The sequence below is a fragment of the Rhipicephalus sanguineus genome, chromosome 8 (assembly GCF_013339695.2).
Source record: "Rhipicephalus sanguineus isolate Rsan-2018 chromosome 8, BIME_Rsan_1.4, whole genome shotgun sequence".
Taxonomy (NCBI): domain Eukaryota; kingdom Metazoa; phylum Arthropoda; class Arachnida; order Ixodida; family Ixodidae; genus Rhipicephalus; species Rhipicephalus sanguineus.
The window spans coordinates 94571127-94643215 of NC_051183.1; the positions used below are offsets into that span (position 1 = coordinate 94571127).

Here is a 72089-nt window from a genome sequence, read left to right on the forward strand (position 1 = left end):
GACGTTCCATCACGGAGGCGCATAGAAGGAACAAATTTCAATCCAGACGTCGGAGATGTGAACATAAGTCAACAGCACTACTAAGTTATATTATGTTTCAGTATTTTATAAAATCCATGACAGAGCGACGTTTAGCTGGACGCCGGAGAATCTCCTGTCAGGACATATATGACCATATATAGAGAGCTGTCTGGCACCAAACAAGATTTATTTGTACGTTGAGCTAAAGTTCAGCACCAGCGGCGTAATAAAAACACACACACGCGCGCGCACGCATGCACACACACACATTTTTTTTTTCATTTCAAGCCAACGTTTACTTCCAGCCTCGTAAAGTCATTCCATGTGTTCTTTGTTGACAGAGTTCAGTGCTATATACGAAGATGCAATTACCCATAGAATATGGATATACTGTGACGAAAATACTGGTAAGTAAGCCAATAATAAATATTATGGAACCTTACCTACAATCACTCTCATGTTTTTATTTTGAAACATGATAAGGCGGCACCGAATAAATGGTATCATGACAATTCCTGAACAAGCAGTGCCCGTTATTGTGTATGGCACGCACACATTTTATTCGTCGCTGAAAATGTACGGGCTATGGCATGGATGTCACAGGCGTACTCGCAGATGACAACTAAATGCTGAAGTAGGTTATATTGGGAAGCACCACAATTAACGAACATCATGCGGAACGTGATATCTGTGCCTCGATTGATATTCATGGTGCGTGTGCTTGATTAGTGTGCATCAATAATTGGAAAAATCATAGGCTGGAAAAACGATAGCAGTACGCAAGTTGTGCTGTTGATATCTGCCCTCTAAGACAAAAGCCTCACGTTTTGTCATTGCAGTGAGCGAGAATCAAGGTAACCTAATGTTTAGATTCGGCGGTGCAATGCCCCTAAGGGTGACACGTCAAATCACCCATTGGCTTTCTCAGGGCATCATGGGGTATTGAGTAAGCCGTGCACCCAGCCTAGCAGAGACACGAGCAGCTTTCGCACTGATGGTGGCGGTTCTTGCGGCCGTCATTAATAACCTCAGTAGTAGGCCGTGGGCATCGCTCCAGATATGTACTACAAGCAGGAAGGGGTTGTGCTGTATCTGTTATTCAATATTGGAACCACATCAAAGAGGCAGTATGCGGCAAATCGGAGGGACAGTCGCTAGGGCCGGAGAGGGTGACGCCTCCCTCTAATTCAAGCCAGATGGCGACCAAGCGACTCATCGTAGACAACATGCTTAACGGCGAGGTAATTAAACACTGGGCAGCGCTGGTCCTTCCTCCCAAGCTGGGAAACACGTCAGCTACGGCAATCCAACTAAACTGAGGCTGTGCTCGTGAATCTTCCGCTTGTGTAGTGTAATGTTGAAAGAAAACAACACAAAAGACGGAGCACAAGAAGAAGAAAGACACAAACAAGAGCGCTCACTTACAACAAAGGTTTATTCATCAGCACCGCGCAATATATACTTGCGCAGTTCTAAAGGTAAAGCAAAAAGGAACAATGATAAACAAAAATATAAAGAACAAACAAAGCCTGTGTGGGGCAGTGAACACTCATGCTCGGTAAACCCGCGCTCGCAGAACCAAGCATCGGAAAATGTTTGCCCCATGTGCTGAAGGTGCTGCTTATCCCTGCCACTGTCCTGTGGGAAGCGGTACATCGGCCACACGGGCCCGTCAAAGATTTCAAACTGACAATCACTCCGGCTTAGTTAACGATTGCCCGAGGACCGCAGATAATCGAAGTCCTTGTCGGACAAACTGATAGAGCGAGCGCTGGCACGTCTTTCACCCTTTCCTCTGATGTGGAAGACCTTTATTATCTTGCGGCTTAAGTATCTACTATCCCTGGACACTATTTTCGCGTAATTAGAGACGGGTTCACATCCACACTCTCCGCAATGCTCGGGCAAATGCAAGCCCAGGGTATTGGAAAGTCACCACTCATTCTCTCTTAGTCTGACGTTGATGCACCTGCCGCTTTCTCCGATGTAAGATTGCCCGCACGTTAACGGGACCTAATAAACTATGCCTACCTTGCATGGTACATATCTATTAGATGCGTAGCAGTTCTTTGACTAGCCTGTGTAACGCTGTCCGTCCGCACAAACGCGAGGTAACGTGCTGCCCTCGGCGCAGGTGTTGGAGCGGTGCCAAGTAGGTCACGCGGCAGCTGGGCGTTGACGTCACGCACTCCTCGCACGCTTCCCTCGCAGGTGCGCGCGTACGTCACTCTCGCCCTCACCCGCCGTAGCGCCGCAGCTGCCGGCTCGAACGCCCACTCGGCTCCCGTGTCTGCGTGTCAAACAAACTTTTACACCAGTAAACGCTACACCGAGTTTCGCTTCAAACGAACCTTCCAGCGCTCCCCGCAGCACCCGCGTTAGCGCCGTTCAACCCGTGAGGCCACCCGTGCGCAACGCTGCTGCTTCGCATCCCATCAGCCTTCCCTTCGGGGAGATGGCACAATTTTTCTGATGTCGTACATGACATTAATTTTTCTGCTTCCTAAAAATATCTGGTGTTCAACGTCAGAAAAGCACGATATGATTTTGAGAGACGCTCTAGTGGAGGGCTCCGGAAATTTCGAACACCTGGGTTCTTTAACGTGCACCTAAATCTAAATACACGGGCTTCAAACATTTTCGCCTTCATCGAAAATGCAGCCACCGCAGATTTTTCTGCTTCCTGCGATCTCCTTCCTTCCTATGGTTTACTAAACTGCAAACCTTAGAAAGCTTAGCTGGTGCTCAGAAGGCAATGCGTCCGCCATACTTCGCACCTATTTTCATTACCTCGTGGGAGAGGCCTTTTCCTCTCTCAGCGGATTCCCTTCTCTTTGTTTGATTTCGCGAAGATGTTTATTACACAAGTTGGCAGTCACATGGTTTGGATACACTCTGTTTGTTTAATAAAACTATTCGGCATTGCATGAGTACACGATTTGTCTAACGCTGCTTGCAAGGCCGTAAAAGCTATGCCCATCCTAATAAACTTCGAGTGACTCGAACCATATCTAAGCAGCGGTTTTTCGGCGCTGGGATTACATGTCCAACACACATAGTCAGTCTTCAATTGAAGTTCCAGGTCCACAAACTGTAGCCAAAGATCATTAGAATATTCTAAGGGGAACTTGAGACCAAGACGTTGCGCACTAAATTGTCCAAGAACACGAACGGCCGTTTCCTTCTATTGCTCTGTTCCAAATTACACCAGGTAGTCTTCAACGTATCTAATATCTTGACCGATATACTTAAACAGTCCTGGATGGCTCTATCAACACCGCTGGGAAAAATGCCGCTGAGTACAGGTGCGACACTGGACACTAAACACTAATTGGTGTTTGCTGCGTGGCTGAGGCCTATGACAGCGACACACGGCAAGGGAGTCCCGTCGCGCCTGACAAACGATGCGATTACGGTGCGGGCTCACGGTTTTGTTCGAAGCAAGATTGAGTGTGCTGGTATACGACAGTGTATGATCGCTCTCACGTTTATTTCATATTTCGCGTGCTTTCTTCGCACGGCTGAAAAAATTGCTACGCAGTATGTGTGTTGTCTCAAAAAGTGGATCGGTCGTTTTGGAATCCACTCTACAACTCAAGGAGAGTGACTTGGCTTTTAGTAGTGAATACTAAAAAACTGCGTAATTGATCTTTCTTAATTAGATATATAAACACAAGTTAAAGAATATCCTACTTTATGGCAAAATATATGTGGTTGGTTTCTTTCAGTTACGGCCAACCACTTCGCTTTAAATCCTTGGTTCTGTTTATTACCTGAAAGACTCTGGTTACAATGCTAAAGTGTAGGTACAATTATTTATGTCAAAACACACGTCTCTGGGTAATTACATTTCTTCATTGCAATTATCGTAACGAATTATTAGTTTCATCGCTGACACATCCCTGTTTTCTTACGCAGGAGTGCATGGTTCAAGTGGCTGAAAATACAAACACCGGACTTCAGGTTTTTAACGACGCCGTTTCTTTTGCACGTGTGGCATTGTTGTCGTATGGATGAGCCCTAACCAAATTGGTTCTCTTCAAGCCGTTACTCGTTCGAATTAAGAAATAAATTCGCTAAAATGTGTAAATGAAAAAAATAAATATTTTTACTATGAAGAAATATCAGGAACTGCGAAAATCATTTCCATGCTGTATCATTGAAATACAATATTGATCCTGAAAAACCTCTGGGACTAGCATCGAATGATCGGAAGGGTGCCCTTTGCGGTGTAGTTCACCTAATAAAGGAATCCGAACAAGATAGACATTGAGGGAAGGATGCAGGCCTGAAATCATCCGGAATAGTGGAACAGGGAGTGTCGCTGAGGCCAGCATTTCGACAAGTGGGCTGATCTTCGTGAAGGCCGCAACTGCCGTTCTTCGCAGCATGTGTGTGTGTACGCTTTTCTCACCCTTTCCCAAGCACAAAATTGAAGAAGAAGAAGAGAAAGCAATCGCGCAAAGGGGGCGCACTAAAGGTGGCCCAGAAAAAACGCCACAACTTGTGAGAGGACGAAGGGCCGCTAGAGCAAAAAAAAATTCCACAGCACATCCACGGGCGAATGATAATGAGTGGGGCGAAGCTCCGGAGAGAATCATCGGTAAACCGTGAATACTCCGAGTAATTCGCCCAGTATATGATCAAGTAAACACGTGAGAAACACCGTGTATATATTAAACATCAAACTTTTATTCTACTGTTGGTTTACCTTCATTACAACGGTCCCCTTAGCGTACGTCGGCGCACTAAATCGAACGATTGTCTTCCACCAATGTCACGTGCCATATGTGAATCTTCCGTCAATTCTGCCCAGTACATCATCAACGACGTGAGATCGGGCGCGTTTATACTAAAGGGTCGATGAGAGCCATGGCGACTTGAGATCACTTTAATTTTACATGTATGCTGTGATTTTTATTGTTTTCTCCCACAGCCACTACCTTGGCGAGAGATGGGGGGGGGGGGACTAGAGCACGCATCTGCAACTCAGCGAGAACTAGAGGTGGTTACGACAGCGCCATCTAGTGAACACTCCAAGAGCTAGAGGTGGCGACCTACTACTGCTATTATTACCACTACAACTACTATTACTACTACTACTACTACTACTACTACTGCTACATACTACAGAGGAGGGACAGACCCACACCCTAAGGAGCTTCGCCCCTAAAACAATTACACCATCTGCCGCTGAAGGGGACCATGAGGCGAAGCGAAGCCGGAGCACTTGCACGATCGCGTTCCGTTGGCGTGCGCTGGGCATGCTACCGACCTCGCGACGTGGAATGCGAATCTTCCCTCTAGCCTGTCCATTAATTCTCACAGGGCGTGCGGGGAACGCGGTCAACATGCGCGCGAGAGGGAGGCAGCGTAGGAGAGGAGAGAGAGGGGGAGGGGACGCGCATGCGCTGGCCCTCATCGCGGCGGTGCGCAGGGGAGAATTTTGGCATGTCGAGCCCGCATTTCAGATGAGCCAACCGAGGCAAGCGCTGGACTGAACGAGCGCAGCGCTCTAGCACTTGAAGGAGAAAGGGCTAGAGGCGGAGAGTAGCGTATGCGCCGTGAGAGCAGAAGCGAGAACACAGAAGAAGCGCAAGCAGGTGATGGTAGAGAAGTGGAGAGAGTAACGCGCAGCTGTCGGTGAGAGAGAAGGAGGACAGTCGCGCATGCGTAGTGTGAGTGCTGACTGCTACGCCGTGTGCGGATTACCACGCCGCGTTAAATACCCCCGAGCAAGGGATACTTCGCATCTAAATAAAAATCACAGCATATCCACGGAGTGAATGATGATGAGTGGGCGAAGCTGCGGAGGTTCATCGGTAAACCGTGAATCTTCCGTGAATTCTGCCCAGTACATCATCACCGACGTGAGATCGGGCGCGTTTATACTAAAGGTTCGATGAGTTATGACGACTTGCAGCTTACTTTAATTTTACATGTACGCTGTGAATTTTCATTGTTTAGAAAACCATTGCTTTAGAAAACATCTGGCGTCTTTCGTTAAGCAGCTGGCGTCTTTCGTTTTGTTTTAGAAACATCTGGCGTTCTTTCGTTTTGCTTTACAAAACATCTGGCGTCTTTCGTTGGTTTATTTCATCAATCAACGGCGTTTTGAACAAAATTTTTATTGTTTAATCACGCACAGGAGAAATCTCACCAGGCACTACCTTGGAGGTAAACAATGGCTGCTAATGGGAATGAGAGACAGAAGAAGTCGGCTTTTAGCTAACACTTACACTTCTACTTCTACTAACGTTTCCTACTGGAACATGCCAATGGCTGCTAATGGGGAATGAGAGACAGAAGAATTCGGCTTTTAGTTAACGCGCACGCTGCGAATTTTTTATTGTTCAACAACGCACAGGAAAAATCTCCCACCGGCACCAGCTTGCAGGTCAAAGCGTAAGACTGGTTACGCACTACGACTACTACGACTACGAAGGACGAACGGGTGCCGCCTTAAGGAGCTTCGCCCCTAATATTTCTTATCTTGCACGATACCTTGAAAAGAATTCCAGAGGGACGTGTGATAAGCCCAATAGTCTTAAATGAAAGTCAAGAAAGTCCAACGCGATCGGCGTCATCAAACTTCTAGACCGTCCAAACAGACGACTTAGAGTACCTGAACCATGTACGACCGCTGAAATGGGTATAAGGAGAAATTGGGGCAGCTAGGCACTGGTGTTGCGAAGACTGTAGAAAGAGCGGAGCTGTTGACCTTTCTCTCATCTTTCCTTCGTCGTCACCCCAACTTTCCTTCCATCTATTTGCTATACAATACTGGACATGGCTACGCTATGCTTTACTCTCTCCTTTCCTTCTTTTCCTTTCCACGGTCGAATCACTGCTCAGCCTCAGTTCACTTTCCCACTCTCTTGTTATACTTCACTATGTATGGCTATTTCATGCCTTACATTTTCTCCTCCTCGCCCTCACTTCTGTTTCAAAGCCATTGCTATACATATTGCCACTCCCGCTTGAGATTCGCTCGCTGGATTTCAAGCAAGACGGACGTGCCTACCGCGATGTCCTGGATTACTCCTCGTACCTCTCGCTGACCGGTGCCCCGTGACGGACTCCTCGCCCGCTATGCCGTGCGCCGCTCATCGTCGGGGCCTTCGCCGCTTCGCCGATGTTGTGCATCGTGCCTCTAGCTGTGTTTCGCGGACCCGTCCCTGAACTCCCGTGACCGTTTCCACATCTTTTCTGTCCTCTTTTCTCTTCGTTGTATGGATGGCTCTATCACTTTTCTCTCTAATTTCCTACTATTCTTTTACTCCCTCCTTACCCCCACCCCTACAGGGCGCTTAGCCGTGTCGCCACGAGGCAGACAGAAATTAGCGTCCTTTTCCTCTCCTTAAGAATAACAGACAGACTCCCGCTTCTTGTGTTATTTTGATGTATTCGGGTTTGACCAGCAAGGACGGTTATCAATGCTCGACGCTGACCGCGCCGCAGTGTTCGAGAAGCTTCGCGATTGTAGTAGGTCGTTTTGTTAAGATTGCGCGCCGGACGCCAACAGTCTAGATTGTTCCAGAGCTTGCACGACCACCAGCGATAAGACTGGAAAATTCGATGCGTGATGTATAAAAGGCGGCGCGCCCCAGCCATGAGCAGCTTGTCCACGGCCGACGCTCTGTTTGCCGCTATCAGTGTGCAGTGTATCGCTGTTTGACTTTCCGTTTCCCGGCCACAAGTTCGGCCAAATAAAGAGTTTCATCTTAGACACGCCTACTGGTACCTTCGTCGACGTCACGACCACGTGAAAATATGCTATCCTGTACTCTCTCCCCTCCTTTTTCCTTAGCTGCTCATATTTACATCACTCCTACTCTCACTTTCATTTCCTACACCGTTCTTATCGCTTACAACACATGGCTGTGCTGTGCGTTATGTGTTCCCCACCTCCTGGCAGTCATCGCCTTTTCCCTCCCCCTCAATCTCACATCATTTCTCATTCTAATTTCCATTTTCCGGCCCCTTGTATACCTTCGTATACCTACGGCATGCTTTACGAGCTGCATTCCTCCTTTCCCTCCACCAAAGTCTTGAAAATTACTACCAGATTTTCTGAATGCATACCTTGTAATTTCTGTATAGCACATTGCAGTACTTCAATACTCTGGCACCTCCCGTCAAAGTACTTCTTGGCTACTAGTAGTTTTCAAAATCAAAATTCATCACTTTGCAAGCATAGATCACACAGTTTGGCGTAAGACCGGTTGTACACATAGCCGAAGGCTAATTGCGGGTCCAACGAACAAGAAAATTCAATAAATACGATTACAAAGCGAGATACATTACGCAAGTAAACATTTTTGTTTAGCTGTAGAATGTATTCGAGAATACAAGATAAGGCAGGATGACGAAAAAGTTATTAGCTTTATTTCATTTAATGTACACTTGTGGGCGTAGTAACTAAGAATAGCAATATTAGCAAGTTACAAATATGCGCTTTAAACGTAAACACATGAAAAGACTGGATGAGAAAAGTTGTATTGAGAATTACCTGGCTTAAGGAAATGCTCATTATTAAATGCACGCCTACTGGAATTACCCAGTCTTATGCTCTAATGCGGACAAAACTGACGAAACGACTAGATTTTTCGAAAGCTTTCAACCCGTAGCTGAATGTAGGCGAATCATTTGTAGACGTTGCCTACACGTAAGTCTCTAGAACAGCTAAGCTTGACCAACACATAAAGCAAGCATTGCTAACGGCGCTAACCATACTTTAGGTTAGCCCCAGAGGAAGGCATGCGCCTCCTGTAAATCTAGCACCTTCTAAATCTGATGCCAATCATAGAGCCTCGTTTCATTAGGGATGATCCTGAAGTCGTTCTAAGTGACTTTAATAAATCAATATTAAACTGCGTTGTAGCTTTCATATATTCTCAATACGCTTACGCCCTTATGTTTATTCTACACGTAAAATCATTAGTACCAATTGTACAAGCACGACTACGAAAACCTTGCTGCTGCAATTTGCAAGGCTTTAGTAGTATCGAAGCTTTAATGGCAACAGCAATTATATAGATGCTCGAGCAACACTTCCGTGGTTGCCGCCGTCGTGATGTTCTGTATAAAACCCAAATTGATGCGTTGTCTTGCGCGTCGCATTATGTCTGTGTAAGTGAAAGTGCACAAAGGCTGCCGAAGCATGAAGGAGCACCCGTGGTCGGGGTGCGTCGCTCGGATAGGAACAGCAAACTTTGACCAAACCGGCAGAGGTTGTAATAGCACCAGCGTACATTCCTTTGTACTTACGTGCTCCCACAGCTTACTTCGCACAGAAGAGGTCGAAAGTAGAAAATAAATATGGCGGCTTCGCACTAGTGGCACTATACATGAAAGAAGGGCACAGCTGGGTGACCTTTCTTGTTTCTGGACATTTTTTAATACGATAGTCTTTCTTGGGGAACTTAAACGCAGAAATTTTGGTCTGTCTGTCTGTCTGTCTCTCAGTCACCCGATTCAGCCACCCGGCCAACGTTGAACCACGTGCTTACCGCCCACCAATCTTGAACTGGTACGGCTGTTCATACTTGTGAACGTGATCCATCAAAAAGTAAATATGACGCATATCTGAGGCGCAACGTCACTAGGCAAATATTAGGTGGTGTGTTCCTTTAATAGAAAATACATAGTTCCTTAATTCTAAAGACCCTAGTTTTTTTTAAGCTGCGGCGTCGGCTTCGCTGACAATGCGGCCGCGCTGAAAATGCCATGCTATGCGCGCCGACGAACGCCCTCTGCCATGGAGGTAGGAAACCCTCTGCCCAAGCTCATGTTTCCGGATGTATTGCCAGATGGCGTCCATATCTCACGCAGCGTCGACGCAGCGCCTCCTCTGTGGTATTTACACGGCATTAGCAGCGGAGCACGCAGATACGCGGTCAATTTTTTCTTTCTTCTTTTTCCTCTGTTTCTTGGATCTCATTTCAAATGCGAAGTAATTCTTTAGCACACTTTTGTGACTTTGAGTGCATCTATCTATCTATCTATCTATCTATCTATCTATCTATCTACCTATCTATCTATCTATCTATCTATCTATCTATCTATCTATCTATCTATCTATCTATATCTATCTATCTATATATCTATCTATCTATCTATATATCTATCTATCTATCTATCTATCTATCTATCTATCTATCTATCTATCTATCTATCTATTTAGCCGCCTACGACTTTGTGCTCTCCTCGCCGTTTCGTTAATGGGACGTGTACCAAAATTGGTACGGCAAAACATGACTGTGTGACGAACATGTGGTCAAAACATGAAAATCATGACATGCATGCCACGCATGAACGGTATGATTTACATGTTACTGTCTTCGTGTTCTTGCGGTCGCTTCGTTAAATTGATATATACTAAAATGGGTATGGCGTGAGAAGAATGCATTACAAACATAAGTGACACATCCTATTGGGAAAATCATGACAGGCTGGTCGTGCACAGTATGATTTACATGATATGGCCTCGGGGCATTTGCGGCCGTTTAATTGAATGGATATGTATCGAAATTCGTACGACGAAGCACTTTCTGTATGGCTAACATAAATGAAAGGCCGAAACATGAAAGTCACGACATGCATGTCGTGCACGCTATGACATACATGGCCCGCTCATGGTGCGCTTGCAGCCGTTACGCTACCTTCACATGCACCAAATTCGATATTGCGTGACGTGACTGTATGAACAACATCAATCACAGGTGGTAACATGAATATCATGATATGCATGTCATGTATAGCATGATTTACATGCCACCCTCACGGTGCGCTCGCGGCCGTTTCGCTAGATTTAGAGACACCGAAATTGGTATGGCGTAACGTGACTCTACGACGAGCATAAATGACAGGTAGTAACATGACAATCATGGCATGTATTTCATGTGCAGCAGGATTTAGATGCGAGGTTCACGGTGCACCCACGGCCGGTTCACTAGCTTGGTATACCCCAAAACTGGTATTTGGTGACGTGACTGTATGAAGAGTATAAATGACAGGCGGTAACACGTAAATCATGCCATGCATGTCGTGTAGGATGCGATTTACATGTTATGCTCATGGTGCGCCCGCGGCCATTTCGCTAGCTTGATATACACAAAAATTAGTATTGCATGACGTAAATGTACGACGGACATACATGGTAAGTGGTAGAAAGAAGATGGCTTTTAAGGGCCCGTTTTTCTTTTTTAGACACAATATAATGATAACTAACAGACAATAATGTCGAGGAAAGTATAGGAGATGTTATTTGTAATAATTGGAATATAAATGTGAAGAAAGTAAGGGGACCGAAAAGATAACTTGCCGCCGGCAGGAGCCGAACCTGTGACCTTTGAATAATGCGTCCGATGCTCTACCACTGAGCTGCGGCGGCGGTCACGCCCCATTTACTTTGAAGCGCATATATGTGCATTTAAACCTAGGAGTGTTAGTCAGCGCCGATCGCAGCCATGGCGGCGAGTGTGGAACACTCTTAGCAAGGGTCTCGTTGTGGCAGACTTGACGCATTCAGGTAGTATGCGAGGGATTATTGGTCAGCTGCCAGCTCGTAAAAATTTCAGGTGCTACGTGACGCCATAAAGGCAGGAAAAGAGTGTTTCACATTCGCCGCCATGGCTGCGATTGGCGCTGACTAACACTTCTAGATTTAAATGCACATATATACCCTATAAAGTGGATGCGGGGATGACCGCCGCCGCAGCTCAGTGGTAGAGCATCGGACGCATTATTCGAAGGTCGCAGGTTCGGTCCCTGCCGGCGGGAAGTTATCTTTTCGTCCACTTTACTTTCTTCACATTTATATTACAATTATTGCAAATACCATCTCGTATACTTTCCTTGGCATTCTTGTCTGTTAGTTGACATTGCATGGTAGGTGGTAGCATGACAATCATGTGCATGTATGTCGTGTAGGGCATTATTTACGCGCCTAGCTCATGGTGCGCTATGGCCGTTTCGCTAGCTTGATATAAAAGAAAATTGGTAATGCGCGACATGACTGTACGGCGAACATAAATGGCAGGTGGTAACATGACAATCATGACATGCGTGTCGTGTAGGGCATGATTTACATGCCACGCTCATGGTGCGCTCGCGGCGTTTCCCTAGCTTGATACGCACCAAAACTTGCATTGCGTGACGTGACTGTATGATGAACATAAACACAGGGGGTAAGATGATAATGATGGCATGCATTTCATGTGAAGCATGATTTACATTCCACGGTCATAGTGCGCTAGCGGCCGGTTCGCTAGCTTGGCATACCGGTGGTAACATGAAGACCTGTGAGTTATGACGAGCATAAATGACATGTCCTCCCACGGAAATCATTACATGCATATGTTGTACGGCATGATTTACATGACACTATCTTGGTGTGCTTACGGCCGTTTTGTTAAGTTGATATACGCCAAAATTGGTACGGTATGACATGAGTTAAAACACAAAAGATTCGCCGACATCAACAGGAGTGCACTTCATCAACCGCGACACGGGACCAGAGTTCAATATAAACATTGCTGTTCACCACCAGCCCACACATACTGAAGTTGATTCAGATGCATCGTCGACGTTCGTCAGCTATTATAAGAACGTCAAGGCATTCAAACGAACACATCACCATTTCCCAATGAGCACAGGTGAATGCGAACACGGTGAGAAGAACACCCTCCACTTCCAGGTAACGCAAATATAGAAGTTTCTTCCGCTGGCATTATTGCTAAACCACCTATCATTATTCTGTAAGGCAGTGGATCTGCGATCTTGGGCAGGGAACTGGACCAGCGCTATCAAAAAGATGAATTCCGGCACCAGTCAAGCAACAAACAAAATCCCAGCAGAATGATGAAGCCTATCGGATGGTTGCCGAAATAGAATTTGGCCTTTTGAGAGGAAATTTCTCAACATAGGGTGCCTCGTATTGACTTAAATGTTGTCTTGGTCGCCACTAGAACGTTTCTAAAGGTCAGGCCCATACCGTTATCCCTGCAACCTGCCGGTAAGAGGAATGTCACAAACAGGAACATTAGGCAATATTTGTGCCCGTGCATATTTCAGTGCGACTCCACTAGCCGTAATAAGAAACCGCGTCGGAAACTCTCGCCTTTGCGTAGACTACTGGTTCACCATAACCTTGGACAAAAATCACCCCCGTACTCGCTCCCAATTTTGCTGGACTGTTCGTGTAAAGCCGTGCTTGTCTCTTTTTGAAGAGTTTTGAAGCCATCATGAATGATTGAGCTGCATAGTACACTATAGGAACGAAATCGAACATTTGTGGAATATTTCTCCCACGCCACTGTTATTGTCATTTCACTCGCATACTTCCTTTGCACCATCACCACGGTCCCGGCATTTCCCTGTCACGAAGGGCGTGAAAGCTCTCAGCGTGGCTTAGGATTCTTGATAGGAAAGTGGTCAGAGCCGAACTTTCAGGAGAGGAAACGAGGGCAAGCCAAATGAGAATTATTATTCCGTGGCAGAAGTACTCCCCAAGCACGCAATTTTTTCTTAGAGTGTACACCTCATTTAAACTACTGATGACCCAACTCAGAATGATTGCGTGTTGAGCCGATAAAGAGAGAAACACAGCCTTGAACGAATTAAGAATGTGTTCTCCCATTGAAAAGTAAGGGAGAACACATTCTCTTTCAAAAGAGATAGCGCTCATTCGATAAAGAGAATGGTAAGACTGAACTCACATAAAAAACTCCAATTTCCTTTAAGAACTGCGAGAAGAATAGCATTGAAGGAACCAAGGTTTCTTTTAAGTACATGTTTGCGCTTCTGCACTGAAACACTAATATAAGCATAAACGAAAGCACATCAGTTCGCAAACAATATCGGCCAGCGCCCCTTCACTTCGACCAGTGAAGTAAAGAATATTGGTAGTCAGAGTCAGATAAGAATTTCTTACCTGGTAGCTGTGTTTCGCATGAGGATCCAGTGTCGACGGCAGTTTGTATTGTGGCAAAGTCAACAGCCAAAACAATGAGGCTCATTGAATGACTTTTCATTTCTGGCCACAGCGCTGTTCCCAACTACGTGAGAAAAAATGTAGCACTTGTGCACTGTTATACATAACTTTACTTAGTGCACTCAATGAAGCTATATAGAAGTCTGGACAATGTTATGAATCAAGTAATGCATATAGGTCATATAAGCTGTCGGTGAATAGACGAATGATGCGTACCGCTCTTCTTCAATGACAGCGCAATATTTTTAAAAGAACTGAGTAGTTGCGTTTTCTCAGATTTTACAACCTCGCGTGACATATATGTTGAAGCCAGTGTTCCGTATTATTATGAACTGCTAAAACGCACTGCGTTAAGCGCCAAGTTACCCTTTACAAGGTCAACGCTTCAACACATGACTGGAACGGTACAAAAATTATTTTATTGCCTAAAAATGGCAAAATCAAAGTGAACAGCAAGAGAAATAGAATACGAGTACATTTTACCTAGAAATAGTTTTGCGGATGCAGTTAGGGAAGTACGGTTTCTACCACTAAGATTCTCATATTCTTCCACAGATGCTCAGGTTACAGTAAATTCACCGACGTATGATCATTTTTCTGTACCGGCGTATTACCTAATAATCCGTGGTACATATATGAACCGATAGCTGGTGTACCTTTCCTGCCTACTACGGAGACACATGGGGCAAGGACAGGTATATATCACAATATTGCCGGGAGTCTTTTATTTCATGCGTTGAAGCTTCACCCACAAAGACTGTGGGCAACGCGCTGCGCAAGCCTCGCCGTGATGTCTAGGAAGCTTCGCGATTGTTTTGGAACAATCCGTTAAGATTACGCGCCGCACGAGAATGTTCCAGCTTTGTCGAGAGATAACACCGCCAACAGCGATATCGCTGGAAAGTTCGATAGCGCCTGTATAAAAGCCGACTTGCTTGACTGCTTGTCAGTTGATCGACGGTCGACGCCCCGTTCGCCGCTATTATTGTACAGCGTGTATTGCTGTAGTTTGACTATCAGTTTCCCGGCCACAAGTTCGGCCAAATAAACAGTTTCATCTCGGACGTGCTGACTGCTGTCTTCGTCGACGTCACGACCCCGTGACATCTGGTGGAGGTGCTGCTTCATGATCCGGACGCCACCGCGGAGCGCTGACCCAAGCCCAAGCCGCGAAGAAGACGACTCTAAGGACAACCCGGATCCTCGAACCAGCCGCCGGCAGAAGGGACTACAACCAGAGTACGGGCTCCTTCCCGAAAACGCCAGGCAGCCGAAGACCGTCACATCGACCGCCGAGACGATGACAGACCCCCTGCCACCTACAACGGTAGTGATGCAACAGCCAAGGGAGCCACCGACTTTCCGTGGATCGTCGTTTGAAGACCCGGAGAGCTGGCTGGAGACGTACGAGCGTGTCGCCACCTTCAACCATTGGGACACTGAGGAGCAGCTGCGCCACGTCTACTTCTACTTAGAAGACGCCGCGAAAACGTGGTTCGAAAACCATGAATCGAGCCTTCAATCCTGGGACTTCTTTCGGACGACGTTCCTCAATACCTTCGCGAGCATCGTCCGCAAGGAAAAGGCCGCTGCTTTGCTGGAGACAAGAGCACAGCTACCGAATGAGACGGTCACTATCTACACGGAAGAGATGACGCGGCTTTTCCGCCTGGCCGATGCTGCCATGCCTGAGGATAAAAAGGTCCGCTTCCTTATGCGGGGAGTGAAACAAGACCTCTTTGCAGGATTGGTGCGGAACCCACCGAAAACTGTCACCGTATTCCTAAAGGAAGCCACAACAATTGAAAAATCCCTCGAGATTAGGACGACGCAATACAACCGCTCAACCCTGTCGACAGGCCACACCGAAGCGCACTCGCTAGGCACCGACGACCTACGGGAAACCATCAGAGCGATAGTGCGGGAGGAGCTGCGCAAGCTGTTGCCTTCAGCGCAGCCTCAAGTGGATTCGATCGCCGACATGGTCCGCGAGGAAATCCAGCAGTCGCTAGGCACCCCCGATGCAGCGCAGCCGCAGCTGCAAGCAATGAACTATGCTGCAGCAGCCCGACGCAACGCCCCCGCTCCTCGTCCACGTCAAGACGCCGCGTCGCCGCAGCAGTTCCGCCGCCAGACGCCGCCGCCGCCACCACCACCGACACCCTACCGTCCTCCTGTCGCCCAGCGCAATGCCCCGCGCTACGCGCCAAGGAAGACCGACGTTTGGCGCGCCCCTGACAACCGCCCGCTGTGCTACCACTGCGGGAAGGCCGGCCACACGTACCGCCGCTGCCAGTACCGTCAGATGGGGCTACGCGGATTCCCCGTCAACGCGCCGCGCCCGCAGCCAGGCGAACGGCCTCGCGACATCGACGACTACCTCACAGGCACACAGTGGCAAGAACGACGACCTTCCCGCTCACCGTCGCCCGGCCGCTACATGTCATCGCACCGCCGGCAGTACACTGGCCCAAACCGGGGCCGGTCGCCTAGCCCATATCCGGAAAACTAAGGGCAGCAACCGGTGGAGGTGCGGTTGCTGAACGACGAAATCCTGAAAATCCTCCGCCGTCGACGACGACACCGCGACGAAGTTCCGAGCCCCCGCCGCATGCCGAACGACGTCGACGTCCTGAAGACGAAACTTTGCGACCGGAAGCAGACCTGACGACGCAACGCGGAAGCAGCGGTGCAAACCGACGTAGCCGTGACCCGACGCCGCGACGTAACCGCAACGCAAGACGGCGGACTAGCGACCTCGACGTTCTGATCGACGGCCACAACGTCACCGCTCTCGTCGATACTGGAGCCGACTATTCCGTCATCAATGGGCCGTTCGCAGCAAAGTTGAAGAAAGTTAGGACTGCTTGGGAAGGCCCCGAGATCCGGACCGCTGGAGGCCATCTAATAACGCCGATTGGTGTCTGCACGGCGAGAGTCACTATGAACAACCGGACTTATCCTGCGAGCTTTGTAATCCTACAAAACTGCTCCAGGGATGTGATACTTGGAATGGACTTCCTAAGTGACCACGGCGCCGTGATCGACTTAAGAACCAGGTCGATAACCCTATCGTCGGAGAAAGCGACACCGCCGGATACGAACCTATGTCAACATGCCCTGAACGTGCTCGAGGATCAAGTCACCATTCCTCCTAGATCCAGCATCATAATTCCCGTCGGCACCGAAACGGCTGAATGCATCGAAGGTGTCATCGAGAGCGATCAGGGTTTTGCTGCTAGACCGTGACATTTGCGTCGCAAGAGGCATTGCTCGGCTGTATGAAGGGAAAGGAAGCGTGATGCTAACGAATTTCAGCCAAGAATACAGACACCTGAGCAGGGGCACGACGATTGCGTTCATCGAAGAAATCCTGGCTGTCAGCGAAGCGTTTGCCTTTTCAGATTCTGACGAAGCTACAACGACAACCGCAATGCCTGAGCCATCCTTCGACGTAAACCCAAGCCTTCCCGCCCGCCAACACCAACAGCTCCGATGCCTTCTGAAGAAATATAAGGACTGTTTCTCGTCGTCATCACGGGTCCGGCAAACGCCCCTTGCTAAACACCGTATCATAACGGAAGAAAATGCTCGACCACTCCGTCAGAGTCCCTACCGGGTTTCGACGCGAGAAAGGGACGCCGTTAAGAAGCAAGTCGACGAAATGCTACGCGATGACATCATCCAGCCGTCCAAGAGTCCGTGGGCGTCTCCTGTAGTGTTAGTGAGGAAGAAGGATGGAACCCTACGTTTTCTGCGTCGATTATCGTCGCCTGAACAAAATCACGAAGAAGGACGTGTACCCTCTTCCACGGATAGACGACGCCCTGGATAGACTCCACAACGCGAAGTACTTTTCGTCGATGGACCTCAAGACCGGCTACTGGCAAATCGAAGTCGACGAGAGAGACCGAGAAAAGACGGCCTTTATAACACCAGACGGCCTCTTCGAGTTCAAGGTCATGCCCTTCGGTCTTTGTTCGGCACCTGCGACATTCCAACGTGTTATGGACACAGTGCTGGCTGGCTTGAAGTGGCAGACGTGCCTCGTGTACTTGGACGACGTCGTTGTGTTTGCCTCAAGCTTCGACGAACACCTCCGGCGCCTTGAAGCTGTACTTAAAACAATCAAGACCTCCGGCCTCACTTTGAAGCCTGAAAAGTGCCGCTTCGCGTACGAGGAGCTCTTGTTTTTGGGTCACGTTATCAGCAGGGATGGTGTTCGTCCAGACCTGCGGAAAACAGCTGCCATCGCTGCCTTCCCGCCACCCACCGACACCAAATCCGTGCGCCGTTTTCTCGGCTTGTGCGCCTACTACAGGCGCTTCGTCAAGGAATTTTCACGAATCGCCGAGCCGCTAACTCACCTCACGAAGACCGACGTGCCATTCAAGTGGGAAACGGCGCAAATCGAAGCATTTGAAGAACTGAAACGACGCATTCAGATGCCTCCGATACTAGCGCATTTCGGTGAATACGCCGATACGGAAATTCACACCGACGCAAGCAGCGTAGTACTCGGCGCAGTCATTGTGCAGAAGACTGCCGGGCAGGAAAGGGTCATCAGTTATGCTAGCCGGTCGCTACCAAAGGCAGAAACGAACTATTCCACAACGGAAAAGGAGTGCTAGCGATCATCTGGGCTACATCCAAGTTTCGCCCCTACCTCTACGGCAGGCCCTTCAAAGTTGTGAGCGACCACCATGCATTGTGTTGGCTAGCTAACTTGAAGGACCCTTCAGGTCGGCTCGCACGATGGAGCCTACGACTTCAAGAATTCGACATTACCGTCGTTTACAAATCCGGAAAGAAACACTCCGACGCCGACTGCTTGTCTCGTGCGCCCGTCGACCCACCACCGCCCGACGACCACGATGATGACAGCTTCTTGGGAGCCATAAGTACCGACGACTTAGCCGAACAACAGCGAGCCGACCCGGAGCTGAAGAGTCTAGTTGAATACCTGGAGGGCAGGACCATCGTTGTCCCAAAAGTATTCAGGCGAGGGTTGGCATCATTTTCCTTGAGAAACAACGTCCTCGTAAAGAAGAACTTCTCTCCTGCCCGAGCCAGCTACCTTGTCGTTATACCTTCAGGACTGCGACCAGAAATTCTGCATGCCCTCGGACTTTCCCGCACGCTCGCACGAGTACAGGAAAAGTACTACTGGCCGCGCCTTGCCGCCGACGTCACTCGCTACGTAAGGACGTGCCGACACTGTCAGCGACGAAAGACACCGCCCACAAGACCAGCAGGCTTCCTTCAGCCGATCGAGCCTCCTCGGCGACCATTCCAGCAGATCGGGATGGACCTCCTGGGGCCGTTCCCAACGTCGACTTGTGGAAATAAATGGATCGTCGTGGCCACCGACTACCTCACCCGCTACGCCGAAACAAAATCCCTGCCCAAAGGCAGTGCCGCTGAGGTAGCCAAGTTCTTCGTTGAGAGCATCGTCCTTCGACACGGCGCCCCAGAGGTTCTCACCACCGACAGAGGTACGGCGTTTACGGCTGACCTAACTCAGGCGATCTTGGAATACAGCCACACAAGCCACCGCCGGACCACCGCGTACCATCCACAGACCAACGGCCTCACCGAGCGTCTAAATAAGACCATCGCCGACATGTTGGCCATGTACGTCGACGTCGAACGCAAGACGTGGGATGCCATCCTTCCGTACGTGACCTTCGCGTACAACACGGCCGTACAGGAAACGACGCAGACGACGCCATACAAGTTGGTATACGGACGGAGCCCGGCAACGACGCTCGATGCCATGTTACCAAACGTGACCGACGAGGAAAACATCGACGTGACCACCTACCTACAGCGCGCCGAAGAAGCACGACAGCTCGCCCGCCTGCGCATCAAGACCCAGCAGCACACCGACAGCCGTCGCTACAATCTTCGACGACGATTCGTGGAATACCAGCCCGGCGACCGTGTCTGGGTCTGGACGCCAATACGACGACGCGGACTGAGCGAGAAGCTTCTTTGACGATACTTCGGACCGTACAAGGTGCTTCGACGTCTCGGCGCACTCGACTACGAGGTTGTCCCCGACGGCATCACGAACTCTCAGAGGCGCCGAGCTCGACCCGAGGTCGTGCATGTGGTGCGCCTTAAACCGTACTATGCTCGTTAACGCACCTGATGACTCTAATGTTTGCTTTCTTTATTTGTTTTCTTTAGTATTGCATGTATTCATGTTCTGTTTTTAAGCATCGGGACGATGCTTTTTTCAGAGGGGGGCATTGCCGCGAGTCTTTTATTTCATGCGTTGAAGCTTCACCCACAAAGACTGTGGGCAACGCGCTGCGCAAGCCTCGCCGTGATGTGTAGGAAGCTTCGCGATTGTTTTGGAACAATCCGTTAAGATTACGCGCCGCACGAGAATGTTCCAGCTTTGTCGAGAGATAACGCCGCCAACAGCGATATCGCTGGAAAGTTCGATAGCGCCTGTATAAAAGCCGACTTGCTTGACTGCTTGTCAGTTGATCGACGGTCGACGCCCCGTTCGCCGCTATTATTGTACAGCGTGTATTGCTGTAGTTTGACTATCAGTTTCCCGGCCACAAGTTCGGCCAAATAAACAGTTTCATCTCGGACGTGCTGACTGCTGTCTTCGTCGACGTCACGACCCCGTGACAATATGCCTACAATGCAATCCAACGCGGATCAAGGCTCAGATGCATTGGGGCCACATGTGCATGAATGCGTACCTCAACCATGAAACCTTTGCAGACAGAGCTCGAAAAGTGTATGATTTGCCGATGCAGAGTGATCTGTAAGGTTTTTTGCCAAGATTTAAATACTGCTCACGCTGGTGTACTCTATGGGCGCTCAATTTCGTCAAGCGCTTCATAAAATTTGCACAGCCCCGTTTCTGCGAAGAAAAAATCGTTCTTTGATGAAGTTCGTGAAAAAAAAACGCCAGGTCTGCGCTGAAACCGCAGCACACACAGCGAAAGCTGGAAGAGCGGCGTTTCTAGAGCCCGTTAAGCTCTCTTGGGGCTACAATACAAGTACATTAGAAAGGTACCCACTACGCCATAAATCACAATTTTTGTGAAGTTGGGAAGCACGTACTAAGACATTATTCGTCATTCTGCGGAGAAGCGAGGCACCAGCTACACGGCTGTAAGGCATTATGTGTACTTTGTTAACGCGACCACTGATGACGATGAAGAATTGTGGCTCAGCCCTTTGTAATGTGTTGGAATCTTTGAACGGTCCACCAGTTATGTAATTTGCATTGGGTGACGCCCGGTCGCTATTTCTCTCTCCCGTCATGCTGTATAACATATGCTGACGTGGGAGAGAGACGGGGGGGAGGGCGAAGAACTCTACCTAGGCCCCGAGGAAATGGATCATGCGCTTATGGGCTTCCTTGGCAACCATAACAAGTGCACTTGCGAGGAACCCACTACGCTATAAATCATTGTAATTTTTGAGAAGTAGGGCAGCAGGCACTGTGCCATTTTTCGTCATTCTACGGAGAGCGTTGGTGCCTGCTAAACGCATGTAAGGCATTATGCGCACTTTGTTGATGCTGTGCCTGATGACGATGAAGAATTATGGCAGAGCCCTTTGTAATGGGTTGGAAGCATTCAACAACCTACTCGTTGCGCAATTCGCATTGTGTGACCCCTGGTTATAGAATTCGCGTTGTGCGACGCTTGGTGCTTATTTTACTCTTCTACCACGCTAATATTACATATGCTAATGTGGTTCCTTCCCGACATGAAGCCTGTATAGGACCTTTTTGCAAAGCAGTTTCAAGCACCGGCATGGCTCAGAGGTTGAATACTGGGCTCCCAGGCAGAGGGCAGAGGTTCGAACCTCGTTCCATCCCGGAATTCTTTTCTTATTTCGTTTTTTTTTCTTATTTCGAGCGATACTGGTTACGGACACCGGCGGCGGCGGCGGCGGCGGCGGACAACTACGGCGCCAAAAACGGCTGGTGAAATGATATCATAAGAGCTTTCGCTGTAAAAGTCTTATAGCTTGGTAGGTTTAAGGTTTCATTCTTTTATATTGTTGGCATAGCCCTCGCAGAGCAAGCAAGTAGTTGAAACTTTGTGCCAGCTGGATCCCATTAGCCTCACACCTGTCTCAAAGAGTACTGTCAGGCGTACAACGTATGTTCCAGGTAGCCGTTATCCACCAGCTTAGAAACCTTGCCGTGCATTAGGTCATTCGTGCCTTTTCGCGAGGAAAGCTTCTCGAATATTACCATGGAGTTCAATAAGATTGCGCGCCCGACGAGTACAACGGTGTAGTAAATTCTAGGAATTATCCAGTGGTTAAGCTACAGCCCGCAAACCCAGTCCTTACGTAGAGTCTACAATGCACACGTAAATCGCATTTCGGCGACTGACGACTGTCCACGCAGTTAATCGTATGCGACCACAGTGCACGTCTTTAGTCTTATCTTAATACTCTAACTTAGCTCGGTGGGCACAAGTTCACCCAAGTTCCTGGAATCGCAACTACATTTCCGAGCACTGTCTTAACATTTCTATCATCTGCCCTCACATTGTCATCGTGGCTGCAAAAAAGGGAGGGCGCGGTAGGCGCGCCCTCTTCACTCCTTGCGGTGCGGGGATGGAGGCAGCAGTGCGCGTGTCGAAGATAAACTCATTATTTGGCCAAACTTGTGGCCGGGAATAGGAAAGTCAAACTACAGCAATACACACTGTACACTGACAGCGGCGAACAGAGCGTCGGCCGTCGATAAACTGAACCGCGGCATGGCGCGTCGGCAGTTATACATGCGGCATCGAACATTCTAGCTTTATCGCTGGTGGCCGCGTTAGTTCGTCAACAAACTCAGCTGTTCGCGTTTGCGCGCTCAAGCCTAACAGATTATCCTAAAATAATCTCGAATGTTCCCAGGCATTCTGCCACGGTTTGAGCAAGGCAGCAGCTACACATGCAATGGGCCCGTAACAGAAAACATAGAAAGGGGCGTGTGTGGCATTGCGTCCTCTCAAAAAGGCATCATCCCGACGCTTTTAACAGAACATCGAAGGGGAAAAAGTGCATACACAAAGGAAGTACAATAATAAAGCAAGAAAATACGCTTCGGCACTGCACCTTGCTTTACCGCATCTACCGCTCCGGGAATCCCAGTAGTCGACTCTTATAACGATCGAGAACCTTCGCCTTTCTCATTTTCATTTTCTTCATTCTCTACTCCCGACTTTCTTTCACTTCAGATCGTTTGGGCAGCAATGAACGTGTGGATAGAGCCAGTTCAGGTGGCGTTATTTGGTTCCAGCAACGTCTAGAGGGCAGGGGCGGACGTATGCTTTATGGAGCAGAACGTCGACGATGACGACGCAGTGGTCGACCTTTCGTCCTCATTCGCATCGTATGACATGTCGCTATGATGTGCGCAAATGCTAAAAGCACTAAAATATGACAAACACCCAATTGATTTCTTTGACAATGTTTTCCTACAGACATATTTCTTTGAGATATTTAGCTGAATAGTGCTTGCCGGACATGGTGGTGAAATGTATGGTTTGCCTTCGGAAGGTTGTACTGTGTGTAGCAATGAAGGAACAAAGCAGTTGGAGCGCGTTTACTCAACACCACGTGCCGTTGTTGCTTTTTGATCTCTTTCTGCTTTTATCAATAGCGACAGAACAATAAAATCAAGCACAAATGAAGTAACCGGTGCTAGTCGAAAATGCAAAATGTTTTGGTTTTTGCATATCCGAAATACACGTGAACAGGGTGCAGAAACATTGAACTTCACAGCGCTCAGTTGTGTTAAATTCCTGTTTTGTGAAATAGCCACCCAAATACTAAATCAATGATGTCGGAAAATCATTGTTGAATTAATTCCAACCAAATGTCCTAAGTGTATAAACTCCAAATGTTGCGGCGTCAACGGGAAGCTGTAGTCCATTAGGAACCCTTGAAAGTACTTTAAAGCGGAAAGTGCGGAAAGGAATAATTTCGTACAAATATTCCAATTTACTTGCTACTGTTACTGTTAGCTCTTGGAAAATAGGAGAACGACGTCTTTATATCATGTGAATATTGCGATAAAACGATACAGTCATACAGGTTCTTCTTCCTAGGTTAAATTTCTGATGCATAGTTCTTGCGAAGGGAAAGTTGTCATAATATATCAAAACCTTTGGCGATATACATTCTGAAGCAATAATTTTCAACAACAGATCTCGAGATTTCCGTCAAACGGTATATTTAAATTGATTATTGGGTGCAAATAGTATCAATATTTAAGGCTATAAATCATAACTTCTACAAAATAGCTTGTACTATTGACGAAAGCTACGCTCCATCCATAAATGGAATTGAAGCTGAAATAGTTCGTTATTAGTCTTCACAGACCGACTTTGAAATTCAGTGGCCATGTAAAGTATCCTACAGACTGCCATTGGTGTTGCCGTAGTTAAGTCCGCGCGTGCAAAAAAGTTTTGGATGAAGTGGCTCTTTTCAAGGGAACAGTTGGTTTTAGGTTAGTAGTTTGCCTAATTAATTTTCTACCTTTATTTAGCAAATACTTCGATATAAAGTACGTATGCCGAGGACGAAGTTATCAAATGCGAATCATTTCTTAGCGAACCTCAGGCACTTTTGCATTTCTATCTACGTATCTATTAATCTATCTAGCCGCCTACGTCTGGGCGCTCTCCTGCTCACCTTCATAACTTCCCATATATCAAAATGGGCATAGCAGGGGCCAGTGTATGACGAATACTGACCTCTGCCGACCAAAGACAGCATAAATGTGGATTTGTCTTTTACTATCGTCGTCATATTTTGAGTTTGAATGTATTTTGAGAAGTGTTTGCACACTCCACCAAACGAAAACAAAAATGTCATTTTCTGCGGAACCTTCAACACGAATATAATAGGCACTAATACTCAGTCATTTTCTGCTTATCTCAAATATTTTGTTAGCTACAGGCTCGCTTTCTTCACCATTACAGCTAGTCGTGACATGGCAGAATCTAACACGTTAATTGACATATATTGAATAAATTTACGACAGATAAAACAGCACTCCTTTTTGCAACAGGGCATAGCAGACCATTCTGCCGTTGAATACAAAGAGCGATAATTGTACTGAAAAGAAATAAAATGTTTATATTTGCCCGCAATTTATTTCTTTAATACAATCAGCTGACTGGACCGCCGTACTACATGAATTCTACGCTGCAAAGGCTTACCAGTAGTTCTGCATTAGATACACAGTGCACCGAGGACTGCACAACTAAATATACCATAAGTTGTTTGTCAGCTCAACTTGAAAACCTTGCGTTTAGAGAGTGCTATTTCGACGCACCTTGGAGAACAATCGGCCCCACAAAACTATGGACTGTCTGCCTCGCAAGGGGCGATTCAACAAATTGCAGTGCGCTCCGCGACCAACCATACCCGAACATTGTTTTCTCGTTTTTCAATATGAAGGGATCTTTATTTCTTGAACATTGCTAAGCCCGGAAGGCTGGAGAGGAAGCGTATATGGTGAAAAGTGACAAGGGCATGTGGTGCGGTTGCATTAAACGAACGCTTTTCACATCGCGACTTAGAAAAAAAAAGCGACTGGCCCTGCGAGCTTGCATTACAAAAATGAAGGAGTGAGTTTACTGAACGTCGACGAAATTATCGCTGTTGCAACTTACATCGCGAATTCTCCAGCAACAAACACAAGACACACTGCTGCTGGAGCGGTGCATCCACAGTTCGGGGCTTCGTCAGTTCGCCGCTAGGTGCCGACTTTGTTCGATCTCGCGACCAAATTGTGCGCACGATCCACATAACGGCGCGCATTTTAGAACTTACTCTAGCCCCAGGGGTTAGGGTGAGACTAGTGTTAGGCGGTGCGTTCCACGCTAACGATTCTAGGGCCGGCGATTGTGTGCCCTACTTCTATTGCATTATGAGTGTATTGTGTTTTGGTGGGTAGAAGTTCGTTCAAACTTCTCAAAGCGCATGTATACATCCGAGCACCGCCGTAATATTTCTATGATCAGCCCTTGCGTTCTCATTCTGATTCACACTACAAGATAGAGCTTAGGCGCCAGGTTATCCTCCGCCTTTCACCTTTTATGTGAAGCATCATGAGTGGCACCAGGGATCTGTACATTTTCTTATCACAGAAAAATAATCATAACACAACCAACGAATGATTAAGCTCACTCCTTCTCAAATTTTCTGAGAAACAGCTTTTGGCGCACAATAGCACTAAGTGACCGCACCAAATGATGTAAAGCTCACGCACGGCCCATCTGGAGGCGCACGCTCGCTGCCTGTTTTACGGCCTGCGCACAGGGGGCTGTTTCTGTCTATCGCCGCAGCATGGCGGGGGCGCTCCGAGCCAACCCGATCCCGGCCGTTGCGGAGGCTAGCGCGCGCAGGGATTGCTCGACTTGAGACTTGCCGTTGGCCTTTTTGAAGCTCCTCTATACTGTACGCATGGTTACAGTTCGATGGGAACAAGGTAGCAAGCATATGATAACTCTGGTGATTTCCGATTTTGCACAAGCCGCTGATTCGCCCGCTTTTGTTGCTCGGAAGAGCATCGAGGTGTTTATAACAAATTCTCATTTTCCTTGTTTTCTCTACCTTCGAGAAACAATTAAGAGGATGAATATTGCATTTGGCCCACATGTACGATCGTGCATTCCACCAGAAGGCTCGGCCTCATGATCCATCACCAACCGGCAGAAGAAATGACGCAAAACTTGCTGTTTTGGAGAAAAATGGTTTAGGAAACATTTATTTAAAATGTACATGCCGGCCTTCACTGTACTTGAAAATTATAAAATGTGCCCATTTCTTGATAAAGGCATCATAATTCGTGCTTAAATATTGAAATAAATATTTCAAATAGGTGAAAGCCAATACATAATGGTCCCGGGACGACCGCTCTTATCCGCAAGTAGATGTGAGTCGCAATCATAGCAGCAGGAATAATAATAATAATAATAATAATAATAATAATAATAATAATAATAATAATAATAATAATAATAATCCTCAGTGTCATCCTGAATAGTGCATCATAGAAAACAGGCCTGTCAAATCCAAAAGCTGGCTTGCAGGGCTTGGACCGGCACATCGGCAATCGAGAGATTACGCATAGCAATATATATTGAGGAGTGTGTTAGGTAATAATAAACAAGTGCAGAAAAGAGAAACAGGCAGCTTTTTTACACAACATTTAGACAAAACTACTTAGAAGAATCAAACTTTATCAAGGATATTTTAACGGCAAAATATGAAATGAAAGTTACAACACATTTAAACTGCTTATACCAGGTATGATAGAGACTTAAAAAAATTGTTGGATGCAACATTAAAGTGACCTTAGGATATATCGTAACCTATGTTCTGTCGTTCCAGAAAAAGGTCATTAAAAGAAACAGGCACATAGACATTTCAGATAGCTTTCCCGATTGTGGAACAATGGGAGAAGTTTTTGTTAATAACTTTCTTAATAAAAATAATAATAATATTAATAATAATAACATAAAAATTTTGCAAAATAGGAAAACAAAAGGCAAGAGTAACATGATATAGCACTACTCATACAGTCTTGGGCAGGCAGCCAGGCACTAAGGTTTACAAAAAAAGAAGACGAGCCTAAGTCGAACCCCCCATTAAACCTATACTTACACAGAGCTGGTCTGACGATATCGCCCCTATGTCAATTCTGCGGAGAATTAGAAAATATTGCCCATTTCGTTTTGTTATGCCACAGATACTCAATTACTAGATCACGACAGCTGATTACTCCGCTTTTAACAATAGGCTCAAACTTAACTGAAGAAATTGTACTAAGCTTTGGAGCCTCAGGGTTAGGATACTGCCATAGGGATGCCTTCAATGCCGTGTGTAATTTCATACAAACCACTAAACGTGTATCATTCTAATATTGCCTTGAAAAACGCTGTTTATTAAAATGCGCTTAAATGTATCTAATCTCATCGAAATTCTTCTGATCAGGTTAATTAGGCTGTCTGGAATACGAGCTGAATAGCATAATTTTTGAAGTCTTTATCTGATGTATTACTTCTTATTGCTATTTCTACTCTTACTGATTTTTAACCATTTTACATTCTTCGAATAAGATTTTAAGCTTCAACAACATATTCTTGGCCCATCTCCCAGAGTGGGTACGTGCCATAAAACAGAAGGCAAAACAAAACAAAACGAACCAGACAACGCTGGGTCGCTGCATATACACATAGTCCCAAGGCCACACGAGTCCAGATGCAGTCTTAAGTGTGCGCATGTGAAGAGATGAGAAAAATGTTGAGATGAAATATTGCACGCTGGAGACGAAGAAGAAAAATAAACAGCTCGTCAAACCGCTTCTGTTGCTCGAGAGAGCATCGACGCGGTTATAATAGAGCCGTTTTTTGTCGTTTACTGTCACTTCGGTAAATGAGTAAGAGGTTGAATACTGCATTTAGAACTATAGCTTCCACGAATGACACAATGCAGGAAATATTGGAAAAAATTCACCCTCTGGAATCCCCTGCTTTTGGCATGGGCCATGAAAAGAGGGAAACAACAACATGTACAACCACACGATTGAGTGGCACGCCGTAAAGATGCGATTACCCGTCTCATTGGGGAAACTGAGCACGAGGACGCGCTCGGTTATATCTGTATTAGCATGCCGTCCATATAATAGCCGGCTAAGGAGTTAAGATCTGCTGCGTAGACGCTGATAAATATGTTATGATGCGGTTGTGATGCGGCTTAAAAGTGAATTCCCCGCGCATGTTCCTTCGCGCCAGCACTAGATCTACGTTCACTTTTGCGTTTGTAGTATGAGGTGGTAATAGTAATAGTTTAAGGAAGCTTTCGGGAAATTTCGACCACCTGAGGTTCTCTAACGTGTACCTTAATCTAAGCACAAGGGCCTCAAGCATTTTCACCTTCATTGGGTATGAGGTGGTCGGGTCTCAAAAAAATAAAAATTGTTGTTGCCATTTGCGCTGCCTGTGCGTCTTCGTTTGCCGAGTGCCGAGAAAGTGACACTGTCCCCACACGCACCTATACTTCTTTCACCACTTCCTACAACCGGAAGAAGTAATTAGCACGAAATATTGCCCGGGCACAGCTGTTTCACAATACGAAGCGCATGCAGCGCAACGCGCTTTGGGGGATTGGCCCGCGACGCCTTCACGCGGAGCCTGCCTTGGTGACTGCGTAGAAAAAGGTCCATTGTACTCTGGCGGCTGCTCAGGCCGTAAAAAATGTAATCGAGCGCGCGCCTCCACGCCGGTCGTGGCTCATGAATATGTAAGCAGCTGTCATGTAATTCCACTAAAAAAAAGTTAGCAGTAGGGTGGAAGCTCCATCCCAAGTAAATATCGGACACCACACCACCCGCCTGGAATCCTCACTACTCCAGGCTTTCAAGTTAAATGTTGATTCTGTGGAAGCGTAAAAATCTTTCAGTAATACTGGCGTTGCAACGGTGAGTTTGAAAACATGAGGTATGCTTCGAGAATTTTATTGTCGCAAATGTTGCAATCATAATCGCATTATTACAAGAAAAACTTGTATCAGTTTTTCTTCATTTGCAAAGCAGTCTTGGAGTCTGTGCGTGAGTATTATGTGACTCAGTTTCCTTCGTATTCATGCCACGAAGAGAGAGCATCGACGCGGTTATATTAAAGCCGTTTTTTGTCGTTTACTGCCACTTCGATAAATGCGTGAGAGGGTGAATACTGCAATTAGAACTATAGCTTCCACGAATACAGAAAATATTGCAAAAAAAAAATTCACCCACTCGAATCCTCTGCTTTTGGCATGGACCATGAAAAGAGGGAAATAACAACATGAACAACCACACCAGTGAGTGGCACGCCATAAAGATGCGATCACCCGTCTCATTGTGGAAAGGGCTCATTTGCTCCTTTTATTTTCCCGACCACTGAAGTAGCGAAATCTATGTACTTTGCCAGAAAAGTTTTAAATGCTTTTTAGCATACGTCCTTCAAGCAAATTTTGTCGCAGCAAGCTAGTGCAGAAAGGGCTAAGCAGTGCGAGAGAATCGACAACTGGGCTAGTCGGTTGAAATTCATGGTTGGTTGCAACTTGTTGGTTGAAATACAACGTACAGAAACGAACACGAAAAACGATGGACAACCAGTTGTACTCCCTTTTTCGTCTGCGTTTTTGTGCGCTTATTTCAGTTAAAACCATGCTAACTTCTCTAGCTAACTAAGCTAACCTTCGCTAGCTAACTAAGAGAATTCACGCGAAAACAAGGGTTAACTTCATAACTGGAGCAATAGAGACAAAATTATTCCTGTTTCCTTTTAAAGTCCTTAAACCTTGCTGCCGCAGTCGTTGAAATCATTGAGTAATATTCTTGTTTTTCATAAACTTTGCTCCCAGATGTGGCGCCCTGGCACAGAGGGCTTTCACGGGGTACTTAAATGCACATATCAATAAAGTCCATCTGTTCACAAATGAGGGTCAGCTGACACAAACTATAGCAGAGGTAGATTGGAGGTTCTCCTTTATTCCCTGCCGTCCAATGGCCTTCGTCTGCAAATGGCGTCGCCAAACAAGTTTACCTGTGCATCTATCTGAACGCAACATTAGGATACCCTCGTTCGCATGCCTCCATAGGAAACTGCTTTCCCCGCACAAGAACGCCCGACTGCACGTTCCCTCAGATACAATAACAACGGATAATTGCTTCAACTTCGGCGATTTCCGCAGCCGTGGCACAATTTGTACCTGCAGTTTTTCTGCAGTCTGTATGCACAGCGGGTGAGTCGTTGGAAGAGCCAAAAAAACAGGCTATCGTTAGGAAAGTTGTGAACACCTGTCACGCTGAATAGCACGATATAAACGCAGCTGTATTGTTTCCAGTAACAGGAAGCGATTACCAGAAGTATAACTGTCCTTTGCTTTACAAGGAGTGCTTCTGCTGCTCAGGTACGCTGCTATATGTTAGTCACACTATATATACTTACAGCTCATTTTAAATTGCGTCGAAGCAACATTCATATACTTATGGTACCATTCCCTTATTGGTTTTCGCTTGTGCTCAGCTTTAAATGGAGACAACAAGAAACGGCGCGTGTTTATTCCCTTCATATACCGCAAAGATCTTCCGAGCTGTAAAAAAACTGAAACTTATACACTATTATAAAGCCTGGAGGTTTTGTCCCAGCAATCTTTTAGGTTATTTAAAAACACTTCAAGCTAGTGAACCTCCCCAACATATTTTAGGCGTTCTACAACGCGAGTTGCAGCACCTACAAGACAGCTTTTCTGCACAACAAAAGTTCCCTCACATTAGCGCATTCGCTCGTCCTCACTGCTTTCGTTATTTGCTGCCTATCAATGCTCGTGTTCGACAAAGGCGGCCATAAATGACCGTTCTGAAAATGCCGGTTTTGTATTACGGGATGCAGCTTTCCGTGACCACCTACACAATATGACATGAAAGTCGATGGAGTTTCTCTCGATTATTTCTGTTCCCACGCTATGAGGTTGCATCACAAGAAACACGCGTTCCTGCAAGCCGGCACAACGCACTGCACCTAACAAATGCAGCACTGAAGAATTGCCCTACCATTTTCAATTAATGTTCGCAGTTCAGCAAAGCTACAAAGCCACTAATCTAGTCAGGAGATGTTTAGTGTGGTGGTTTATGTTTTATTTTCGGTAGAAAAATACGGCGTTAATACGTAACAGCATGCGCTCATTCTGAATCGCATGCCAATTTAAATAGACTGTACGGTTTTACACGATAGAGAATAAGGTTCTCCAATATCATTTGCGTCGAATTTTTAAACCGTTGTTTGTTAAAGCTGAATGACCGATTCGTTATAGAGTAAGCATCGTTTGCAATTTTCATGCTATCAGTTTTACTTCCAGACTTCCCAACGGACACTTCCAGACATTCTAGCTGCGAAATCATGAATGTGGCAACCGTTGGAAGAGTAGGCCTAATACTCATCTTGGTAATTATGCAATACGTCGTGAAGCATGGATCGCCCTGCTACTCACAGCTTCCACGTAAGAAATGTTTGATTCCTTTATGATTAGACGAGTTGATAATTTGTTGAGTACAGAAAGGAAGCTTCTCTTTGTGTAATATAGCATAGTTAGAATTCCTTCAGTTATATTGTAAGGCCTACCCTAGCAGGCGTTGCGCATAAATGCCGAAAGATATCGCCACATGCGTTTATGTTGGTGGCCGCTTCTTTGCGCAGCAACTTATCTACAGCAGCACGTCGTTAGGGCGTCGCTCCGTCGCTCGCGCACTGGGCATGCATTTGATAAAAGTGCGGGACCACGTCATTGGCCGATGTGCGCGATACGGCGCGTTCGTGTCCGAGTGTTTCGGCGTCGCGCGGTTATAATAAACTGCATCGGCGACAGTACGGACATTCCTTGCGCCGACGGTGGACCACATCGCTTCGCTGCCACCGAATAGTAATTTTGACGGAAATTTTCCTATGGGCGCAAGTTCGCCCCAATAAAGCTTGTGTTTTTTTTTACGTCGCCTCGTCTCCTTGCTTACGGACAAAGGCCGTCACATCACCGTGACATTTGCTGGAGGTGCTTATGGTTGAAACAGCCCCTTGCAAGCCGTGTAGCCAGCCCTGTACGCACAGACGACAACACCGAAGCCTATAAGGAAGGAAACCCTGCAGAAATCCGAACCAGCCGTAGGCTCCTGGGACTGCCCCCGGAGTACGGACTCTTGCGTGACTCTGAACGACGCGTCGAAACTCGTCCTTCTACAACGATGACCAGCACCACTGCACCCCCTACGTTCACGTGCCAACAACCTAAAGAATCCCCCACTGTTTTGTGGCTCCGCCTGCGAGGACTCCAGGAATGGCTGTGTCCAACCATTCCTCTGAGGAATGGCAGGAAGTTTGTGTCACACGTGGCGTGGTGTAATTACATCGAAGCCGAGCAGACATCCTCATCACGAACTTCAGTTGCAAGCACATACACCTAAATAAAGGCACATTTGCCGAACACATCGCCGAAGTAAGAAGTGCATTTGCGCTATCGCAATCATTCCACGACGTATCATCGGTGGTGAAAGACGACCCAAATTCTTACCTCAAACCTGCCATTCCAGAGCACAGACAAGAAAAGTTACGCAGCCTTCTACTTGAGTATGCCGAGTGTTTTTCAGTCATCGAGAATTGGTCAAACGCCATTTGCAAAGCACCGCATATTCTCTGACGAATCAGCCGGACCCGTTCGCCGGAGCCCATATCGCGTGTCACCACGAGAGCGCGACGCAATCAGAACACAAGTCGAAGAGATGCTTCGCGAAAACATCATTCAGCCATCAAAAAGCCCCTTGTGTTCACCCGTCGTACTCGTAAAGAAGAACAGATGGTACACTGAGGCTTTGCGTCAATTACCGCCACGTCAACAGCGTCAAGAAAAAAGAAGTGTATCCACTACCGAGAATAGATGTCGCTGTTGATCGATTCTGCAGTGTGAATTACTTTTCCTCGATGGACTTCAAGAGCTGTTATTGGCAAATCCAAGTCGATGAAAGAGACCGGGAGAAGACCGTATTCATTACACCGTATGACCTCTTTGAATTTAAAGTCAAGCCATTTGGACTTTGTTCTGCAGCCGCAACCTTCCAGCAAGTTATGGACACAGTGGTGGCAGGACTTAAGTGATAAACCTGCCTCGTTTTTCTCCATGACGTAGTCGTTTTTGCAGCGAACTTTGAGGAACACCTCCAAAGGCTACAAGCAGTACTCGAAGCAATCAAATCGCCGGGTCTAACCTTAAAGTCAGAGAAGTGCCGTTTCGTTACGAGGAGCTGTTGTTTTTAGGCCACGTGGTTAATCGTGATGGTGTACGCCCTGACCCGTAGAAAACGGCCGCCATCGCAAACTTTCCACCACCCTCTGACAAGAAGGCCATCCACAGGTTCTTGGGGCTTTGCGCCTACTACAGGCGTTTTGTCCGAAACTTCTCACAAATCACAGAGCCCCTTACTACGCCTAACTAAAGCCGACGCCAAGTTTGAGTGGGAGAAGCCACAAGAAGACTCGTTCCGGGAACTTCAGCGACAGCTGCAGTCGCCGCCCCTACTTGGTCATTTCGATGAGAACGCCGATGCGTTCTCATCGAAATGTGGTGTAGGGCTTGGCGCTGTGTTGGTTCAAACAAAGGACGGCCTCGAACGAATCATCGCATACGCAAGCAGGTCTCTCTCGAAGGCTGAATGCAATTACTCGACAACCCAGAAGAAGTGCCTCGCCGTCGTCTGGGCGGTCACGAAATTTCGACCCTACTTGAACGGCAAGGCGTTCAAGGTTGTCAGCGACCACCGTGCTGGCTCGCCAACCTTACGGAACCGTCTGGTCGCCTGGCTCGCTGGAACCTACGACTACAGGAGTTTGCTGTCACAGTGGTCTATTAGTCAGGGAGAAAACATTCCGACGCAGACTGCCTCTCAAGAGCACCCGTCGACCTCGCTCCGCCTAAGGACGATGGCGACGACGCTTTCGTCGGGCTAATACCTATAGTAACTTCGCAGAGAACCAACGAGCCGATCCCGAACTACGCAGCGTCATGGACTTTTTGGAGGGCAACACTGATTCACCGCCCAAGACGTACAGGCTTGCCATTGCGTCGCTGTACCTCCGCAATGGTGTACTCTGGAAGAAAAACATCCACCAAATAGGTCATCATACCTCCTAGTCGTGCCAGACAATCTGCGGCAAGAGATTTTGCAAGCGTCCCACGACGAGCCTACCGCCGGACATCTAGGATTCGCTGGTACTTTATTAGGAATCTGGGAAAAATACTAATGGCCGCGTCTGAACGTCGACGTTCCTCACTATGTAAGGACCTGCCGTGACTGTGAGCGCCCCGAAACCCCACCTGCTAGGCCGGCTGGACTACTGCAGCCAATCGATCCTCCAACGAAGCCCTTTGAATAAATCGGGATGGACGTGCTTGGCCCGTTCCCGACATCGTCTAACGCAAACAAGTGGATAGTAGTGGCGACGGACTACCTGACACGCTACGACGAAACAAAGTTATTACTGCCAGGAAGTGCACTCGAAGTCGCGAGATTCTTTGTGAGGAGCATTGTTCTCCGGCATGGCGCATCCGAGGTCCTCATTACCGACAGAAGAACGGCGCTCACTGCAGAGCTCACGCAACAGATACTGCGTTACAGCCACACGTGTCATCGCCAAACTTCCGCCTACCACCCCCATGCGAATGGCCTGGCGGAACAGGGGCGTAGCCAGGGGGGGGGGTTCAAACCCCTCCGAAATTTTTCAATTTTGCTTGCGTATATATATACACACATACAAACGCACGCACGAACATACATACCCCCCCCCCAAAAAAAAATTTCTGGCTACGCACCTGTGGCGGAACGTTTCACCAAGGCGCTTGCCGATATGCTCGCCATGTACGTGGATGTCGAGCAGAAGCCGTGGGAGGAAGTTCTCCCCTACGTTACGTTCGCGTTACGATACGGCGCAGCAAGAGGCAACACATATGACCCCTTTCAAACTTGTCCATGAACGCGAAGCCACCACTACGCTGGATGCCATGTTACCAGACGTCGACGACGAAAACATCGACGAAGATGTTGCCAGCATCCTACTCCCTGCCGAGGAAGCCCGCCAGCTTGCCAGAACACTCATCAAGAGGCAGCAACAGGCCGATGCCCGGCATTACAATTTGTGACGCCAGGAACAAGACGTCACATCTGGTGATCGTGTAATGATGTGGACAGAAAGTCGCCGTCGCCAAACTCGGTGAGAAGCTCCTCCGTCGCTACTTTGGCCTCTACAAGGTCACACGGCGCCTTGGGCCGCTCACCTACGAAGTTGTTACCGATGGGGTGACGCAATCTCAAAGTTGCCGAGCGCGCCCGAAGTAGTCCACCTCGTGCGCATGAAGAAGTTAGCGTTAGCGGATTCTCGGGCCATCTTTCGTTTTGTGTGTGTTTTTTTTTCGCTACTTTTTTGCAAGCGTCTAATTTCACTTGTAGCTGTTTCTTTGTAGCATCGGGATGATGCTCGTTTGTGGGGGAGCACTGCCACGTGCGTTTATGTTGGTGGCCGCTTCTTTGCGCAGCACCTTATCTACAGCAGCTCGTCGTTAAGGCGTCGCTCCGTCACTCGCGCACTGGGCATGCCTTTGATAAAAGTGTGGGACCGCGTCATTGGCTGATGCGCGCTATACGGCGCGTTCGTGTCCGAGTGTTTGGCATCGTGTGGTTATAAGATACTGCATCGCCGAGAGTACGGGCATTCGTTGCGCCGACGTTGGACCACATCGCTTCGCTGCCGCCGTATAGCATTTTTGACGGAAGTTTTCTTATGGGCGCAAGTTCGCCCAAATAAAGTTTGTGTTTTTTAAGTCGCCTCGTCTCCTTCTTTACGGACAAAGACCGTCACCTCAACGTGACAGTATTCATATTATGGGCTCCACTGAATAAATCTTTAGTCTTTGTCTTTTTCCTGCCGTTCTTTAACAAGTGTCTTGCTTAGGTGGTATGACCTCTTAGATAAGTAGACAAAAAACGTGTGTCTGCTGTTCATACAGTTGATGATGATGGTGGTGATCACGATATATGGTGCGCCGTGGCGCAAAGGGCCAATGATGGGAAAAGAGTGCAAAGACAATAGGAATGGAGTGTTCAATAACAGTGAAAGATGGCTGCACAAGGGCTAAAAGTCCTGCGTACTAAATATTCGGCGAAATTATATAATTGATGAACATAAAAAAAACATGGGCATATAAAACACGAACTCATAGGAGAAAACGGCTGCCTCGCAAGGACCCTTGCACGCAAGGGCCAGCAGGATGGTGCGTCAAGAAAATACCTCTCTCGTACGAGCATCCTATTTAGCAGGATGTGCTAAGAGTACCCTGTGCAAAAGACTTGGTATGTTGCAACGTCTTTCTACAAGTATAAACCTGAATGATGATGGACGAGTGGTTCACGACCTAAAAGCTTTGCAGGCTGGGTACGTTCGGGCAGGTCATACATGACTGTCATAATACGTCATTATATGTCAGCGCTCATGGGGCTCGGGTGTTTGCTCGGGCGCTCGTCGAGCAATTGCCCGAATGCCCATGAAACCTGACTTGAGTTGAATTAATTTCTAAATTTCTATGCATTCTATATTACCTGTTGTTCTTCACTCATAAGGGGCCTTGTCGTGGATCATTTGCTTTGGGTATCAATTATACGCGACCTGAGTATATCAGTTTGTTGTCCGCGCTTCTCCTCGCGCGATAGCTGCCTTTTCACACGGGACATTGCAATATCTCCACGATGGAATCAGCACCTACAGATGTCCCTTTCGGAGTCTTTGTGAACGCTACCTTATTCAATAGCGTTTGAATGAATTGTGTTCGTCCCCCGAAAAATGTCAAAGTTGAAGAAATAAAAAATTGTACATGGTGGACGCCAGATTAGTGAACAGCGAAGAGTAGTGTGGTGTCGAGCCCACAACTCACAGCATACAGATGACGTACACAATCCAAAAAATGCGTGGCTGCGATATATTGTATCACAATGCCTGTGAACTTTTATTTGACACGACTACAGAGTGCTTATCAGGGTAGCTTAACTCATGCAACCTACGTACTTGTTCAGCGTGTGAAAGCGGTAATTACGACTGGCCCATCATTGCAAGGAACATTAATTAGACAGTATACTTTGCTATGAACGGTTCATATTAACTCCTGCGAAGAATAAGGGATATTGTACCGCATTTCATATTTAATAGGTGAAATAAACATGATGTACGGTCACTTTTTACGCAGCTTTTGGACCTCGACTTATGCGTGCGAAGGCTCTGTTTGGGGAAGTGGCACGGACGTGCATGAACGAAACAGTTGCTTATGCTAAAACCATACCACCGCATAAGCTGCGGCAGGTACGTGATCTCTAAAGGACTCTGGCCTTGCATCCTATACTACCTCATATTGCATGTTATCTAAACGTCGTTTTGCAATTATTAGACTTTTTGCACACGAGTGAATAGTAATCATATAGACAAGGTGGCAGCGTTCATCGACGTAGCTTGGTAGCAAGTGGCAAGTTGTGAGCGTGTCCTACAGAGAAGCATTGATGTCTATTTCAGTTCTCATGTAACTTTTTTCTAGGCACAACTGCGCGTCATCTTAACGAGATGCAGACCAATGGCTCTTGCATGCATGTCCGTACCTGAACCATGTTCTACCTACATGCTTTTCACGACTGCATGTCTTAACTTCCGTTGCCACTAAATGATTTCAACATATAAACATTTACTTCATTGCTTGATCTATGGATGTTTTCTTAAAATATTATAGGTGCTCGTAGTGTACATTGACATTTATTTACTTCGCATAACTGCATCTCATGTATTCCATTGTTGTCAAACGCACACGAATACTGTACTCATTCTACGCCATGTGTCTTGTGTTATTCAAACCAAGTTGTGCAGCTTCTTATTCACATCGACATGTTGATTCTTGTCTACCGGTATTGAAAGGGTAACGCAGCTAGCCACTCATGCGTGGGCAGCATCAGATAACTACAAGAAATAAGCTTTGTATATTTTTAAAGTTTGTGTTACTTGAAAGAGGCATTCACAGGAGAATCGAGTAACATATACTGTCCAGCGTGGACAATTCAATCTGAAAAAAAATCTCGCACTTGATGGCCAAAATCATTCATCGTCTTAACGCGATCATCATTAAGGGCCCCCGGGAGGGATACGAAAAGCTTCATTCTGCTTGCTTCTCGCCATAGTGAATTGTTCAAACCTTGCGGTTTGGCTACGCCTTGAATTAGGTGAGCGGCTTGACAGAAAATACGCATAAAGGCACCAGCCACGAGCATGGCCTCCAAAAGGAGTAGGTACATTGAAAAACAAGTGACATCGAACACAATGAGAGAGAGAGAGATTAAGAATAAAAGAAAGGCGGGGAGGTTAACCAGGGCTGAGCCCGGTAGGCAACCGTACACTGGGGAAGAGGGAAGGAAAGTTAGAGAGGAGGAGAGAAAAGTGACTCTTTCAGCCGACGTAACTGTTCCGCGTTTGACATCACAAACGGCGAATCAGTCCGGTATCCTTGAGAAAACGCAACAGCGCTTTCGTTGCCTTTCGCAACTGTGATGGGCAGCGCCATGGTCCTAATATTTTCGCGACAGTTAAAGCGCTTCCGTCCATTTGATTTAGTGCAGTGCTGAGGTGAAGCCTCTCGGTTGCGCATGTCGGGCAGTAACACAGAAGGTGCTCAATAGTTTCCTCAACTAAAAAACTGTGGTAAGCGGTGTACAAAGACGTTACAATGGGCTTTACTCTGTGCTTTTGCAGTTTTAACGTTTATTTAAATTAGATTTATAATTAGATCAGAATTAGGAATGAAAGAGGATCAGATTTTCACAATAGCTTCTGTCATTCTTTACATCAGCTGTATAACGTTGTGCGAACCGTATTTATTGATGTGAAAATGGATTAGTGGAGGTAACAGAGATCTTCTCGGAAAATATTTTATGGAGTTATGCGTGCGTTGCGCAGGCTGTGTTTAAGGTGCATATATGCCAACTTAATGGGCGGTGACGTGGCGCAATATTTGCGTTATGCTAGCGATATGTATCGTAATATTTCAAACACAAACTGCGCTTAGGTGTGGCCAGCCCAAAAAATTTAACGGCTGAGAGAGCAAGACAGTACTGTCCAACCCCCACCCGCACACCATCTAGAGGCCATCGCCTGCCTTCAAAACGGTGACTTTTTCGCAAACTGTGTGACAGTTGCCGCTATGAAAGGCAACCCACAAGAGGCACGAGCACGACGAGAAGAGCGATGACAAGGCCGCTTTTGTCGTCGTGTTCGAGTCTTCGTTGTCTGTGTTGCCTTTACTAGCGGCAAAATATCATACAGTAGAAACGTCAACTAAGCCAAGAAGTTCCTTTCAAGCATTTTTCGGAAATCTTTTATTGAGAGATCTCAACGATGAAAGGATTACCAGCGTTCCCTTACGACCATGTTGGGTCGCTTCTGTCCTTCCAATATGACACCAGGCAGCAACATTTTCAGATTTGAAATTGAGACGATTCTGCTCATTCACATTGGTTCTGCGTTTTTACGACCACCACGTGTGCGTAAAAACGCAAAACGCAAAACGCAAAATTCTTTAGTCACTGTTTTTAGAATAACGTGAGTTCGATGTTGACTTAAAAAGTTAAACCTGAAAAACTAACAAAGTATTGTTATACATAGTTTCTTATTCTCGTCAATATGAACACTAAAAAAATAATTGAGTAGGATTCAACTGAATTGCTCAACTTACCCTAGACGAAACTTTCTACTTCCGAGATGGTTGATTATAAACTCTTCTACGCATACATTAGTCATAAAAGAAGCTTTATTGTAATTGTTGGTGATCTTGTTTTCAGGTTGCTGTCGTGTCTTGCAATGCGTACTTCGAATGCGTGCATTTATTTGAAGAACATAACTTTGAGCCGGTAGGTTACAGGGCTGCTTTCCTATAACCGTCGCTGAGTAGGGCCGATGGTATCCTTTATTGCTTTATTTCTTAAGAGAATGATGAAACAACGCACTGACATGCCTGCTGGGGCATGCCAGTCTCAGGAGAGCATGCAAGCGGAAACAGACCAAGATAACGAAAGCACTTTATTTGCACCCTCCTAGACGTCTGCCGGCACCGGTTAGTTAGCAGCTGCTCCTGGGCTTGACGGATGAATCGTTTTTAGGGTTCTGCTATACTGTGGAGGGGGGCGGTGCAAAACCACTTGAGGTGCAGAGAACTCGCATGCCTTTGATCTCAGTGGCAGGGCAGAACCACGTTGGATGCACAATTGAATAAAGGGGGGGGGGGGGGGTAATCAATAGAATCACCTTCGAGTCACCTTAGGCGAATGCATAAAAGACCGCGAGACTCTTTGAAAAGAATGGAAAAGAATTTCCGTATTTATTGGCATATGCCTTGTCTTAAGTAATTTTAGCATGTCTCCCGCCGTCGACAACAGTAATTGTGAAGGCAGCGAGGTAATATCTCATTTCTTTAAGAGGGTAAACTTTCTTAAACGGCGCGAGAAGACGAACACACAAGTAAGAAAAAACATTCAGAACACCACTTCACAAAGTCTTCTGCCGCACGCTTCGTGGCCGATCCCCCGTAGTGGGTTGAGCTATTCCCCTAAGGAACCAACCAACCAACCAACTGCGCTCGTGGTGTTCTGAATGCTTAACCTACTTGTGTCTTCGTCTTCTCGCTCAGTTTATGAAAGTTCATCGCGATGAACCAACTAGCCTGCCAGAACGTATTATTTAAGAGGGTGGTTCATCGTTTTCACATCAGATCTGTTAGGCTTTGAAGTTTGCCGTGTGTCGTAGATAGAAAATTATCATAATCATGAAGCTGACGTGCTCTTTTCATCCCGTTCTTCGTCTTCGTCTCCTACCTGTTCTGATTCGCTACCAGAGCACGTGACGCGGTGCGTATGACGTGGGATGCAATAATTCTTGCGGACGAGAGAATGAGTACAGAGAGAAAGAAAGATAGAGATAGAAAAAAAGAGAAAGCGAGATCATTGCAAAAAATTTTCTCGGTGAGGCGAGATTAGAACCAGCGTATCCACGATCCAAAAGCGACTATCGTAACCACTCGGCTATCCTGACACATTAGCAGAGCATAGCATACCCTTGTATAGTACAGCATGGAGGTGCTAAAAAAATTGACGGTTGGGAGGCGATGTGTGAAGATGAGGAGGATGGAAAGGAGAGGATAGATTAAAACATAGTATTCAAAGAATGTGAGAAATGGAAGAAAGAGAATAAAGCTAGAGCAAGAATGAGAAAGAAATAGACAGAGAGAGAAAGAAATATAAATAGAGACAGAAAAAAAGAGCACGCATGCATAGCCATGCATATGACAGTATAGCAAGGGGTGGGAATGAATGAGTTTACAGGATAAGAGCCTAGCCAAGCCAGGACTAGCTAGGTGCATATCGCAAGCTGCGCTATTTTTGCCAGCCTATTGTATTACTGCACTCGTAGTAATATTTAATACTGAGATAAACGCAAAAACAAGTGTCAGAATTGACACAAAGAAAGTGAAGTTATTAGTCATCACATCTCAACACACCGGCTGAGGACGACAAATAGCGTTCACAAGAGTGTGTTGCCTGTTACGTTATTTTCCTGAGCTGTGAGGAGAGCCCACGAAAGCTAATGATTGATCTCACTTTTCTCATGCACTTGTAACTCGTGCTCTCGTGGTTGCCTATATGGACAAACGTGACAAGTGTGTTTATATTACACGAGTCCTTTCGCATCCATGCCTGCTGAAGGTTTGTTCGTACAGTATCCAACAATCGTTCGTATCTTGCCACGAAATCGAATGCACTGTCAAGTGCACTATTTGTCATAAATAAGGGGTGCTTCATTCTGTTCCGATTCCTTATTCACAATTAGAGTTCCAGGATTTTCTCATGTTTTTTTTCCACAATAATGCAAATGATAGCATATTTGCCTTTAGGGTAACTTACTTTTGTTTTAGCCTATTTTCCGTGCTCTCATATTCTCTTTTGACGTATGATGGCAAAGCGGCAGTTCCGCTTTTCGTTCTTGAAATGTCACAACTTGAGAAAGAACTGTTTGCAAAACACAGAAATAATAACAATATCTAGAGTTTCGCGTGCTGAAACCACGATATCTTTATGAGGTACGCCCTAGTGGAGGTTTCCGGATTATTCTAACATATAGTGTTTTTTAACTGTCGCTGACAGACACACATGCAACATATAAAAGAATGAAGCTGTAGAGTTAAAGTAGCGGAATCCCACAGATATCTAGCCCATTACACATACACGCAGCGAAGAAAAACGACACCTATTTTGCATATCATTGCTATTTTGCAGTGTCCGCTAGCTAATATTGATACCAGACAGCGTGGCTGTATGAAAGAGGAAGACGACGTCGCTTGCTGGTTGTTGCTGGACTGTCGCCATCTTGTCCACCCTGTGCTGTGCATTGTGAATAGTTATTAAACAAGCTACCTGTAACATTATTGGTGGAGGTGTGGTGGAGCTACCTGTAACAGTAATAAACGGAAAACGTAATCTAAAGACTACTGAAATCCTGTTAGACTCAACATTAAGGAAAGGAGCGTGTTCTTTGCAAATTACGCAACTGTTTAAATATTTTTACTTGTTATAGGCTATTAATTGTGTTGTCTCCATCGCCAATAATGAGGTATGTATGATGATTATTCCTTTGTGTGCATAGAAAAGTGTCAAATACTAAATTAAAAAAAATTCGACCGGCACACCACTCGCGATTTTGTATCACTCCTGAGGTACGTCACAGCTGTTCGCGTTAGTCGAGATAACGATCTGTTTCCCCTATTGGCAAGTAGTAACTGAAAATATGTACTGCAGCAAATTTTTTTTGCCTCGTAGACATTCTTATAATGATAAAAAGGCGATAATTGACATAGCGACACCGTGTCCAAAGTGCAAAAAAAAAATCAAATCTACCTGCTGTGACGTCAAGTGCCAATAGCTAAAACGTACTTATTAATAGTAATTGCTATGGTTTTACGTGTCGAAACTACTGTATGATTCTGATGCACGCAATTTTGGGGCACTCGGAATTATTTTGACTTCCTGCGGTGCCTTGACGTCAAGGGAGATTCGTGCATTTCACTCCCATCAAATGCGACCGCATTGGCCGGTGTTTGCACCCGCGACCACGAGCTTAGTTGCGCAACCAGTCAGCTTACCATGCTACTACGGCAGGTTTAAAGCCAAAACGAGGCGATGAAATTACAGCAAATGACCATCAGAAACTCCCACAGCACCTGAAGTGCAGTGCACTGCATTACACTACTGCTTTATGCTATTGGCAGCTCACCAGTTTCTCACATTACCTCTTGCCGGCAGAGTTCAGAATTTTACACGAAGATAAAGTTGCCTCGGCAATACGGATGTGCGGCCAGGAACGCTTTGGTAAGTTTTACTACAAGACAGTCGACATTTCAAGTTTGAAGTCGTTGCAGTATTCCATACCATGCTACAAAACCAAAGTAGTAAAAGGTTCACATACTGCTACATCATTTTGTCACAAGGAGAAAGCGCCCACCTGCGGCGTATATACACTCGCACTTCCTTGAACTTCAGGCAAAGACAAAATCCTTAATAAAAATCGCAAAAAGGAAAGGCCCTTCTCTCTCTTGAATTGCCCCTCCTGTCGCGCTCAGCTTACAGCTGCAACCAGGTAATTTTCCTTTTGCGTGCCTGCCCACAAAAATCTAGGGGGCGACATAGCGGCCTACAAGAAGCTTCGTCGGTAGGTTACCGCGACGAAAGCATAAGTATAAATGAGGCGGCGATAGATTTGCGTGCTATTTCATCATCACTGGGGGCAAAATTGGCAAGTGCGATGCGGTTCTCAGCAATCCACCAAAATACACAAAACTTCAGAATATGGCGCTCAAATCTGTTAATACAAAACATCATGAACTAATGCTTTGTACACTGAGAACAGGAAAGAGCTGCAGTGACTCATTTACTACCTGGAAATTGTTCTGCGTGTATTAGTATGGAGATAGGCTTACAGTGCATCATACTCAGCTTTTTTGTCGATAATGAAGAACAGAGAGATAAAGGTATATATTCTTTCTATGCTATGCCGCTTACATTTTTTTTTACCTTTTACGTCATTTGAAGTCGATACTCAAGCCGCTGAACGTGCTCGCTACCGTATTAAAAGGAAGACAGAACTGGTGAAGGAAATGTAACGCTAGTATGGCTGATGTAGTAGGCTTAGTTTTTAACTGAGGCGTTGGGGTTGCCGAGGTTATCTTGTTTAGAATAACGTTGCAGTCCTGGAGGAGGACCTGGAAGTGGGAATAGGCCAAACCTTAGCTATGAAAACTATTTTTCGCGGGCGATGGTGACGCGAAACCGCTAACACGGCTCCGCGGAGCCCTTTTTGAGAACCGCTGGTCTATATCAACCACGACTTTGAAAATCTTAATGCGAGAGCGCGAACGAGTACGTGTCCCACAAACTTCGGTGCCAGCGTTGGTGGCGCTTTCGACGGGTGCAATTGTCCGATGGATGCAAAGAATAAAATCGTGGCTCTAGTCGCAATCGAACTCAGGAAGTCTGCATGGCAGTCATGTATTCTACGCCAGAACCGTGCCGGTGCTTCAAACGGCTTCCGAAAAAAGATCTTATACACGCGTCATGCCAGGACAACGCGAATTGTGGATTCAGTGTTGGCTATCCGCTTTTGTATCAACGTAATAAACATGGCATATGTACTGCAAGGAATAGTCACGCGTTGCGCAAATACGCTTACAATCGCTAGGGATCTGATTCGCATCACCGTGCTGTAATGTGCACTTCGGGACCGTAAAACGGACGCCTTTGCTCTAACGTAAGTGCCGACGTTACGTCGGGCCATAAGCAACATTTCACACGCAAGTGTACTCGGTGTGCCAGGTAGGTCCACGATATGCGTAGACCTGTCAAATTTCACAAACAGGCCTATCTGTTGTGTAGGGCAGGAGCGCGGCGTAACCCGCGGCGGGCCGACGGAGAGGCCGAACGACGGGAGGGCGCGCGGAGTGACGACGCAGAGACCAAGCTTCGGCGAGACTGACGGGAGACTGCTCTCCCGCGTTTATTGCAGGTGGTTTTAAGGACGGGGAACAAGGGTGATTGGTTAGCGAGGCACTGGTCACATGACCGGCATGGCCACGCCGGATTGGTGATAGCAAAGAGGCATGGGGGAGACCCAGCTCCACCCAGTGGCATGCACAGGGACCTTTACTGCACTGGTGTTTCTGCGTGCCACGAGGGGTAGTACGACACAACACTATCCACACCGTAACGCTTGGTTCAAAGCAAGCAATTCTACATATAGGTTACTGCTCGCCTGCTGCCTCGCATGAAATTGATTCTCACTGTGTGTGGGATCTGCCGAATATTTCTTGTCCTTCAATTTATCGCTCTCTGCCTACGTTGGACATTCACAGGATACTGGTAATTGCTTTTGGTGTTGGAAATAATTTTTGACATTCTACAGCATTGTGCTGGGTTTCTCAGTTGTTGTGAGGCTGTAGTGAACCATAAGCTTTTGGATTTATAATCCGGAGTCAATTCGATAACCTCTCGTTTAACATTAAAGACTACGCTCATAGTTAGATTTAGAAATGAAATAGTTTATGAAGTGTTTGCTTGATTCAATGGAAAATATGCGTTGCATAAGATAATGAAATACAATTGAAACACTTTCTTGAGAACTTTCGGGAACATTGGTACACAACGCAAAGTGGGATTTGATTATTCTTTCGAGAATAATAATCAGTCCATGTAGAGCCTTTCTGCTTCCTTTTTGTCGTATTGTGAATATACACTTATGCAAATTAGCCATGACTAGCTATCGTATTTATCGTAAGTCGAGTTTTTTTACTTATACCTGTCTTTTCTCACTTGATTTAGATGTGCTTAAACAAAGTGGCAAGAAAGGTTGGTATTACACGACAGGATATGGATGACGCCATTACGGTCACAACGAAGTCCATGTTGTCATTCGGATGGAACTAAAGAAAGAAGCATCAAGCCAGAAGCTGTGCTCACTTCCAATACCGCTTTGCCTGGATACAAAGCCGCACAAGTTGAGAGCCATCTTGGGCCTCATTCAAGTACACGAAATACATGTCGCGTAAGACGCGCGTAAAACGGTTAGCGTGTCTTTTGATGTGTGCCAAAGTCGTAGTGGCATAAATCTAGAACAAATAGAACCTGACATAGCATATAGCATTGCCGAAACCCATCGTTGTTATTCGATTTGTAATGTATTCAAGATGTCTTCTGCTTTGTAATGAAAAGGAAATGACCGTTAATGGCAGTGTTTGATACAGGCATACCTACCAACATAATAAAACGGTTGGGTTGCACAAGGATGTTACTCTAAGGAGTGAGAATTACACTGCAATTATACCTTACAACTATACCTTTGTAGCTGGCGTTCGTAAGTGTTGAAAGCACTCGTGTAAGTGCCTCCTTCAGGGTTGTAAGAATAAAGCTCGTCTAATTCGGAGCACAACGTTTGGGTTAAAACAGAAGGCAACTTCAGACCGTCTTGTCAACAGGTGGGCCAATGCAAGTGAGCTGATATTCAGCACCTCCACTACATAAAGACTATATAAAGGGAGAAAATGTATCCTGCGATCATGAAAACAAGTAGTTGCTCTACTCGGTATGCATTGAAGAGCATATGGTCGATGTCGCGCGTTTGTCTCTCGCTCTGCGCTTGTGGTACTGCTTGTGCGCGTGTTGCCTTGTCTTCAACTTCTTCAACATACTATATGCCACACATTGTATGTACCATTATCCCTTCGGCTGGAGGAATATGAGCATGACATAAATGAGAACGCCATCGCTGTTCATACCTAACCATCTATTGACCTCATCGCGATAATTACCCGTTATATTTTATAAGCCCATCTTCATATACAAAAGAAGCTCACAAATGCCATCAGTGCTATAAGCTGTTTCCGTGATACGACAACAGAAAAATGTTGTACATTGTGAACGAGCAGTCGCCTTTTTTTGATATGCCAAAAATGGCTCCTGCTATCCGCCACGACCAGGATTGACGCCTGCCTAAACGCCCAGTGCTCCCCCACTGCCACGAAGTGATGCTGGTTCACTGCTGTGAGTACGTTGAGAGTCCAGCGATAACTAGTTTTCCATTCATTTTGATGTCCCTTTAGCTCATCGTTACCATACATTATATAAACGCCGCAGTTAATGCTGCCTGTGCTGGCATGGTTACATTACCTACCTCCATGTGCTTGTGATAAACAATGTCAAACACCTTGATCGAATCTGGTACCATTCGAACGAGACGGGTGTGTTTTCATATGTGCGTCTGCGTCATAGGCCCGTATTCACAAACGCTCCTCGACTCGAAACTCGACTTCAAGGGATCCTTAAGGACTGTCTGGCGTTGCAGAAATCACTCTCGACTCGAAACGCTCCTCGAATGGAGAGTATCCTCAGTGTACTCCTCGAGAACCTCGAGGTAGGTCAGAAGCTCCCTTGAGCGCTCCTCAGAACAGTTTGCAGGCAAACATGGCAGACGTACCGTCACTTGACTGCTTTTTGGAATTCGCTTTTCATGTTCGTGATGTTTCCGACGAACTTGCAAGCGAGTCAGATGCCACAAATTGTGTGCCTAGGCACTGGTTAAGGGATCGCTTGAACCCTTTAGAAGAGTACAGTGACACGGAGTTTCTCTCAAGGTTTCGCTTTACGAAGAGCACCGTAGCAAGTCTCCTGACATCTCTTCCGCTCAAGTCGAGCACGGACAACCGCGGTCAGCCAGTGCCTCCCACATTGGAGCTTCTCATTGCGTTGCGCTTTTACGGCGCAGGTACATTCCAAGTCGTCTCTGGAGATTTGGTAAATGTGTCACAGTCCACAGTCAGCCGTGTTGTAGGGCGTATGTCACGGCTCATTGCAAGCTCCCTCTTTCCTACTGTTGTGAAGTTTCCTCAGACTTCTGAAGAATGCAAGGAAGCCATGAGAAAATTCTACGAAATCGGAGGATTTCCAGGCGTTGCAGGGTGCATCGATTGTACTCATATTCGCATAAAGAGCCCCGGCGGACCAAATGCAGAGGTCTACAGGAATCGGAAAGGCTACTTCTCGATCAACGTGCAGGTAAGGTCTGCATGTAGTTCTATTTTTATCTGCTGAAGCGCATAGTGAGACTGCATTCTAAAAGGACGGGCGGACAGACAGACAGACAGACAGACAGACAGACAGACAGACAGACAGACAGACAGACAGGCAGACAGACAGACAGACAGACAGACAGTGAACGCTATTGGATCCTGAGGAGTTACTGACAGGACCGCCTAACGGGGTCCGTCGTAACCACTGGCCTCAACAAAGAAAATCCTTTTTTTGTGTTGTTATGCGCAATGCGTATGAGGAAAAAGTCACATAAGGAAGAGCGCATACTTACAACTAAATTGTTGCTCCGATGGAGGGTATATAATATCCGGTGCTCAAGGAAATTAAACAACACAGAGAATGAGCAAAGACGGCGTCTGTGCAAAACAGCTCATTCACTTGACGAAATCACACTTTAAATAAAATGTGCTGATGTTCATTGTCTGAGAAGTTAAAATACGGAGTACTCACACAGTCGGCAAAACGTGTTTTTCAAGTGTTTGCACACACACACACACAAAAAGAAAAAGGTCGTTCCTTTTTAGAATGCAGTACCACTCAGCCCAAGTAGACATCATGTTGCTTGGTCAGATGTCACCTATGCGCATCAAACAATCTTAGACTGAAGCTATATCGACATTTTAAGTTGTCGGGATAACATACTTCGATTAGTCTCGGAAAGAGAAAAAAATTACTCATACTTACGAAATACTTTCTTTTGCTAAGTTGTCTTCATGTGAATAAGCATATCCAGAGCAGCGCAGTTGTGAATTTTGGCTTACCTCGCAAAGTGTGTCTTTCGATACGGAAAACATGTGATGCCAGTTTATTGTACACGCTATTTCATCAGAAAGTCGTTGAATTACTGAATCGCTTAAAAGTTTAGAGGCTACATAGAAGGCTTTTAAACTGGTCCGCACCCTGACCGGGAACACGTCTTTAACTTTTTTTATCGTGTTTTGATAGTTGAGCCAGTTCGCGCTACAGCCATACTGATTTCTTCATGTTTATAGGCCATCACTGGGCCCCAGCTTCAATTTCTGGATGTTGTGATCGGCTGGCCGGGATCTGTGCACGACAGTAGAATTTTTGACGACAGTCGAGCAAGAGTCCTGTTCGAGACCGAAAGGCTACCTGGTGTACTGCTTGGCGATGCAGGATATGCTTGCACATCATTCTTGATGACGCCGTTCTCCAAACCAGGACCATCAAACAGCCCCGAGGCCCGGTATGTCTCACTACACAGCATAAATATGCCATGGCCGTTCTGGCAGGATCCCGTGCCACGGCAGGGCTTCCTTTGCTAGCATTGTATTGTTTCATATCGAATAATGACAAACCTGTTGTTTCATGCAGGTACCAAGCTGCCCACAAACGAACACGGAACACAGTAGAGCGAGCGTTCGGTATATGGAAGCGACGTTTTCCGTGTCTTCACATGGAGCTTCAGAACCGGCTTGACAACACGCTGCTTATAATCACAGCGTGCGCTGCTCTCCACAATGTAGCCTGCATGCGTAACGAGCCATGCCCTCCCATCATATCGTTTCCAGCTACACAACGGCCACAGCAGCCGCAGCGGCATCTGCCCCTGCTGACTCCCGTCGATACCTTAAGCGGCAGCAGAGCACGTGCTCGCCTTACCGCGAGGTGCTTTTCGTAAATATTTGTAGTTTTATCCTTTTGTTAGATTCGTGTGCACAGCGTAGTTAATTTCATGATTACACTTTTATGTTGTTTCATTGCTTAAACGAAAGCTTTTGTTTGAACATATGAGTCTATGTTTTATTGAATATATTCCACGTCGCATACAGCTCTTCGCGTAACTTGAACGCGGCCCTGTTGTAAGCTGTACAAGGGCAGAAAACAAGCAAAAACTGGTTTCAGAATGTCTCATGTTCGACAACCATTCTCTAAATAACTACACTTCGTACACTCCCTCAATGAAATGGTTCTGGGATCTTAATGTGGATAGCTGCCGCTCCTTTATGGCTTTTTCAAGCTGAAGCAATTCCAGATCAAGCTTGTTTTTTTTTCTCTTGATATCGGCGTTGTCGGATCTGCTCCATTCTCTGACCACGAAGCAGTCGCATTTCCAATTTGTGCTTTTCTTGCTTTCTGTCTTCGTCGTTTTGGAGTAAAACGATCCGGGCCTCCGACTCTGGAGCCAGCATACGCTCAACCGCAGACATGCGGGAGCCAGACCGGCTTGCTCGTTTAGTCACAGACGCAGCTGGAGGCACCATTGGTTCTTCCTCCAGTTCATATGGTTCTGCAGTAACACCACCAGAAGCTGCTGGTTCCACAGAGACTGTAGGCGAGGCAGGCCTCGCAGAAGACGCTAATGAAGGAACCGATGACAAGGGCCTGTCGCATGGTGGTGTGCCTAGAACAGCGATAGTACATCATGTAATTGCATTCACCAAAGCAGATTTTCAGCAGTAGGAAGAAGAATAAACGTTTGAAATGAAACATTTACTTACGTATACACATATATCCAGATTTGGATATTATACTATAGCGAGCCGATAGATGACAACAATTAAAAAGTGGACATTCATTGGCAGGAGGTGAAGGAAGAAACAGTTGAAGAACTGGTATAGACCACATTGCACAGCAACATACGCAGTAATGTTACATATGTATTTAAAGAAAAATGAAACGTGCATACAGACAAAAAAGCTCATGGACAGAAATAATGGAGGCACCAAAGTGAAACAAACCCCGTTGACATTGGATTGAAGAAAAAAATATTTCTGGAGACGGACATGAACACGTCCACAGTGGTTCAACCCCAAGAAAAGTTTTACTAACTGCTTTATAAGGCAAATAGCTATTAATATATAAACTGTCGGGAATGTGACACCACGGGGGCCATTACCCATATTTTCAAGGTAGTCAAAGTGAGACCTCGAATGACCCATAGTCAAGGAGGCACAACATGGTTAGGTTGCGAAGACAAAAGAAGAACCGCGCGGCTGTTTCGTTATACTTAGCGAAGATGATAACACTTTAACATTTCCCGCAATACGTGTAAAATGCGCGAAGAGTACATTGTGCTAAATACCAAGTGATGCTGCGCTGTTGTCCTGGCGCTGGTTTACCATAGACTCAAATATGGCAACAGGTGGCAGTGTTAACACAGGCTGGTTTCTGTGTTCTCCGTCACTGTCGAAAGGGTTGGGAAGTCGTGTCGTCATATGTGATGCGACTGCTCCCACAAGTGCGAGCGATGGGCTCATGGGGCTGCATGTACGGGGTCCCCCACCTGGGCCATAAACAAACGGAATTGCACGTCATTTAGCTTTGTACGCGGGGAGGCCGGGTGAAAAAAAAACACGTAAAAGTTTCATTTTTTGTTTTGCAAAGTGCTCCATTACTATTAAATCTTCATGTCATTATTAAGGAAGACAAGCAGCGGGTCGTTTTTAATGGTATTGTGTCAAAAGCACCACCGCAATGACCAGCAGTTCTCATGTATTAAAAGCTCCACCACAGTGAAAACTACACTTTCTGACTAAACCATATAAATATCATTCGTGTAATTTCTTAAGCACTCGGAATGTTATTCTATTACCATTCAGATATTTGTATCCTTATTTCATATTTTTCTATTATTTCTGCAATTTTTCTTGGTGCCTACGTACGCTTATAATTGTTGTCACAGGAGTAAAACGCACAGAAGCACGTTTTAAAATTTCTGAAACAGAAAAGGAAAGAATTATATTGACTCCTTTTATTTTTTGATGTCACGGTCGCCAAAAACGAGCGCTTGTTGTTGCTTCTGACGAGCATAGCGGGACCTTTTTAAGAAAATTTCACTAGCTTCTCCATATACATGTACAGTACTAATGCAACAGTGCACAAGAGTAGATCTGCGGCAGCTTTAATGCACGAAGAAAGGAAAAACGAAGAAGAAAACAAGAGAAACATAACCTAAATTTACTTGCCTGTCGCATGGATGTCCCTCTTTTCTTGAGAGTCCTTTTTTTTCCACCGATTCTTAAGGTTGTCCCAGAGTTTGCGGAGCTGCTTCTCTTCTCGTGGCCTGATGTGCGGTTGGGAGTTGTAGTCGGCGCACAGGTTTCTCCATGCAATGTTTTTTGCTTCCACAGAAGTGCTGTTTGTTCGACGATTCTCAATCACGCGCGCGTACTTTTGCACTAGTGACCGCAGGAGCTCTCGCTCCTCCTCTGAGTACACAAAGCGCGCTGAGTGTTCCTTGTTAGCGGTGCCTTTATCGCTTACTTTCATATCGGTATTGAGCCTAAATGCAATACACAGACACCAAGTGGCACAAACATAAACAGCAGGAACCTTGATCGCGTGCAGTGCGCACCGACGAGCCGACTGCTGTGTCGTCTGCCATACACAAGGGCTCTTGCACAGCATCGAGAACGCAAGGAAGTGGCTAGTTAAAATGAACTTTTGTATTATAATAACTACGTCGAGTAAATGAAGACTTTTCACTTTTGTTGCTGTTAAAACCAACCAAAATGAACTACAGGTGCGAACGACTCATTTACAAACAGACGGCGCTCGCAGAGAAATGCGGTCGTCTCCAACATTTGGTCGTATGCTACATTTCGTTCTTCTGCGAAGCAATCGTTGCATCACATTTTCAGTGCGACGGAATGTATGCCATGAAATATAAGTTGAGCAGGTCAAGGTAAGATTCAGTTGTTGTGGTATTCTGCTTTACACCATTTTATTCTTGTTGGCCACCTGACAACAAAATATTTCTGTGCGATAACTAAAATAAGAGCACACTGCGTGTGTCCCTTTCCAAATGGTCGTCTCGGGCGAGCAATTACTGATCCCATTGCCTACAGAATAATATGCAGGCGGCACGTACACGTGTTGGGATCTTCGATGCGTGTAAAGAAGTAATATCGTAACCTGCTACCGCTCGATCGCATACTAGGCTGTTATGTTGCCAGACACAACAACGTCAGTAGCTCAGTCGCTACAACACACGATAACATCTCCTCCGCTGTACCACCGACTAAAAAAAAACGTACAACAACTGTTTAGAATAGAAAATAAAAAGAAAAATTCTTGTTTTGAGGCTCAAGGCTTGCTTTAGACAGCACATTTTGCATATTCTCTTCTCCGTGCGTCCCTCAAGTGCGTTGAGGTGGAGGACGCCTTCGAGAAGGGCTCCTTGTCAGAGAAAACGTTGAGGGACATCCTTGAATGTCCCTCGCCCCTCGAGTTGAGGAGAATCATTTTCCTCAACTTCACGGAGTCGAGGTGGAGGGTCGAGTCGAGGAGCGTTTGTGAATACGGGCCATAGAAACAGCACAGTTCAGTTCCTTTCTAAAACGCGGACAATCATACTCTACGCTGCGTTTAATGATGAAATGGCAGTTAAGAACAGTGCATATTGGCAGGTATTAACAAGATAGGGTTCAACAGGTTGTTTCGTAGAAATTATGATGCCGGTGTCTCGTTCGGCGTCGTTGGTAGTGAGCGAAAAATCAGCGTTCTCCATGGCCGAAAAATCAAAATAGATGCAAATGAAGCTATATTGCGAAAAATCATCGGTCCAAGTGCGAATCGAACCTATGTTTGCGTGGCAAGCAGGCGTTCCACCACAGAGCCACGCCCGTGTTCGAAAGTATCTCGGAAGAAAACGCTAACGTTATGTATTGCGTGGAGTGCCATTAACATCTGTAATATTGCATGGTAGAAGCGTAGTATTTCATGAGGCGTCAAATTATGAGTTGAGCACACACTGGGTGGTTTGAAGATCGACGCATAACAAAGCGCTCAGGCATAATTTGTCATCGTCACCAGCAGCATCAGCAAATTTGGCGAATTGGTAAAAGGTAGAAATATGGTCTAGTGGACAACTCCCAACTGTTCTTGCAGTAGGCATACTAGGATAGTTGGCAAGGGCCTCTGAACGTGCTAGGAACGTGCGCGGACGTTCATTTCCTTGCGGTAAGGCTGCCCACCGGGAAGGGAAGCTAGGCTAGCTATTTAGAAGGCTACGCGAACGGGTCCGATTACGCTGTCGCGTTCTCATCTTGCAGGCGAAGCTGAGGAGCCTCTGCAAAATTTTTTTGAAACCCTTTATATTCTCTGCCGGAGAAGTGCTTAGCGGATCGCATTACTAACCACATGATTTAGCTAGGACAGTGCGCGCATCAGTACTGGAAACGTTTGACTACAACGCTGAGATATGATTATTATAATTAGTTTACTTCCTTCCTTCAAGCAGTTTACCCTCAGCGCTTGCGTAGACAGCCACGATTTCATGCGGATGCCTTCACAACAAAATGTATGTTGGAATTTTCAGCATCAGGTGCAGCCTATTAGCAATCTAAAGGGGTCATGAACCACCCCTCGCGCTTGGCATGAAAAGCATCTTGCAATGAGTGGGACGCCTCCCAGGACAATATACCGGAAATAATTTTTCGAAAAGCGAAAGTAGAACCGGAGATATCGCGATCGCTATATTTACCCTCTCAACTCGCTTCATTCCGGAGAAGAGGACAGCGCTGTTCCGGGTGCTCCACCCGTGGATTACGTCACCTCGCTTCAATGTTGTGTGGTTTTCTTTCCGCGTAACTTGCCTGCTGCTGGCAACTCAAAGGTCCGGTCGGCTGCTTCTCGCTGCGCGGTCTGGCGCAGTGTATCGCGTCTGCGGTCTAGGCGCTCACGCGATCCATTTGCAGTCATATTATCGTCTAATCCGATATCCCAGGCAGCACGCCGGCATTAGACCGATCTTGGGCCAACGTCGGCAAATGACGGTAGCAATATTCGCTCCACGCCGGCAAATCACGCTCGCGCTACTTTCACCCACATCGGCCCTATGTTGGCTAGACGGCGTTGAGCAAATGCGGGCTTGCCGGCTGTGGGCCGAATTGGGCTAGCCAGCGTCGGCCCGAGATGGGCCTACCGATTCTAGCAAGCCTTCATTATACCTATGGTGACATAGCCACCATAGGTCCATAGGTCCAATGATGACAAGCCTTCATTGGACCTATGGAAGCTAGCCGATGCTGGCGTGGTGTCGGCCCCGCCGACGTCGGGTAGCAGCCGGCATGACCATTTACACCCGTTATTTTGGTGTTTTAGCAGTGGCGCTTTACCGTGCGTTAGGTACGGTAGTATTGTACCGTCGTGGTCCGCACGTAGCTGGCTTAGATGAGGACATCGGCGGCAGTTGCTCGATGTACAGTAACTTGATCGAAAAGGCTCATAAACGTATTATAAAGTAAGGCGGCGGCGTGCTGACCACGGTAGTTCAGTATTGCTGTAGTTACTTTACTGTAAGTCAGCAGTGCAAGAATAGCCTGTTCGCGGCCCAACGGCAGTTATAGACTACCAGTGGCGCCGCATTAATAAAATACCTCTTAATTACAACAGCTCCACTGGTGTTTTAGTGTGCCATTGAGACCCAGAATTCTGTGCAAGCATGCAAGGACGAGAACGAAACTAAATATTATATCTAACACAACTAAAAGGATGAAAGGCCTGCTGCACCAATTACGCATTCATCTGGGTAATGTTGGCGCAACAGATTTAGAATGTGACAACACAAATTTCTTCACAGATATGAACACGCGCCAGTAGTTCCAGAATAATTATGCCATAATGGAATACCTAAACATCTGTCAATACCATATCCAACATCTAAAACAATACCACAGCCACCGTATTCCTCAAGAAAAGAAGGAAAATCCTGATCGAGAATGGGGTCAGACAAAGAGTAATCATCTCTTCAATGTTGTTCACGGCACATTCACTATAAATATTGAAAGAACTAGAGCGGGAAATAATAGGAATATTGATTGAACGAGAATATATTCCCCACATGCGTTTTGCGGACGATATCGCGCTTTTCAGCAATGACGGTGACGAATCACGAAAAAAATTCTGGAAATGTAGAGGAAAGGAGCGTTAAAGTAGGAATAAAGACAGACCTGAAGAAAACAAAGATAATGTTAGGCGGCCCGGCGAAAAAGCAAGAATAAGAGTGGCAACCGTACTAGAAGGCTATGGGTACACATGAGCTAATTACTAGCAGAGAAGCACCCCCCCCTTGATGTTTATCAATTTAACCAAAGAATACGGCTGGGTGGTTCGCAAACGTTAGACATTCGCAACACATGACTGGCAACGAAACTGGCGTTATCTTTTAAGCAGGCATTACATTTTTATCACTGATAACTTACGGGCCAAAAACATGAATAAATTGCTGCACACGACGCGACAAACATTGCGAGCCGTACCACAAGACCCTATGAACTCGACATCTCAACAAGGTAGACATGCACGCACGCACTCCTACTCTCAAGGTAAGATTGCAACGGAAAGGAATCGTGCATGAAAACCACGCACGATTCCAGTTGGATCGCTAAAAACAGGAGCGAACAAAAAATGCAAGCGCACCATATAAACAGATTATACAAAAAACGATGGTGAATAGCAAGTGCGCGATAAGATGAGAACGAAAATCTGACGAGTCTGACAGCCGTCACCACGTGACCTTATCAGTCGCGCTTGTCCAATATGGAAGCACGGGGCCACTGGTTGCTCACTGAGCGTTATCTCTGCCGATAACAGTGCTGGATCATGCCACGTATCCGTCTCGCGCACGATTTTGACTTTCCGCCACACATGTCCACACACCGACACTTCTTGAACACTTCTGCTGGCCAGACCGAAAGACCTGCTCCCGCAGCAACGATTACATCTGCGTCGGAACGGCTACCCTACCCTGCATGGTCAAGCGAGTTTCGCGACAATGACGCTGAACGAGGGGAAGCGGAGGGGAGGTAGATGTTGAAGAAAACGAAAAAAAAAGCAAATTCTCCCATCTTGAAAGCACGGCTCAGCCTCCAACAATGGTGCGCGTTCCTCTCAGCACGTCGTCTATGGGCATGCTGTTTGAGAAATGCGTCCGTCGAATTTTCGATGCATCCCTTTTTGCAACGTGTCGTTCAGGGGCGTAGCCAAGGGGGGGGGTTGGGGGGGTTCAAACCCCCCCCGAAATTTTCAATTTTGCATGTGTATATATACACACACACATACAAACACACGCACGAACATACATAAAGTATGGTTGAACCCCCCCCGAAAAAAATTTCTGGCTACGCCCCTGGTGTCGTTACATGAAAACTTTGCGTACACCACGTTGGATCTGCATTTTTTTCGTACTTCACGTGCAATAATAATTTGATTGCGCCTGTTTCTAAAATCGTTGAACGAGATTTTTACTCGAGAAAGATAGGTATGGCACGATAAGGACGGCGACGAAGTGCAAATACGAACTCACAAACACGTGTTTGTCAGTTCATTAAAGATTGCCAGTGGGCTATTTGGTTTGGAAGAATTCAAACGAAGAAACGTGTCTTCACTTCGGTCGGTTTTTTATGCGCCATACCCTTTTTTTTCAAGTAATCAACCAACTAGCTCAGACACAGGCCTTGAGCTTTTTACTACTTTCGCAAAGTTAAATTATGTGACATCATTGAAGCAAATGCGCTTGCTGGATACATTAGTGAAGTCGGCCGACTAGTAACAAAAACATTTACGAAATAGAAGTACTTTGAATTTGGCCCATTAAGGTAATGGTGTGTGTTATATAGATTCAAAATTTTGATAGCGTTTAACAACTGGTCAGCGAAGGGACCATCTCATTTCAGTCACTCATTCTTCTGAAGGCCACCCTTTTGGGTAGAAAAGTGGCTGTGCTAGTGATAACTGTTAGGCATTGTCATAGCAGAAACTAACAAGAGAATGCACGCTATTCAGTCGGCGATACTTCGCGCCCGGAATCGTACATGCGGTATGAGAACGATACGATACATGTACTTTCAATTTTGATAGTACAGTGATCCATGAAGCGGCTTTCTGCAGCTTAGGCGACAAACATTCAAGCGCCTGATGCTCTAGTGAGTCACAATTGTATCCTGTGTTTAGAAAAAAAAACACATGAACAAACCAACTCAGAAATGCGCACGCGTGATGTCACGGCAATGAAGCGTGTACGTAGCACGCTCGACGTTTGATTGATATACAGAATAAATGAATGTAATTTCGGTAATGCTTATCTCGATCGGATCTTATCAGGTCGAGTGTGAACGGGCGGAAAAAAGTGTCTACTTTTCCCGGCAAAAGACTGTCACTGAGCTCTACACTGTGTGAAGGACGGAAAAATGGGCCCAATATTAGCGGCTGAAAGCGAACGACTCAGCGAACGTCGGCTGAATAACGGCAAAAGTGGCCCCATATTAGCCGGTGAAAGCCAACGGCTCAGCCGACATAGGCTCAAGAGCGACAAAACTGGCCCTATATTTGCCTATGAAAGCCATTGGCTCAGCCGATATCGGCGGGACGGTGGCAAACCAGGCCCAATATCGCCGGTGAAAACCCAATAGTCGATGAAGGGCGGCAAAACCGGCCCTGCATTGCCTGCTATTTCAACGGCTTAGCCAGTAATAGCTCACTGCCGGCCACATTTGGCCAAGATTGGGTCTCGCATAGCCACCATAAATCCCATATCGGCCCCACGTTTTGTGCTGCCAGTGGTGTTTCCCTTAATCGCATGCCTACTGGCTCGGAAGTACGGATACTTATGTGCTCTGTGTGCGGCTCGTTTTCGGTTGTGCGCGTACGTCAGCAGCAGGCGTAAACGCACGCTGAGGGATCCCGCGCTCCGGGCACGGATCGAAGGAACGACACGGGAAAAGGGTCTCGACCCCTGTAGGGACACACCACTAAGGTCTACAACTCAGGAACCGGCGGATACCACCGAGCGTGTGAAACAGAGGTTGTGTGGCGTACAGTGCAGACGCAAACTAGCCTAATTGGGCGTTTTAACGGCTCCAATGCTCCTTAATACTCCCTGCATCTGTGCCATACTCTCTTTGGATGTAATGAGGTGGGTGCAATAAGGTTCTGCGTCCTCAATTTTACTTCGTTAAGAAATTATGTGGCCCAAAGGTGGGTGAAAGGAGGACATTCACGAGCTGATGTCATTCATCACTAGACCAACAGAAAACTTTCATTTCACATATTCTGTATGTTTTCTGTTTATTTATTTCCGAACCTCGCTACAATGCCTCCAGTTATGGAGGGCAGGCATGCATCTGTACAGGGGGAAAAAGTGTGTTGTCATAAGAAAGCGCACATTTGTCAGAATGCTTAATGAATTCACGGACGCGCTAATGAATAATTTCTTCGTCTCGTCGACGGATATACCTTGTCGTACGGAATGCTGCAAAGGCCACACTTTCGACCGTTTGCCTGGAGTTCACGTAGCACCTTGACCGCAGAATCAGTGCCCTTATATCGGTTTTCTATCAAATAAAAATTAAAATAAAAGGACAAGCCGGCAAGCCATCAATGTGGCCGATTGGCACGGCATGCAGATTTAGTATACGCTTTTAGATAAGGAACTGCCGATAGGCGGTGGGCCTGAACGCGCGAAATAAAATCCCGTGCGGAGAAAACCTGCCGCGGAAACAAAATAAACATACAAAAACGCGATTCTTTTAAGAGGTAGCTGTGAACGAGAGGAAGCGAGAAAAAATGCCCTTCGACCTTCGGGCGGCTGCGGCCCGCCTGCTCGTCGGGAAGAGCGTAGAAATCAAATACTCAGACGTGTCGCAATAGGCTTCAAAAGCAACGTCGAGCGTCACTGCTCGTATCGCAACTGGGGGCATCCACGGCCACAATACTGCCTCCCCCGCTTCCTCGTACGCGCAGAGCTCTCGGTGCGTCACAGTGTAACTATTGCTGACTAGCAGTGCTTTGGGCCGAATGAGGAGCGCATGTGCGCACGTGTCCTTGCTGTCGCCGCGGGCAAATCCGGTGACAAATGGCCTTCGCGAGCAGCGTTTCTTCCCAGAAACGCATTGCTCAGACTCGCGAGCGTCGCGTCCACACTGGAGCTTGGTTTCCTGATACAAGCGAGACCGGAGAAAGCGTCGAGACGCATGCGCGCAAAGGAAAAATAAAAACAAAAACGGACGAAACACGACAAGAGAGTCGCTTATGTTCCGAATGGCAAACGGTGGCTACCGTAGGCTGGCCCCAGCAGCGCGCGGGATGCCGACGCAAAGCCGTTGCGGGATTATGTTGGCCTTGTCAACGTCGCTTCTGAACTGCCCAGCTTTGTCGGCCGTGTTGTGCGCGCTTTGTGCCTGCTCTCGCCGCTGAACGTGAAATGCGGGGTTTGACGACACTGCAATATGCCTTACTGCTAGCGCGATATCGTGTATGACCCGGTGACTCAAGCGAGCCTGCCGCTGTGTATATTAACAAGCAGATGATGGGCACGCTGCGTTCGCGGTGCCATCAGAAACACAAATGGTAATACTTTTGTTTCCTCTGTTTGATCGTCCTTGTTGTCGCTCGGGCAGGGGTAAGTGTCATTCTGCACATTGCGTCGCGTGAAAAGTGCAATAAAAACGTGACTGATCCCTTCGTCATAGGAGTCGGTATTACACGAAAGTGAAACGTATGTTCATATACGTAGTTGAGCATCTCTTACGCATATTTTGGCACAAGGGCGAAGGAATGAATGCTATAGGAGCAATTTGTGATGTCATGCGAATAACGGCAAGCAGCTCGAAACTCGCAACGCGCTGCTCGAGCAGAAAGGACCTACGGAAAGAACATATACCGGGTAAGCGCGAACTAACAACTCTCACAGCTCGACAGTTAAAGCGCGCTGCCCAAACAAAAGGAAGGACACACGAAACAAACGCACAAGTATACACAGGATGAGTGTGAACTTACTGGCACAGTTATAACTTATTCTGTGTGTGAGCAGCGCGCTGGTTTAGAAAAAGCGGCCGCTGCAGTGAACGAAGTGACCTCCACTCTATCTGTCACTTCAACGCAAACTTGCGGTGAGAGCACAAGACATGCTAACCACACCCCATCACGAGATAAGCGCGCGCGCACGAGCGACCATGCCTTGTGGAAGCTCTCGAGCATCGTAGCGCGCGGGGCGACGACTTTGAAATACCGCCCTTCGAGCCCTTCGAGCAATTTCGCCAGTTATAACTACAACAGGCTAGAGTGCCACCGATCTCTGAGTACCAACAATGGATAATGGTGCATATTAATAGCTCGCCGTAAGTATGAAGATTGTGCTGTCTGTGGCCGAGTCTGTTCGCGCTGCGGAGCAAGCGGTCGTAGGGTCGACTCCCGGCGACGGTACCTTTCTGGCAGTATATTTTACAACCTCATATCCATGACGTAAATACGCCAGCGTAGCCGTGGTGGACTCCAGCAAAACACACTTTCGTGTTAAAATCGATAAAAATGATGTCATTAGGCTCACATAGCGAGGACGTGTGATTCGTGTTTAGAAAGTCCTGTGACTATAGCACATGGTTCGTGCGGGCAGCAAATCGATGCGCGAGTGCGCCTTGAAAATGTTGTTTCTACGACATAATTTCGTTGCTTGTGATAAAGCATACATGAAGTAGAGTGTTTTCAGGTAGTAAATACTTATGCAAAAAAGGCCGCTATTATCACGCGATCATGTGATGAAATGTGCAATAGGCCAAATTTCGTTCCCGTTTACTCCGGTTTCGTGCTCAATTTGCTTGTTCAGGTCCTCAGTCTCGATGTGACTTTGTGCGCGTTAACATGCGACATAATCTTCACATAATTATGACCATATGATGATATATAATTATGGCTAATTCATGTGACAGACATCTACTAAGTGACAGTGTGTTTTGTGAAGCACATGCATTTTATGGTATAGTCACTTCATTAGCCCCATATCAGCACTGGAACGGGCCTGGGTTACATGTGCCTATATATAGTCTTTAGGAGATGTGTTTGTTGTGCATAGCTATTTCAATCACATCTATATAAGTCAGTCGAATTTGCTGAACAACGCTGTTGCATCACTTTGTCTCTTCCTTCTTGTTACTTCGTTTTGCCTCATGTTGCCATAATGTTTATGAACTGTACACAGTTTTCTCACGGTTGACGCAATTTCTGACAAGGTAAAGGCGCTGGTACTGTGTCCAGGTCTTCTCTTTTATTCATTACAAGTACTCTAATATTTTTGTCTTGCATCATTACCAGGTCGCCCAACATTCAGTCCTAAACAGAGCAGCTGTGGTTGATGAAGAAGCTAGTGTCCAACGTATTTATATACAGAGTGAACCTCACTAACATTCACAACCATTTACACTCTAATGCTAACTTGACTCACATCAATAACTACCCGAATAGCGGTACACAGGACAAGAGTAACGCATCTGGCGTTGTTTCGCATTTCTTTACAACAGGCACCTTCAATTATTCCACGAGTGATGTAATAAAACCCAGTCCACGTTGGAACACAGTGATGACTTGTTACCTAACTGCCTGTCACATATTTCTCTTCCACAATGTGTTCTAATGAGTAAATCAGCTGTTCGACTTGTTTGGTAATAACACACAAGCCGTTATATTGAGCGAGCAGTGAACATGTGCGATGTCCCATCGTCTGGAAGAGCGCACGCTTCCTGTGAGGCACGACTTGCTGCCAAGCCGCCTCTGGAGAGAGCGCCAACGAATTCTAAACCTATCAGCGCTTTCCAGGAGACGTCCTGGCAAATCCACTGCCAGCTGACAGAGTGCAATATGCAACTATGTCCCACGTGTCATATGTTCCCAGACGCCACGTCCAACCCCATAGGCAAACCTACTGATTTTTCACGCAGAAACACTGAGACTCCCAATGCGATCGCAACGACAGCGGTCAACGTCTCAGCCGTGACAGTGGTTGAGCCGTCCGCTTATAACAATCCGGCCAAGAAGGCTGGCGTCCAGCATGCTGCCCTGTCCATAAGGTCTGCCGTGCCGGCTGCTGAAGGTGGTTTCACATGAACATGCGCGATGTTAACGCTTCCCACGCTTCCTCTCAGGCACGACTTCTCTAAGCCCCCTCTGGCGATAACGCCAAGGAATTGTAAACTGATCAGCGCTCTCCAGGAGGCGTCCGAGGACACCGTGATTAGCATCTTCAGGGCCGCAGAAATCTATGGCCTGTTTCCTCGACGCACGAAGAACTTGTGCCATTAGGGGCGAAGCTCCTTTGGGTCAAGGCTTGTCTGCCGTCGCGCCGTTGTAGCCTCTCGAGTATTCGCCGCTCCCGCTCTCGTTTGATTTGAATGGCGCGCACTTGATGGCGCGGCAGCGCTCGCTCCACTCTCGGTGCGTGCTTTAGTCTGGTAGGAGACCGCTAGAGGGCCGCGCCTATATGTAGCGCTCGCTACATATAGGGGCGGCCTACTCCGTAGCTATACTTAAAGTCCGCGCTTGTCGATTTCGATAAGGAGCTGTTCATCGAAAAATTTTAGACATACATGAAAAGTTGTGGAGCTGGTAGGCAAAATGTTGCATTAGAAAGTGTCTTAGAACGAGGTCCAGTACGTGGATTTTTTTATTAATAAAGCTGGAAAGAAACGACAAAAAACGCCAGGTCTGTGCAGCACACGCAACACACTTACTGTACACACTTACTTAACATACTGTACATATCGTGTTTCTTGTTTTTGTTTTTCTCTGTAACCCAGATATGCTGTAATTACGCTAATAATGTTAGTGTTTGTTTATCTGTCTTGTTTTGCTTTGATTTTATTCCCCTCTTTCTCAGTATTTTTTTTTCTTTTCCTTGATTGTACTGAAAATTATTGTACGGCCCAACTGCCACGCTCTCGAATGAGAGTAGCAGTATTGTAAATAAATAATTAAATAACTAGAGCTGAAGTTTCGCTCTCTGAAAGAGCGCGAAGTGGAATCTGTTAGGAATTCTCAGGTCTTCAGTGGCTTTTGTCAAAGGTGCTAATATATATATATATATATATATATATATATATAGATATTATTGTGATGACAAAGACTCCGATGTTCGGGCGCGCGGGCAGTGAGATCGAGGCGGAGGAAGAAGAGGTTCAGAGAAATAGAACAGCCGGCCCTAGTAAACAGGCGTTGTGTCTATTTCTCTCGTCATTACGATATATATATATACTATATATATATAATATATATATATATATATATATATATATATATATATATATATATATATATATATATATATAAGGCTTAAATACGGAAGAGTAACTTCCATCTTTGCGCAGCGCACGAATTGACAAGGACACAAGAGAAGAGGACGGGACAAGCGCTGATCTTCAACTGAAGATTTTATTTGAAAAGACAAATATCATATATATATATACCAGAAACACACGTGCCACGCAAGATTACACTCGATCAATGAAACGGATTCTTTCGTCCGATAATGAGACTGATGGCTGACTTATACAATACACTATTGCCACTTAGCCATGTGGTACGCCTCTGAAATCTCACGTGTGCGTTGATTATGATGGCGAGTGATGATGGACGTTTGCTCAAAGGAAGGCATGCACCCGCCAATCCCGGCAGTGGCTGGTGAGGTGAGCAGCCCCTTTGAGCAGCCACTGCCGGGATTGCGGGTGCATGCCTTCCTTTGAGCAAACGTCCATCATCACTCGCCATCATAATCAATGCACACGTGAGATTTCAGAGGCGTACCACATGGCTAAGTGCGATAGTGTTTGTATAAGTCAGCCATCAGTCTCATTATCGGAGCAAGAAATCCGTTTCATTGATCGAGTGTAATCTTGCGTGACACGTGTGTTTCTGTATATATATATTTGTCTTTTCAAATAAAATCTTTCAGTTGAAGATCAGCGCTTGTCCCGTCCTCTTCTCTTGTGTCCTTGTCAATTTCGTGCGCTGCGCAAAGATGGATAAGTTCCAACTCGCCCGCCTATCAATCCTACTAGAGTAACTTCGGTTGCCGCAAGGTTATAAGTATAAAAGTATATGCGCCTTCACAAAAACAACTGTTAATTTTGTCTACGTTTCGACGGGAGCCCCGTCTTCTTCAGGACATAACAATATTTACAGCGTGTGTGTATCCTCTTATAGCGTGTTGAGAGTGGAGGGGAAAGGACAAAAAGGAAGCGAAATAGGACCGTAACAAGTAACGGAGAAAAAAAAAGGGGGGGAACCACGACAACAACAACAATAACAGCAATACAAAAAAAGAAAAAAAAGAAAAGTCAGGAAGGTCAGTAAGAAGGGTTTTGCTTGACGCGGACATTGTGTTCTTTTAGGTAGCGACAACAATAGAGCCTCTGCGCACCAACGTTCCCCCAAACGGTCAATGTAATGACCCCGCGCATCTAGTATGGCACCTTCCGGTGTGGGGCCACGAGTGGCATTTTTGACGTCCTTCTTCGTCGTTTACCGCGTTAAAGTAATTGGTGGGGTGGAGAGTGACGGCTTTCAGCGTATGCTTTTCCGTGTCGGCCTGGATGTAAGACCCGAAGTGGCCGGTAGTGTTGCCGCGTCGTGAATATTTATTAAGCGCATCGGCTCTTTTTGGAAGAAGAAAAGATGTAGAAAAAGGTAAGGGTTGTAAAGGAAAAAGACGGACTAAAAGCTTGTTCGTGTAATGACAGTTTAAGTGCAGTGCTGTACGACGTACACTACACTGTACGACGTCCGGGACCACTTATATGTGCATGACGGCTGTGATTGAAGTGGCAGATGAATCCTGGTTAGTGAGATGCATAAGCTCAAGGCTGCACCGAGGAGCGCTATCATTCAAAACATTATTATGCTCGCACTGCGCGGCAAGGGGCCGGGACTGATTAGACAATGGCGTTTGCGCTTTTTAATGATCGTAATGCGGAGAGGGTTCCCGGGTGTTCATTTATTCCGCTTTTTATCGTGTTGAATTTGTGTATAAAGTATGATTCACGTTGCTCCCTTTCTCTGGTTGTTCGAAAATTGTTTTCCAAGAGTGTAACCTTGATACCCTCGAAACTGCGATCTTTCAGTGCGACATGTTCAGAACGTGGAAGGCCAGGCAGGGAACGTGCATGTGACCGATGGTTGTTGAACCTAATTCTAAAAGGCGTGTCTGTCTGGCCTACATATTGCATGTTACATACCCCACATTCCAAAAGGTATATGACGTTGTTTGAGTCGCAGTCGAGTGCACCACTTAGTTTGTGCTTAAAATTTGAGTGTGTGCTTTCTGCCACGGTTGTTGTCTGAATGTGTCTGGATACTTTGCATCTTCCTTTTCCGCAAGGGCGACACCCGATTTGGGGCTTTGTACCTATCTTTGAATTTTTTAAATGATCCCTGATAATTCTTGGCCATCTGTATACCACACCCGGAGGGGAAGCGAAAATTTTGGATAGTCGCTTGCTCTGTTCCAATATGTTAAAGTGTTTTTTTAAGATCTTATTATTGTTGGGTGGGTTGTTTGTGAAAGTTAATGCAAGATTTTTCTTGCACTGCTGATCGGTGTTTTTTTTTGTTTGTGTAGTAAAGTCTGGCGGTCCAGATTTGCCGCTTTTTTGATCGCGTCATCAATGATAGCTGGTGGGTATTCTTGATGGAGGAGTACCTCGCGCATATGTGCGGTGTTTTTTTGAAAATCCTCACAGCGAGAGCTGATTCTTTTGAATCTTTGTGCTTGGGAATAGGGAATACTGGTCTTGCAGTGGCGCGGGTCGCAGCTTTTGAAGTGCAGGTACCGTTGCCTGTTCGTAGGTTTTCTGTATACACTACTGACCAACGCGCCATCCTCTATTCGAATGTGTACATCCAGGAAGCTTAATTCAGTGTTAGAGTAGGAGTACGTAAAAGAGATGCTGGGGTGTGCTTGGTTAAATGCATGTAAGAATTTGAGGAGTTCGTTTTCTGGATCAGTCCAAATCATGAATGTGTCGTCTAGGTACAGTTTATAGAATGAAGGTCTCATATCACAGCCTGAAAGAAAATTGGACTGTATGTGATGCATGAAAATGTTAGCGTAGTTTGGGGCCATTCTTGTACCCGTTGCCGTGCCGGTGATTTGAAGGTAGTACTGGTTGTTAAATTTCGAAGCTGTTCAGTTCGAGGACAAGTCGGGTTAAAATTTCAATTACTTTTTTGCTTGGATATGCGTCAGGGTTGTGGTTGCCATATGATTCTACAAGTGCCCTGATACCATCGCCATGTCGTATATTCGTGTACAGTGAACTAACGTCCAACGTTACCAGGAATGCGCCGTCTGGAAATTTTACGTCCGATATTTCCCAAAGAAAATGGTTTGTGTCGCGCAAGAATGACTCATGTGTGAGTGGTATGTTTTTGAATAAAGAGTCAATATAGCTAGATACGAGTTCAGTTAATGTTCCCGTTACTGATATAATTGGTCCACCAGGGTTTCCCTCTTTGTGAATTTTGGGGAGCATGTAAAAACGACCAGGTGCCGAATGTGCCGTAAGAAGTGCTTTTTGAAGCTGTGCGTTGATGTCGTCCTCACGCCTAAGCTCCTGAAGAGCTGTCAGAGTTATTTCTTTATGTTCGGTTGTAGGGTCGGAATCGAGCTGTCCATAAATTTTTTTATCATTTAGTTGTCGCTTGCCTTCCTCAATGTAATCCTTTGTATTAAGAATAACAATCGCGCCACCTTCGTCTGCTGGTTTAATGAAGAGATCTTCGCGGTTGCTCAACGCGAGAAGCGCTTCTCTTTCTTTTTTTTTAAATATTATTCATGCTTGGTTTGTACGCCTTGTACGCATTTGTGGCATCTTTCTGAACCGCATCTATATAGAGATCCAAATGTCGATCCCTGTTGGCGTCTGGGGTCCATTGTCGGCCAATGTTACGGCGGAAAATTGGTGTTATATTTTGGGGTTTATCAAAGATAATATTCCTCGAATCGTAATTTCGTGCGAAGTCGTCTAAATCTTTTAGAAGCGTGAATTCATGGTACTTTCCATTGCTAGAGCAGAACGTAAGACCACGTGATAGTACATTCAATTCTTCTTTGCTAAGTTCTTTTTCTGAAAGGTTGATGACGTTATATATATAAATATATATATAAAAGGTATATATATATATGTATATATGTATATATATATATATATATCTATATATATATATATATAATATATATTATATATATATATAATTATAATATATTACGTGTTGAAACGCCGCAAAATTAAGGGAAACACGGTATATTTCCTCTGCCTTCAACAATGCTTTTTCTGTATCGGCAGGCATCTCACGCTGGCTCAATACCTCATTTGGGGCAGTAATTAAGACAGTTAAATTAACCAACTTTGTAATTAGTGGGCTTAGGCGGTTATGCCAAGTGGAGGAAATAAAAGAGAATTAAAGCACCCATCGCAGCTTTGACATACACACACACATCTGTGTGTGCGACGTATGAATCTATGTCAGGAGATACCGAGGACAATGAAGTGCGCGTGCGATAGAATACCAGTGTAGTGTCTGAGCCAATCCACGTGTCCCATTCATAGAGGCAGAAAGGTCGGCAGGATTAAGACCTCACGGCCACTTCATCAGTCGCACATCACCAACGAAGTTCTCAACAAGACGCTCTGATCATACATGCACTACTGAAGCAAATCCTAGCTGTACACAGCGAGAAGCTTCATGGCGGTATCATCGGCGAATCTTGGCATTCCAAATTGCAGCGGATCAGTGGACGACGGAACCTTACAAGACTGGTTCGACCTATTTGATATCCACGCTACCGCTGCATCACGATGGGAACGGGGCATGGTTGCGAACTTCAACCGGTTTTGCCTCACACACATCTTTCGAAGCAATGAATCATGGAAAAAAGATCGAGGAAGGGATGATAACACGATTTAAAGACTACGATGAAGACTCGCTTGTACCCACTATCTGAGGGTAATCCAACACAGTCGTCACAGTCAGAAGCAGTCTTCAAGCATCCGAACACCGAGCACCCACTTTCAATTTTCGGCACACAAAGTAATCTTTATGCTCACGAAGAGGCCTCCCGGCTGTTGTCAAAACCCAACCATCTACTAGGTTTCCATTTTGCGCAAAGATCGCCATCACCTACCTCTTGACTGCTCCACAAAAATCAAGTCAATATTCAACTAGCCGAGTTGTATCAACGAGTCGATTTGATTGATTGCTAGTCTTGCATACGTTGCCCACCACCTGGTTTCGCTCTTCCGTTGCTTGTAACTGGCACTCACACCACATGACGTCGCTATGTACTCGACAGACCAGCTGAAACATCGCAAAAATATCCAACCCTTGATGGCGGTTGGGGAACCAGCTGTGTATCCACGGTGGAGCACACGGATTTAACTCACGTTAAGCAACACCGCATTGTTGAGAACATACGACCCCCCCCCCGCTATTACATGTCCCATAATATATTCGGGAATGGATCTCTCTGCATCTAAAGGCGAGGCCGTAATATTTTTGTTTTTTATTCCATTTCGCTGAGAACTGGCTATAGCAATATCTTGGAACTTGTTTATCGGGTTCCACAAGCCCGGTACTGCATCTGTGCGCATACTAACAGTATATATTTCGGGAAAGCAAGGTTTCATCGAAGATATGCGCTGGGAACGCATAATAAATAAGAGCCCTGCAAAATCTCAAAATGAAGAAAATTTGCCTCTTCAGCACCATCGGCTGCATATTTTTCCCTTTACATTAATCGCCTTACTCGGTGTATGCCTCATATAGCGTTTATTCAGCTTCCAATGCTCGTTATCCTCTCTCGCATACATCCTATTTTATGCCTCAGAACGGCATTGGTGGTACATCTTTACTGCACGCTTAAAAAAATGATAAATATAGAACACACATATGCCGACAACACGAGGAGCACAACACAACGATCATTCATTCAAGAAGGCTCACGGTAAGCTTTTTTTACTTCGTGTATGTTTGCTTGATACCAGATGCGCATACGTAAGAAAGTACATTGACGCAGTATATGGCAAATAAGTGGTCCAGGGGGCACAGATTAAAGAAGTTAGGTTGCACACAGTGACCGCCGGTGACGCCGCGCAGCAAGGCTTGCATGACATTTTGAAATATTCTCTGCATATTCAGCACACTGCTTGCGGCGACTACATCGCACGTCGAGAAGACGTGGCCTATTAAGGAGTAAATGACAGTTACTCTAACGGCAGCTGTATTGTGCCTTCCAAAATTCATTTTTATTCAATTTTGTATGCAAATTTATTGAGGATACACGTACAGCGTTGCGCTTTAAGCTTCACTGACAAGAAAGCTGTAGGCATATTGCCACGAACTATACCTCATCGTTTGTTCTCGTAGCTGTTTTGTGGCCAGCGTCTGGCCGCGCCCGAATGTCTTATCTACGTTTGAAGCAAAGCGCACATTTCCTTCTTTCTCTTTTTTATATCGCGCTACCTGTCTCATTTTCATAGGGCAGAGTGTTTCGCCCTGTCGCTACTAGACTAGAGTTATTGGGGTAATCCGACGGTGCGGAAAGAATAACGCCGCGGTATCCTCTTTTTCCGCCGACGGACGCCTATGCACGTCGTTTTGTCGGCTCTTTTTCGCCACCCACATTTTCGCTTTGAATCTGTTGCGGAGCACAAGTTCGCTCTAATAAACCTTGTTTTCTGAAAGAACCCGGCATCGTACTTGGCTACGTGACATTTGGTGGAGGTGCGAGGTACATGAACCCTAAGTCCTCTACAAGTCGCCAGGCAAGTCCAACTCGTACCAGCCGTCGACAGCAAGGTCTTCAGCCGGAGTTTGGGCTGCTTCCAGAGAAAGTGAAGAAGGACTTCGTGACCACCGTGATGAACCGCGTCGCCACCATTACCAACGCTACCAATTCTCCCGTAGTTCTTCACCTACCCAGGGAGCCACCACCATTTCATGGGTCGCACACGGATGATCCCGAAGACTGACTGGAGCAAGTTGAACGGATCAAGTTGTTTTAACCGCTGGAACGACGAGGAGACACTGAGCCACGTGTTCCTCTACATTGTCGACTCAGCCCGCACTTGGTTCGAAAACCTTGAGAGATCCCTAGAGTCCTGGCAGGGAACCAGAACGCAATTTTTAAAGATTCTGACCACAGTCGTATGGAATGAGCGGGCAGAAGTCTTGCTGCAGGCGCGCAAACAACACCCTAACGAAGGTGCTTTTGTATTTGTCGAAGAAATTAAAAAGACTCTTCAGGCGGGCTGACCCCGAAATGGTGGAAGAAAGGAAATTGCGCCTGTTAATGTGTAGCGTAAAGGAGGAACTGTTCGCTGGGTTTGTCCGTAATCCGCCGAAAACGGTTGCCGAGTTCGTGTCCGAGGCTAGCACAATTGAGAAGGTCCTCGAAATGCGTGCTAAGCAGCATGACCGCTACTTTATTGACGCAGCCAATGCGAACTACGTTGACGCAACACGGATTTCGGCGGACACACTACGCGAGACCATCCGCGC

The 72089-nt window shown here is 46.3% G+C and overlaps 2 protein-coding genes and 1 long non-coding RNA gene across 3 annotated transcripts; 2 read left to right on the forward strand and 1 right to left on the reverse strand.

The window, feature by feature from the left end:
• Positions 1-37918: 37918 nt before the first annotated feature.
• Positions 37919-44005, forward strand: LOC119403051 (uncharacterized). The gene is made up of 3 exons (XR_005186095.1): positions 37919-37947; positions 43246-43281; positions 43971-44005. It is a non-coding gene; the product is annotated as an uncharacterized LOC119403051 (long non-coding RNA).
• Positions 44006-48176: 4171 nt separating this feature from the next.
• LOC119403392 (putative nuclease HARBI1) lies at positions 48177-50445 on the forward strand. Its single transcript, XM_037670332.1, has 3 exons — positions 48177-48767; positions 49796-50010; positions 50139-50445. Exons 1-3 carry the CDS (start codon positions 48177-48179, stop codon positions 50443-50445), a joined length of 1113 nt encoding a protein of 370 aa, XP_037526260.1.
• A 265-nt stretch (positions 50446-50710) lies between these two features.
• Positions 50711-53044, reverse strand: LOC119403393 (myb/SANT-like DNA-binding domain-containing protein 3). The gene is made up of 3 exons (XM_037670333.2): positions 52733-53044; positions 51850-52050; positions 50711-51168 (listed from the first exon to the last, which is right to left on the reverse strand). Exons 1-3 carry the CDS (start codon positions 53034-53036, stop codon positions 50801-50803), a joined length of 873 nt encoding a protein of 290 aa, XP_037526261.1. The 5' UTR covers positions 53037-53044; the 3' UTR covers positions 50711-50800.
• Positions 53045-72089: the final 19045 nt, after the last annotated feature.

Coding starts and splice junctions, on each gene's coding strand:
- LOC119403393 (XM_037670333.2), bottom strand. CDS start 53,036: ATGAAAGTAAGCGATAAAGGCACCGCTAACAAGGAACACTCAGCGCGC. Junction 52,051..52,732: donor GAGGGACATCCATGCGACAG/GCAAGTAAATTT, acceptor TTTATGGCCCAG/GTGGGGGACCCCGTACATGC. Junction 51,169..51,849: donor CAACAGCGCAGCATCACTTG/GTATTTAGCACA, acceptor TCGCTGTTCTAG/GCACACCACCATGCGACAGG.
- LOC119403392 (XM_037670332.1), top strand. CDS start 48,177: ATGGCAGACGTACCGTCACTTGACTGCTTTTTGGAATTCGCTTTTCAT. Junction 48,768..49,795: donor ACTTCTCGATCAACGTGCAG/GTAAGGTCTGCA, acceptor TCATGTTTATAG/GCCATCACTGGGCCCCAGCT. Junction 50,011..50,138: donor TCAAACAGCCCCGAGGCCCG/GTATGTCTCACT, acceptor TGTTTCATGCAG/GTACCAAGCTGCCCACAAAC.